General features: G+C 44.9%; 4 protein-coding genes and 1 non-coding gene across 7 annotated transcripts in view; 1 reads left to right on the top strand and 4 right to left on the bottom strand.

Annotated features, from left to right (window-relative positions):
* Positions 1-22,810: 22,810 nt before the first annotated feature.
* LOC123051226 (probable cleavage and polyadenylation specificity factor subunit 1) lies at positions 22,811-41,739 on the bottom strand. Of its 3 annotated transcripts, XM_044474038.1 has the most exons (27): positions 41,247-41,734; positions 40,989-41,126; positions 40,140-40,293; positions 39,745-39,880; positions 38,817-38,962; positions 38,536-38,631; positions 38,387-38,439; positions 36,284-36,415; positions 36,127-36,178; positions 35,920-36,036; positions 35,158-35,298; positions 34,801-34,926; positions 33,988-34,065; positions 33,605-33,724; positions 31,415-31,507; positions 31,076-31,170; positions 30,193-30,392; positions 28,894-29,636; positions 27,612-27,692; positions 27,458-27,523; positions 27,307-27,384; positions 26,929-27,159; positions 26,562-26,690; positions 26,201-26,374; positions 24,811-24,996; positions 23,819-24,186; positions 22,811-23,260 (listed from the first exon to the last, which is right to left on the bottom strand). In XM_044474038.1, the coding sequence occupies exons 1-27, from the start codon at positions 41,588-41,590 to the stop codon at positions 23,146-23,148; spliced, it is 4,392 nt and encodes a 1,463-aa protein (XP_044329973.1). In that variant the 5' UTR covers positions 41,591-41,734; the 3' UTR covers positions 22,811-23,145. The 3 variants fall into 3 exon arrangements, with proteins under 3 accessions (XP_044329973.1, XP_044329974.1, XP_044329976.1); XM_044474039.1 differs by lacking the exon at positions 31,415-31,507 and having other exon boundaries at positions 41,247-41,733; XM_044474041.1 differs by lacking the exon at positions 22,811-23,260 and having other exon boundaries at positions 23,815-24,186; positions 41,247-41,739.
* A 7,769-nt stretch (positions 41,740-49,508) lies between these two features.
* Positions 49,509-49,580, bottom strand: TRNAT-CGU (transfer RNA threonine (anticodon CGU)). The gene has a single exon. It is a non-coding gene; the product is annotated as a tRNA-Thr (tRNA).
* A 465-nt stretch (positions 49,581-50,045) lies between these two features.
* On the bottom strand, positions 50,046-59,783 carry LOC123051225 (probable protein transport Sec1a). The gene is made up of 21 exons (XM_044474037.1): positions 59,346-59,783; positions 58,124-58,179; positions 57,944-58,025; positions 57,217-57,295; positions 56,169-56,219; positions 55,994-56,090; positions 55,897-55,929; positions 55,543-55,671; positions 54,970-55,161; positions 54,786-54,869; positions 54,584-54,682; positions 54,435-54,508; positions 53,769-53,865; positions 53,108-53,233; positions 52,925-53,020; positions 52,224-52,340; positions 52,040-52,117; positions 51,331-51,533; positions 50,654-50,744; positions 50,424-50,513; positions 50,046-50,340 (listed from the first exon to the last, which is right to left on the bottom strand). Exons 1-21 carry the CDS (start codon positions 59,419-59,421, stop codon positions 50,287-50,289), a joined length of 2,004 nt encoding a protein of 667 aa, XP_044329972.1. The 5' UTR covers positions 59,422-59,783; the 3' UTR covers positions 50,046-50,286.
* Positions 59,784-66,759: 6,976 nt separating this feature from the next.
* On the bottom strand, positions 66,760-68,454 carry LOC123048446 (acyl transferase 15-like). The gene has a single exon (XM_044471547.1). It carries the CDS (start codon positions 68,405-68,407, stop codon positions 67,154-67,156), a length of 1,254 nt encoding a protein of 417 aa, XP_044327482.1. The 5' UTR covers positions 68,408-68,454; the 3' UTR covers positions 66,760-67,153.
* A 1,836-nt stretch (positions 68,455-70,290) lies between these two features.
* LOC123048445 (F-box protein At3g07870-like) overlaps positions 70,291-71,481 on the top strand; it is a 1,873-nt gene continuing 682 nt past the window's right edge. Inside the window, exon 1 of the mRNA XM_044471546.1 lies at positions 70,291-71,274. Coding sequence (XP_044327481.1) covers positions 70,468-71,274 — 807 coding nt within the window. The 5' untranslated portion in view covers positions 70,291-70,467. The remainder of the gene's footprint in view (positions 71,275-71,481) is intronic.

Raw genomic sequence — 71,481 nt, 5'->3', positions numbered from 1 at the left:
TTCGACTCCGTCAAATGGCCCAAAACTTTTTTCACACATTGGCATCACCATCCACACCATCCACGCCAATTTTTATATTTTTCCGACGCTCGATGTTTTTCCTAGGATTTTCCACGCGAAAATACCCTAAAACACTGGCCGGACATGACACAACGTTCGTTTTGTGTCCGTTTTCGTTCATTTCTTGCGTGGGGTCCTACATTGGCCGTGCCCACATGTATGCACACTTTGGTGCAATTGCATGCATGCGATCACGTAGCTCTAGTGCAACCAGCTCCGTTTCGGTCTCTCGGAGAGGGGGTTCCCAACTACTTTTTTTTCGACTCCGTCAAATGGCCCGAAACTTTTTCCACACGTTGGCATCACCATCCGCACCACCCACGCCAATTTTCATATTTTTTCGACGCTCGATACTTTTCCTAGGATTTTCCACGCGAAAATACCCTAAAACACTGGCCGGACGTGACGCAACGTTCGTTTTGTGTCTGTTTTCGTTCATTTCTTGCGTGGGGGCCTACGTTGGCCGTGCCCACATGTATGCACACTTTGGTGCAATTTCATGCATGCGATCACGTAGCCCCAGTGCAACCAGCTCCGTTTCGGTCTCTCGGAGAGGGGTTCCCAACTTTTTTTTTGACTCCGTCAAATGGCCCGAAACTTTTTCCACACGTTGGTATCACCATCCACACCACCCACGCCAATTTTCATATTTTTTTCGACGCTCGATGCTTTTCCTAGGATTTTCCACGCGAAAATACCTTAAAACACTAGCCGGACGTGACGCAACGTTCGTTTTGTGTCCGTTTTCGTTCATTTCTTGTGTGGGGGCCTACGTTGGCCGTGCCCACATGTTTTTTATAGAAAAGGAGGATGACCCCCGGCCTCTGCATCTGGGCGATATCGCCACTTTATTAATTATTCTCACAAGACCTTACAAAGCCATACAACAGCAAAACTAAAGCCACCGTCTAAGCAACAATTGTCGCTACACTATCCAATTGATGAAGGGGAGCAGGTAGTCTGGGCCTAATACCAAACAGACATCGCAGCCAAACCTAGACATCTAAGACCTGAGGTCCCAACCAGGACGCCTGCCGGGTATGGGGCACCTACCAGTCCGGCGCACTTCTCAATCAGGACGCCTATCGGGTATGAGGCCGTCGCAGCCACTTGCCACCAATCCATCTTCAGAGTTGTACTGTTGCATGTACCGTGTCAGGTCTCTCTGCCATCGACGCCACCACGACGCCCGACAGCGTCGTCGTCCTATGCGAGTCCATCCTCCCACAGCGAACTCCGAATCTGCACTGCGCCACACCGTCAAGATCCGTCGCCATCAGTGTGTAGGATGAAGCACCGCTCCACCAAAGAATCCGTCCTCTGGTCCCTCGATCACGTGTGTACCTCCAAGAATGACGCCCCCAAGGGAGGAACGACACCAGAGCACCGCCGTCATCCGATCATCCGATCTAGGGTTTCCCTCAGAGGTAGCAGAGAGTGGCCTTGAACTTCTCCACGGCGATGCCTTCAAGAAGGGAACGACGCAGATAGCGCCGCCACCGCCGGCCTTAGCAGACGCCAAAGGCAAGTTTTCACCCAGATCAGTTCGAAGGGATCCAACTCTCGTGCACGGGCCGCCTTCACCACCAGCACCACCAGGCAGAACCCTGGAGCACCGGCAGATGAGCGAGCCGCCGGCACAACCGCATCCAGATCGTCGGCCACGCCGAGCCGCCGCCATCCCCCGCGCCGTCCGGGTCAGAGACGGAGCCGCCGACCGCGCACAGGGACCACCGCCACCTGCACACGCCGGAGCGCCGCCGAGAGCCCAGCGCCCGCCACCGCTAGCTGAGGGCCGCCGCCGCGTGCCCCGAGCGGACTCCCACGCACACCAGGGGAAACTGCCGTCGCCCCCAAGCCCGCGCCGGCACACCCCGCCGCCAGGAAAAGCCCGCGCCAACCACCGCCGCGATCCGCCTGCGCCAGATCCAGCGAGCCGTGGGAGAAGAGATCCCGCCGCCGCCGACGCCGACCGGGCTTTGCCCGGCGGCGAGGAGGAGAGGTCGGGGAGGGACGAGGATGCGGCGGCGCTAGGGTCCCCCCCGGTCGCCGCGCAGGGGCGACACGGGAGGAGTCCGGCCGTGCCCGCATGTATGCACACTTTGGTACAATTGCATGCATGCGATCACATAGCCCCAGCGCAACCAGCTCCGTTTCGGTCTCTCGGAGAGGGGGTTCCCAACTACTTTTTTTTTACTCCGTCAAATGGCCCGAAACTTTTTCCACACGTTGGCATCATAATCCACACCACCCATGCCAATTTTCATATTTTTCCGACGCTCGATGCTTTTCCTAGTATTTTCCACGTGAAAATACCCTAAAACACTGGCCGGACGTGACGCAATGTTCGTTTTGTGTCCGTTTTCGTTCATTTTTGCGTGGGGGCCTATGTTGGGCATGCACACACCCTCCAAAAAATTGGTCTCATTTCATGCCATCACATACCCGTAGTGAAACCACGACTGTTTCCATTTAAGCTCATCTTAATTAAGTTTTTAACCATGCTAGGCCAACACTGAGATAGAGTTGCATAAGCATTCAAGATGGCAGTCGAGTTTCCATCGTGGTCTTTCGCAAAAAAAAAAAGAGTTTCCATCGTGGTCGAGAGTCGTGCATACGTGTAGACATGAACAGAATCACAGTCGGTTTCTACTTGCGTTGTCGTGCTCATGCATACGTGTCCGGTTTGAATTGTTTTTTTTCATGGAATTTAGAGCTTTTTTCAAACGAAAGCGTTCTCTGACGGCGACGGCGGAGTCTACGTAGTTTCTACACCGATCGGGCCGTCTCTCGCGGCCGGCTACTCCGTAGCTCGTGATCGGGGTGGCATGGAGGATCTAGTAGTTGAAGGGACCGATGGGGCATCGAAGGCGGTGCTGATAGAGACGCAGTCTGGGGGCGGTTTCGCGGGAAGTAGAGAGGCGGGGGCTGGACAGGAGAAGGAGGCGGTCGATGGGGAGGAAGTGGGAAGTAAGGAGAGGGAGAGGGAGGAAGATCGGGAGGAGGAAGATGATGAGGAGTTCGGCCATCTGGGTCCAGATCCAAACCTGGAAGATGCGTTCAAAGGCATGAACTTGCATGGGGAGGAAGAAGAAGACCTAGACCTGTCTGGAGAGGTGGATGATCTGATTAGGGAGGTGCGCTGGTTGGCTCTGTTTAGGGTTCACACGATGAGACCGTTTAGCCATGCGGCGTTGCTAAATTCGATGAGGAACGCGTGGACATGTGCGCAAGGGGTCACGTTTAATATCAAGGGGCCGAATCTGTTCTTGGCTCAATGCCATTGTCTTGGAGACTGGAAGAGGGTAATGGAGGGTGGTCCATGGTAGTTTCAAAGGGATTCAGTGATTCTTGTTGAATATGATGGCTTCACCGATGTGGCGGAGTATGCACTGGACATGTATCCTCAATGGGCGCGTATTAAAGGCCTCCTGGACGGCCTCACTGTTGGGGAACGTAGTAATTTCAAAATTTTCCTACGTACACGCAAGATCATGGTGATGCATAGCAACGAGAGAGGAGAGTGTTGTCCATGTACCCTCGTAGACCGAAAGCGGAAGCGTTAGCACAATGCGGTTGATGTAGTCGATCCGACCGATCCAAGTACCGAACATACGGCACCTTCGAGTTCAGCACACGTTCATCTCGATGACGTCCCGCGAACTCCGATCCAGCAGAGCTTCACGGGAGAGTTCCGTCAGCACGACGGCGTGATGACGGTGATGATGTTGCTATCGACGCAGGGCTTCGCCTAAGCACCGCAACGATATGACCGAGGTGGAATATGATGGAGGGGGGCACCGCACACGGCTGGGAGAGATCAACAGATCAACTTATGTCTTGGGGTGCCCCCTGCCCCCGTATATAAAGGAGCAAGGGGGGAGGCCGGCCGACCCTGTAGGGCACGCCAGGAGGAGTCCTCCTCCTAGTGGGAGTAGGACTCCCCTTTCCTAGTCCCACTAGGAAGGGGAAGGAAGGAGAGGGGGAGTAGAAGGAAAGAGGGGGCGCAGCCCCTCCCCTAGTCCAATTCGGACTAGGCCCATGAGGGGGGGGGGGCGCGGCCAGCCCTCGTGGCTTCTCCGCTTTTTCCCTTAAAGCCCACTAAGGCCATATGTACTCCCATATTCCCGTAACTCCACCGGTACTCCGAAAAATACCCGAATCATTCGGAACCTTTCCGATGTCCGAATATAGTCGTCCAATATATCGATATTTACGTCTCGACCATTTCGAGACTCCTCGTCATGTCCCCGATCTCATCCGGGACTCCGAACTTCCTTCGATACATCAAAACACATAAACTCATAATATAAATCGTCACCGAACGTTAAGCGTGCGGACCCTACGGGTTCGAGAACTATGTACACATGACCGAGACACGTCTCCGGTCAATAACCAATAGCGGAACTTGGATGCTCATACTGGCTCCTACATATTCTACGAAGATCTTTATCGGTCAAACCGCATAACAACATATGTTGTTCCCTTTGTCATCGGTATGTTACTTACCCGAGATTCGATCGTCGGTATCTCAATACCTAGTTCAATCTCATTACCGGCAAGTCTCTTTACTCGTTACGTAATGCATCATCCCGCAACTAACTCATTAGTCACATTGCTTGCAAGGCTTATAGTGATGTGCATTACCGAGTGGGCCTAGAGATACCTCTTCGACAATCGGAGTGACAAATCCTAATCTCGAAATACGCCAACTCAACAAGTACCTTCGGAGACACCTGTAGAGCACCTTTATAATCACCCAGTTACGTTGTGACGTTTGGTAGCACACAAAGTGTTCCTCCGGTAAACGGGAGTTGCATAATCTCATAGTCATAGGAACATATATAAGTCATGAAGAAAGCAATAGCAACATACTAAACGATCAAGTGCTAAGCTAAAGGAATGGGTCAAGTCAATCACATCATTCTCCTAATGATGTGATCCCATTAATAAAATGACAACTCATGTCAATGGTTAGGAAACTTAACCATCTTTGATTCAACGAGCTAGTCAAGTAGAGGCATACTAGTGACACTCTGTTTTGTCTATGTATTCACACATGTATCAAGTTTCCGGTTAATACAATTCTAGCATGAATAATAAACATTTATCATGAAATAAGGAAATAAATAATAACTTTATTATTGCCTCTAGGGCATATTTCCTTCAGTCTCCCACTTGCACTAGAATCAATAATCTAGTTCACATCGCCATGTGATTTAACACCAATAGTTCACATCACCATGTGATTAACACCCATAGTTCACATCGTCATATGACCAACACCCAAAGTGTTTACTAGAGTCAGTAATACAGTTCACATCGCTATGTGATTAACACCCAAAGAGTACTAAGGTGTGATCATGTTTTGCTTGTGAGATAATTTTAGTCAACGGGTCTGTCACATTCAGATCCGTAAGTATTTTGCAAATTTCTATGTCTACAATGCTCTGCACGGAGCTACTCTAGCTAATAGCTCCCACTTTCAATATGTATCTAGATCGAGACTTAGAGTCATCCAGATTGGTGTCAAAGCTTGTATCGACGTAACTCTTTACGACGAACTCTTTATCACCTCCATAACCGAGAAATATTTCCTTATTCCACTAAGGATAATTTTGACCGTTGTCCAGTGATCTACTCCTAGATCACTATTGTACCCTCTTGCCAAACTCTTGGTGAGGTACACAATAGGTCTGGTACACAGAATAGCATACTTTATAGAACCTATGACTGAGGCATAGGGAATGACTTTTCATTCTCTTTCTATTTTCTGCTGTGGTCGGGTTTTGAGTCTTTACTCAACTTCACACCTTTGCAACACAGGCAAGAACTCCTTCTTTGACTTTTCTATCTTGAACTAATTCAAAATCTTGTCAAGGTACATACTCATTGAAAATCTTATCAACCGTCTTGATCTATCTCTATAGATCTTGATGCTCAATATGTAAGCAGCTTCACCGAGGTCTTTCTTTGAAGAACTCCTTTCAAATACTCCTTTATGCTTTCCAAAAAATTCTACATCATTTCTGATCAACAATATGTCATTTACATATACTTATCAGAAAGGCTGTAGTGCTCCCACTCACTTTCTTGTAAATACAGGCTTCACCGCAAGTCTGTATAAAACTATATGTTTTGATCAACTCATCAAAGCGTATATTCCAACTCTGAGATGCTTGCACCAGTTCATAGATGGATCGTTGGAGCTTGCACATTTTGTTAGCACCTTTAGGATCAACAAAACCTTCTGGTTGCATCATATACAACTCTTCTTCCAGAAATCCATTCAGGAATGCAGTTTCGATATCCATTTGCCAGATTTTATCAAATGTGGCAACTGCTAACATGATTCGGATAGACTTAAGCATCGCTACGAGTGAGAAAATCTCATCGTAGTCAACATCTTGAACTTTGTCAAAACCATTTTCGACAAGTCTAGCTTTGTAGATAGTAACACTACTATCAGCGTCTGTCTTCCTCTTCAAGATCCATTTATTTTCTATGGCTTGCTGATCATCGGGCAAGTCAACCAAAGTCCACACTTTGTTCTCATACATGGATCCTATCTCAGATTTCATGGCCTCAAGCCATTTCGCGGAATCTGGGCTCACCATCGCTTCTTCATAGTTCGTAGGTTCGTCATAGTCAAGTAACATGACTTCCAGAATAGGATTACCGTACCACTCTGGTGTGGATCTTACTCTGGTTGACCTACGAGTTTTGGTAGTAACTTGATCTGAAGTTACATGATCATCCTCATTAGCTTCCTCACTAATTGGTGTAGGAGTCACAGGAACAGATTTCTGTGATGAACTACTTTCCAATAAGGGAGCAGGTACAGTTACCTCATCAAGTTCTACTTTCCTCCCACTCACTTCTTTCAAGAGAAACTCCTTCTCTAGAAAGGATCCATTCTTAGCAAAGAATGTCTTGCTGTCGGATTTGTGATAGAAGGTGTACCCAACTGTCTCCTTTGGGTATCCTATGAAGACACATTTCTCCGATTTGGGTTTGAGCTTATCAGGATGAAACTTTTTCACATAAGCATCGCAACCCCAAACTTTAAGAAGCAACAAATTTGGTTTCTTGCCAAACCACAGTTCATATGGTGTCGTCTCAACGGATTTAGATGGTTCCCTATTTAACGTGAATGCAGCTGTCTCTAATGCATAACCCCAAATCGATAGTGGTAAATCGGTAAGAGACATCATAGATTGCACCATATCTAATAGAGTACGGTTACGATGTTCGGACACACCATTACGCTGTGGTGTTCCAGGTGGCGCGAGTTGCGAAACTATTCTGCATTGTTTCAAACCAAGACCAAACTCGTAACTCAAATATTCTCCTCCACGATCAGATCATAGAGATTTTATTTTCTTGTTACGATGATTTTCCACTTCACTCTGAAATTATATGAACTTTTCAAATGTTTCAGACTTATGTTTCATCAAGTAGATATACCCATATCTGCTCAAATCATCTGTGAAGGTCAGAAAATAACGATACCCGCCGCGAGCCTCAACACTCATCGGATCGCATACATCAGTGTGTATTATTTCCAATAAGTCAGTTGCTCGCTCCATTGTTTCGGAGAACGGAGTCTTAGTCATCTTGCCCATAAGGCATGGTTCGCAAGCATCAAGTGATTCCAAAATCCCATCAGCATGGACTTTCTTCATGCGCTTTACACCAATATGACCTAAACGGCAGTGCCACAAATAAGTTGCACTATCATTATTAACTTTGCATCTTTTTGGCTTCAATATTATGAATATGTGTATCACTACGATCGAGATCCAACAAACCATTTTCATTGGGTGTATGACAATAGAAGGTTTTATTCATGTAAACACAACAACAATTATTCTCTAACTTAAATGAATAACCGTATTGCAATAAACATGATCAAATCATATTCATGCTCAACGCTAACACCAAATAACACTTATTTAGGTTCAACACTAATCCTGAAAGTATAGGGAGTGTGCGATGATGATCATACCAATCTTGGAACCACTTCCAACACACATCGTCACTTCACCCTTAACTAATCTATATTCATTCTGCAACTCCCGTTTCGAGTTACTACTCTTAGCAACTGAACTAGTAACAAGTACCGAGGGGTTGCTATGAACACTAGTAAAGTACACATCAATAATCTGTATATCAAATATACCTTTATTCACTTTGCCATCCTTCTTACCCACCAAATGTTTGGGGTAGTTCCGCTTCCAGTGACCATTCCCTTTGCAGTAGAAGCACTCAGTTCCAGGCTTGGGTCTAGCTTTGGGCTTCTTCATTGGAGCAGCAACTTGCTTGCTATTCTTCTTGAAGTTCCCCTTCTTCCCTTTGCCCTTTTCTTGAAACTAGTGATCTAGTCATACATCAACACTTGATGCTTTTCTGGATTTCTACCTTCATCGATTTCAGCATCACGAAGAGCTTGGGATTCGTTTCTATTATCCCTTGCATATTATAGTTCATCACGAAGTTCTAGTAACTAGAGAACTCTGTCAATCACTATCTTATCTGGAAGATTAACTCCCACCTGATTCAAGTGATTGTAGTACTCAGACATTCTGAGCACATGCTCACTAGCTGAGCTAGTCTCCACCATCTTATAGACAAAGTACTTGTCAAAGGTCTCATACCTTTCGACACGGGAATGAGTATAAAATACCAATTTCAACTCTTGGAACATCTTATATGCTCCGTGGTGTTCAAAACATTTTTCAAGTCCCGGTTCTAAGCCGTAAAGCATGGTGCACTTAAACTATCAAGTAGTCATCATACCGAGCTTTGTCAAACACTCATAACGTCTGCATCTGCCCCTGCAATAGGTCTGTCACCTAGCGGTGCATCAAGGACATAATTCTTCTGTGTAGCAATGAGGATAATCCTCAGATCACGGATCCAATCCGCATCATTGCTACTAACATCTTTCAACATAGTTTTTCTCTAGGAACATATCAAAATAAACATAGGGAAGCAACAACGCGAGCTATTGATCTACAACATAATTTGCAAAATACTATCAGGACTAAGTTCATGATAAATTTAAGTTCAATTAATCATATTACTTAAGAACTCCCACATAGATAGACATCCCTCTAATCATCTAAGTGATCACGTGATCCAAATCAACTAAACCATGTCCGATCATCACGTGAGATGGAGTAGTTTTCATGGTGAACATCACTATGTTGATCATATCTACTATATGATTCACGCTCGACATTTTGGTCTCAGTGTTCTGAGGACATATCTGCATATGCTACGCTCGTCAAGTTTAACCCGAGTATTCTGCGTGTGCAAAACTGGCTTGCACCCGTTGTAGATGGACGTAGAGCTTATCACACCCGATCATCACGTGGTGTCTCGGCACGACGAACTTTGGCAATGGTGCATACTCAGGGAGAACACTTTTATCTTGAAATTTAGTGAGAGATCATCTTATAATGCTACCATCAATCAAAGCAAAATAAGATGCATAAAGTATAAACATCACATGCAATCAATATAAGTGATATGATATGGCCATCATCATCTTGTGCTTGTGATCTCCATCTCCGAAGCACCGTCATGATCACCATCGTCACCGACGCGACACCTTGATCTCCATCGTAGCATCATTGTCGTCTCGCCAACTATTGCTTCTACGACTATCGCTACCGCTTAGTGATAAAGTAAAGCAATTACAGGGCAATTGCATTGCATACAATAAAGCGACAACCATATGGCTCCTGCCAATTGCCGATAACTCGGTTACAAAACATGATCATCCCATACAATAAAATATAGCATCATGCCTTGACCATATCACATCACAACATGCCCTGCAAAAACAAGTTAGACGTCCTCTACTTTGTTGTTGCAAATTTTACGTGGCTGCTACGGGCTGAGCAAGAACCGTTCTTACCTACGCATCAAAACCACAACGATAATTCGTCAAGTTAGTGTTGTTTTAACCTTCTCAAGGACCGGGCATAGCCACACTTGGTTCAACTAAAGTTGGAGAAACTGACACCCGCCAGCCACCTATGTGCAAAGCCCGTCGGTAGAACCAGTCTCGCGTAAGCGTACGCGTAATGTCGGTCCGGGCCGCTTCATCCAACAATACCGTCGAACCAAAGTATGACATGCTGGTAAGCAGTATGACTTGTATCGCCCACAACTCACTTGTGTTCTACTCGTGCATATAACATCTACGCATAAAATCTGGCTCGGATGCCACTGTTGGAGAACGTAGTAATTTCAAAATTTTCCTACGCACACGCAAGATCATGGTGATGCATAGCAACGAGAGGGGAGAGTGTTGTCCACGTACCCTCGTAGACCGAAAGCGGAAGCGTTAGCACAACGCGGTTGATGCAGTCGTACGTCTTCACGATCCGACCGATCCAAGTACCGAACGTACGGCACCTCCGAGTTCAGCACACGTTCAGCTCGATGACGTCCCGCGAACTCCGATCCAGCAGAGCTTCACGGGAGAGTTCCGTCAGCACGACGGCGTGATGACGGTGATGATGTTGCTACCGACGCAGGGCTTCACCTAAGCACCGCAACGATATGACCAAGGTGGAATATGGTGGAGGGGGGCACCGCACACGGCTGGGAGAGATCAACAGATCAACTTATGTCTTGGGGTGCCCCCCTGCCCCCGTATATAAAGGAGCAAGGGGGGAGGCCGGCCGGCCCTATAGGGCACGCCAGGAAGAGGAGTCCTCCTCCTAGTGGGAGTAGGACTCCCCTTTCCTAGTCCCACTAGGAGGGGGAAGGAAGGAGAGGGGGAGTAGAAGGAAAGAGGGGCGCAGCCCCTCCCCTAGTCCAATTCGGACTAGGCCCATGGGGGGCGCACGGCCAGCCCTCGTGGCTTCTCCGCTTTTTCCCTTAAAGCCCACTAAGGCCCATATGCACTCCCGTATTCCCGTAACTCCACCGGTACTCCGAAAAATACCCGAATCACTCGGAACCTTTCCGATGTCCGAATATAGTCGTCCAATATATCAATCTTTACGTCTCGACCATTTCGAGACTCCTCGTCATGTCCCCGATCTCATCCGGGACTCCGAACTTCCTTCGGTACATCAAAACACATAAACTCATAATATAAATCGTCGCCGAATGTTAAGCGTGCGGACCCTACGGGTTCGAGAACTATGTACACATGACCGAGACACGTCTCCGGTCAATAACCAATAGAGGAACCTGGATGCTCGTACTGGCTCCTACATATTCTACGAAGATCTTTATCGGTCAAACCGCATAACAACATATGTTGTTCCCTTTGTCATCGGTATGTTACTTACCCGAGATTCGATTGTCGGTATCTCAATACCTAGTTCAATCTCGTTACCGGCAAGTCTCTTTACTCGTTACGTAATGCATCATCCCGCAACTAACTCATTAGTCACATTGCTTGCAAGGCTTATAGTGATGTGCATTACCGAGTGGGCCCAGAGATACCTCTCCGACAATCGGAGTGACAAATCCTAATCTCGAAATATGCCAACTCAACAAGTACCTTCGGAGACACCTGTAGAGCACCTTTATAATCACCCAGTTACGTTGTGACGTTTGGTAGCACACAAAGTGTTCCTCCGGTAAACGGGAGTTGCATAATCTCATAGTCATAGGAACATGTATAAGTCATGAAGAAAGCAATAGCAACATACTAAACGATCAAGTGCTAAGCTAACGGAATGGGTCAAGTCAATCACATCATTCTCCTAATGATGTGATCCCATTAATAAAATGACAACTCATGTCAATGGTTAGGAAACTTAACCATCTTTGATTCAGCGAGCTAGTCAAGTAGAGGCATACTAGTGACACTCTGTTTTGTCTATGTATTCACACATGTATCAAGTTTACGGTTAATACAATTCTAGCATGAATAATAAACATTTATCATGAAATAAGGAAATAAATAATAACTTTATTATTGCCTCTAGGGCATATTTCCTTCACTCAAAAGGAAGAAAGAGTTGGCGGAGAAGGTGGCAAAGAAGGTGGGGAAGCCACCTTTTACAGTGATTGTTAATGAGGGGAGGATAAACCCTTCTAATCATCTCCGAGTAAGAGTTTTCGTGAATGTGGATGATCCTTTGGTGAGATTTGTGCTGATCACATTGAAGGAGAGGAAGAAGTATCCGTTTAGATATGAGAGGCTCCCAGATTTCTGTTTCTTCTGTGGACGTATGGGGCATGTAGTGGAGGAATGTGGTGATGGCATACATGAACCTGCATCTTGTGAGTGGGGAGATTGGCTTCACTGGACAAATGAACCGACTGGTGCTGGTGGAGGTGACAGAGGAGGGAGCTGGATGGGTTCGGGGCGTGGTGGTGGATCTATGGGTGGAAGGGGGAGAGGCGGGAGAGGTGATGGTGTTGGTGGTGGTGGAAGAGGCAGCCGGGGACATGTACCAGTAAGCGAGCAGGGTGCGGGGCAACCGGCTCCCGGTGTCAATCCTGTGTTAGGCGAGGATGGGAAGAATGTTAAGAAATGGTTGATCAATACGGATGGGTCTATTAATGTAAGAGGCCAGGAGGTTCCAAACCTGAAAGGCAAAGTTTCGAATACAGTATTGCAGATAGAATATGCAGCAGCAACGGATGCTTCATCTAGCGGTGGTGTAAGCAATGCAACACCGGGGAAGGTGCCGATAGTAAAGAGGAGGAAGCAGGGAGGAGAGGAGGATGGAGTTGATTCACTTATGTATGATGAGGCGGCCTCCATGTTGGAGGACCGCCGAGCCCAATGAGTATACTCAGTTGGAACTGCCGGGGAGGGGGGAATACCCGGACAGTTCGTGAGCTCGCGACGATTTGCCAGTCGCATTCCCCCAATTTGGTTTTTCTGTGTGAAACTAGGCAAAAGGCGGAAAAGATGAGGAGGATTCGGGGTCGTCTCGGCCTCAAGGGGTTTTGTGGAGTGGGTAGTGAAGGCATGAGTGGTGGGTTGGCCCTGTACTGGCATGAATCGTATGTAGTGGAGATTCTTGATAAAACAGATCGATATATTGATGCTCATGTACAGGTAGACCAGAATGCAGAAAAGTGGAGGGTCACTTGCATATATGGAGAGCTGAGGGCTGAGAATAGACATCTTATGTGGGCAACAATGCAGAACCTTAAAACCGTAAGTGACCTACCTTGGTTAGTGCTGGGTGATTTTAATGAGGCTATGTGGGATTTTGAACATATGTCAGCAACTCCGAGAGCTGAATCCCAAATGGTTGCTTTTCTGGACTGTTTGGAAGTATGTGGCCTGGTGGATCTCGGATTCGTAGGGGTGCCTTTCACCTACGACAACAAACGAGCTGCTGTAAACAATGTTCGGGTTCGACTTGATCAAGCGGTGGCTACAAATATGTGGAGGAACCTGTTTGCTTTCACTGTTGTCTCTCATATTACTTCACCTTGTTCAGATCATATAATGCTTTTGCTCAAGGCCTCGGCCGACCCAGGGCCGACGGGTGCAAAACCAAGGAGGTATGAGTTATTCTGGGAGACAGATGGTACTTTGCCGGAGGTGATTAAGGAAGCATGGGATGCGGTGGGGGGTGTATGCAACCTTGCCCAGCTGCGTGACGCCCTGTCAAAGACCATGATCTCGCTCGGCACTTGGGGTAGGAAATTTGGGAATGTCACAAGGGAACTGGCTAAATCCAGAACCCAACTTGAGGAGCTTATGCACATGAATGCGGATCAACATGATATCCGCAGGGTGACAGATAAAATGAATGAGTTATTATATCAAGAGGAGATGATCTGGTTGCAAAGATCGAGGATCTCATGGTTGAAAGAGGGGGATCGGAATACTAAGTTTTTTCCAAAATAAGGCTGTGTGGAGGGCACGGAAAAACAAAATCAGACAATTAACTAACAGTGGTTGTGTGGTGCACTCAGAATTTGCAGCGATGAGCGAGATTGCAAATAATTACTTTCATGAGATTTTCTCAGCGGATGCAACTCTTGTTGCTGCCCCGGTTCTAGATCTTTTGGAGTCAATGGTGACGGAGGAGGATAATGCTGAATTATCTGCGGCCTTTCCTGATAAGGAGATAGCGAACGCAATGTTCCAAATTGGGCCACTTAAGGCGCCGGGGCCAGATGGCTTCCCCGCGAGGTTTTTTCAGCGGAACTGGAGCACTGTCAGAGACGACGTGATTGCAGCGGTTAAGGACTTTTTTGTCACTGGAATTATGCCGGAAGGGGTAAACTCTACTTCCATTGTTCTGATTCCTAAAAACTCTAACCCTGCAAAGATTTCTGACTATAGGCCCATTAGTCTCTGTAATGTAATTTATAAGGTGATTTTGAAGTGCTTGGTGAATCGTCTTAGGCCACTCCTAGACACTCTGATTTCTCCGGAACAGAGTGCCTTTGTGCCAGGCAGGATGATCACAGATAATGCTCTTGTGGCCTTCGAATGTTTACATTACATCAAACAGGAGAAGGATCCTACGAAGAGTTTTTGTGCATACAAGCTGGACTTATCAAAAGCTTATGACAGAGTGGATTGGGTTTTCTTGGAGCAGGTGATGCAAAAGCGGGGTTTCACTCAGCGATGGATTGACTGGATTATGACTTGTGTCACATCGGTGAGATATCGTGTTAAATTAAACGGGGCCCTCTTGGATTCATTTGCACCGTCGTGTGGGCTTCGGCAAGGCGACCCTCTATCTCCATTCCTATTTTTGTTTATTGCGGATGGGTTATCAGCGGTCTTAAAGAGTAAGGTTTCAGCTGGTAGTATAACACCAGTGAGAGTTTGCAGAAGAGCTCCTGGTATATCACATTTGTTATTTGCTGATGATACCTTGCTGTTCTTTGAGGCTACTAGTGAACAAGCAAAGAATGTTAAGGCAGCTTTGCTCATGTATGAGAGTGCTACGGGGCAAAGTCTGAACTTCAACAAATGCTCAATATTTTTTGGTGCTGCATGTCCAGGGGCGATACAGGAGCAAGTGCGAGATGTTCTGGGTGTTACTTTGACTGTGTTTGAAGAACAATATTTGGGCCTCCCAACCCCCGAGGGACGCATGTCCAAGGGGAAATTTCAGAATCTTCAAACTAGTCTAACCAAGCGACTGATCCAATGGGGTGACGGCCTATTGGCGCAACCAGGAAGAGAGGTCTTGATTAAAGCAGTAGCTCAAGCATTGCCAACATACACGAATGGTAAGGAACTTCTATTGGGGTTCTAGTAAAGGAAAGAGGAAAGTACATTGGAGAGGCTGGGATCACCTGCTACAGCCAAAGAACAAAGGGGGTGCTGGTTTCCGGGACTTTCGGATGTTCAATCAAGCATTGCTAGCCCGGCAGGCGTGGCGTTTGTTGACGAAACCTGAGAGCTTGTGCGCGCAAGTTCTGAAGGCGAGATATTACCCCAGTGGCAATTTGGAGGACACGGTATTTTCAGGCAATGCTTCTTCTTCATGGCTCGCGATATCTCATGGTCTTGATCTTTTGAAGAAAGGTTTGATATGGTGAGTTGGGAATGGGCGCAATATCAGGGTGTGGAGAGATAACTGGATCCCGAGACCATTCTCTTACAAACCAGTATCGCAACGGTGTCGGTGTCGTATTCAGTTTGTGGCTGGACTACTAAATGAGAATGAATCTTGGAACTTGGAGGTACTGCAACGATTCTTTGTACCAGCGGATGTGGAGGAAATATTGAAAATCAAAGCATCCCCTAGGCTTGGGGACGACGTTATTGCATGGGGTCCAGATAAGCTTGGCAAGTTTACGGTTAAGTCGGCGTATAATCTAGCGTTTGAGGATGCTAACAGGGCCACTGCTGTGGCGTCTAGTTCATCGCCGGACGGTAATCGTTCGTGCTGGCAATATATATGGAAGTGCAACGTCCCCCCTACAGTACATAACTTTGCATGGAGATTGTCGACTGATTCACTACCCACTTGGAAGAATAAACACAGGATTGGTTTGGAGTTGAGTAGTGCATGTCCTGTCTGTGGCATGGAGGAGGAAGATAATTTTCACCCTTTTATTAGGTGTCAGTTTGGCCGGGACTTATATGAGCAGATGTCCACCATATGGCAGATTCCCGAGCTGTTCGGGGAAGGAATGGCTCCTCAGTGCGCTTGCCCAACTGAGTGATACTCAGCGATGCATGATTTTGCTAATCTTTTGGAGATGCTGGTACATACGCAATGAGGTAACTCATGCCAAACCGGCCCCTCCCATGTCTGTGTCAGTGCGTTTCCTCCAAAGGTACCTGGATGAATTGATTGGGATCCGGGTTGGTGAATGTTGGGATCCAGCAAAAGGGAAAGCAAGCATAATCTATGGTAGTGCAGAGCAGCAGGTGAAGCATCTAGTACAAGATACACCGTGGAAGCCTCCCAAGCGGGGCTGGGCCAAACTAAACACAGATGGTTCCTTTGTTGAATCAGATGGAGCGGGAGCCGGGATGATCCTGCGGGATAGCGCTGGGGTGATCATTTTCTCATCATGCAGAACCTTGTTTTCTTGTAGAGATGCATTGGAAGCAGAGCTATGTGCATGCATGGAAGGATTGTCTTTTGCAATTCAGCGGTCGGACCTACCAATTGAAGTTGAGATGGATTCGAGCAATGTTGTGTCTATGATTTCTTGTGAGGAGATGGACCGCTCAGTGTACGCCCCTTTGGTGGGTGAGATCAAGCACCTGTTGAGTCTTAGAAAGTTTTGTATTACTCATGCACCTCGTAGTCAAAATAAAGCTAGTGATAAACTTGCTAGTTTCGCTAGAATTGAGGGCCGAACTATTACTTGGGTTGGTTCGGGCCCGGAGGAAGTGTTGAGGATTGTCCATGATGATTGTAAGAACTTGATCATTGAGTAATACAATTCTTTTCGCACAAAAAAAAAGAAAGCGTTCTCTGAACAGTCAGCTAGAAGGCTGCTGATCAGGAAGCTGGGAGTCTCTGTAAGCCAGCTTTCGGTCACAGCCACCATGCAAGCACGTTTTGCACAAAGGTGAGCTGGACCATTAGCTGATTGATACATCTCCAACGTATCTATAATTTTTGATTGCTCCATGCTATATTATATTCTGTTTTGGACATTATTGGGCTTTATTTTACACTTTTATATTATTTTTGGGACTAACCTATTAACCAGAGGCCCAGCCCAGAATTGATGTTTTTTGCCTATTTCAGAGTTTCGCAGAAAAAGAATATCAAACGGAGTCCAAACGGAATGAAACCTTCGGGAACGTGATTTTCGGAACGAACGTGATCCAGAGGACTTGGACCCTACGTCAAGACATCAACCAGGAGGGCACGAGGTAGGGGGGCGCGCCTACCCCCCCCCCCTAGGCGCGCCCTCCACCCTCGTGGGCCCCCTGTTGCTCCACGGACGTACTCCTTCCTCCTATATATACCTACGTACCCCCAAACTACCAGATACGAAGCCAAAAACCTAATTCCACCGCCGCAACCTTCTGTACCCGTGAGATCCCATCTTGGGGCCTGTTCCGGAGCTCCGCCGGAGGGGGCATCGATCACGGAGGGCTTCTACATCAACACCATAGCCTCTCCGATGATGTGTGAGTAGTTTACTTCAGACCTTCGGGTCCATAGTTATTAGCTAGATGGCTTCTTCTCTCTTTTTGGATCTCAATACAATGTTCTCCCCCTCTCTCGTGAAGATCTATTCGATGTAATCTTCTTTTGCGGTGTGTTTGTTGAGACCGATGAATTGTGGGTTTATGATCAAGTTTATCTATGAACAATATTTGAATCTTCTCTGAATTCTTTTATGTATGATTGGTTATCTTTGCAAGTCTCTTCGAATTATCAGTTTGGTTTGGCCTACTAGATTGATCTTTCTTACAATGGGAGAAGTGCTTAGCTTTGGGTTCAATCTTGCGGTGTCCTTTCCCAGTGACAGTAGGGGCAGCAAGGCACGTATTGTATTGTTGCCATCGAGGATAACAAGATGGGGTTTATATCATATTGCATGAGTTTATCCCTCTACATCATGTCATCTTGCTTAAAGCGTTACTCTGTTCTTATGAACTTAATACTCTAGATGCATGCTGGATAGCGGTCGATGTGTGGAGTAATAGTAGTAGATGCAGGCAGGAGTCGGTCTACTTGTCTCGAACGTGATGCCTATATACATGATCATACCTAGATATTCTCATAACTATGCTCAATTCTGTCAATTGCTCAACAGTAATTTGTTCACCCACCGTAATACTTATGCTCTTGAGAGAAGCCACTAGTGAAACCTATGGCCCCGGGGTCTATTTTCCATCATATTAATCTCCCGTCAACAAGTTATTTCTAGCGTCGTTTTTATTTTACTTTCTTTACTTTGTATCTTTATCATAAAAGTACCAAAAATATTATCTTATCATATCTATCAGATCTCACTCTCGTAAGTGACCGTGTAGGGATTGACAACCCCTTATCGCGTTGGTTGCGAGGATTTATTTGTTTGTGTAGGTGCGAGGGACTCGTGCGTGGCCTCCTACTGGATTGATACCTTGGTTCTCAAAAACTGAGGAAAATACTTACGCTACTTTGCTGCATCACCCTTTCCTCTTCAAGGGAAAACCAACGCAGTGCTCAAGAGGTAGCACTGATCTACTTACATGTTAGATTACAAAAGAATGAAAACTAGCTGAAAGCTCTTCCATTTCTAAGATAATGGGTGCCACAACTGAACGACTGTTGAGGCGAGTGTTCCAGAGGTTAACCACCTCCAGGCTGTCGGTCTCCAACACCACATGCTCAAACCCTCTGAGATTTGCAAAGATTACTCTGTCCCGAACAGCAAGGGCTTCTGCTATCATGGGTTCAGTAACTCCAGGGTGAGGTTTGCACCAGGCACCCAATAGGGCCGTAGACGATCTTGCCACACTGCCAGCTCCGCTCTTCCCTTCATCATGAACAACCGCCGCGTCGGTGTTAATCTTGACCTGATCTGGTTCCGGAGGGCGCCAACCGTGCCCAGGTAGAACATTTACATGTTGCATGGGAATATAAAGGAGTGCCAGAGCTTCCTGAGTGAGCCTCATCAAGCTGGCCGGATCCAACTTGTCCCCATCATGCGTCCCTCGATTGCGTGAAGTCCAGATGGACCACATCACAGTGATGATCGTGGCTTGTTCTCTAGCAGAGAACCTTGGTTCACATAAAATGTCGGATGCCCAAGTTGTGGGATGTAGCCTTGGTAACTTGATATCTAGGAGTTGACGTGCTTCGTCCCAGAATCCTCGGGCATGTGAACAAAACATAAGAGCATGCTGAAGATCTTCGTCATGTGCCTGACAAAGCTTGCAAGTGCTGATGTCTCGGATATGTCGATATTTGAGCGTGCATTCATCCGGCAGTATACCACGAAGTACCCTCCACCAGAACACACGCACTTTAGGGACCACCTTGAGAGACCACAGAGCTTTCCACAACTGCTATTTGTTCGCTGAAGCTTCTGTAACCGGCCCTTCTTCTCGAGCTTGATGCTCTTTCTGAATCACTAGAGCTCGGTATGCTGACTTGACAGTGTAGTTGCCTGTCCTCTCATGTGCCCATGCAAATGAATCCTCTTGTTGGATTGTGGTCTATTCTTGACAGGGGAGTTCACCTCTACCCCTCCTTTACCAGCATTGCTAGAATTCTTGGACTCACGCTGCCTGCTAGGGCATGAATATTGCTCTTTGCTCGAACTTTCCCCTGATGCAGCCGTCTTCCAATCCTCAGGGGCCCTCAACTTAGAACCAAAGGGTAGATCACCCTTTTCATCACGAGGTCCTGGAGTTGGGCAAAGCAGATCTGAATGGCCAAGTCTGCCACAAGAGAAACAGAAGTGAGGAACTTGTTCGTACTGAATATCATAAAGATTTGTTTTCTTCCGTTTGGCAGAATCAATCAGAATCCATCTCCTCAAAGGTTTACTAACATCATGTGCAATTCTCGCTCTCAGGTATCCTCCCACATGATCAAACTGGACCGGGGTAGCATCCTTATCGATCTGTTGCGCAATCAACTTACCCCAAGAATCATCTCTGAGATTGTAGGGGAGGTTTGGGACCCTAGCCCATAGGTGGAGCCGGTCAAATTGGACCTCATCAGGTCGCATACAATCCTCAAATTCAGCAAATACAACAGCGTTCTTGCTTACATGCCATGGTGAACCGTTCCAGATGCGATCACGATCTCTTTGCGTCTCAAACTCCGCCACGAACGTGTTTTCACCCATCAATCTGAATTCAACCCTCTAAGGTTTCCCCAGGCGGTACGGAGCGCGTTTGCAATGGTTTGGACGTGAAGCAATTTCCTGTGCAGAACCCTGCCCGCCAGCAGCCACTTTTGCGCTTCTCCTTCCTCTATGTCATCGACGACTAGAGGAGTCGCCTCCTCATCCGTGATCCCGAGCTCCCCAACACCTCCTCGAGCCGAGCCCTGTCCGACCGCGAGGAGCTGGGGTCCGCCTCATGCTGCTTGCCGCCTGCCGGTGAAGCCATCTCCGGCCGGAACTAGTGGGCGCCCCGCCGGATCGATCCGACGAGCGCCGTTACCGTCCACCGAAACCCTAATCGCCGCCAGGGGTTTTTAGGTTTTCATGGAAGACTATACGCCTCAGCTAGATGATTAAATCCACTTTAGGTTTCGGTGCAAGCGCCGTGTCCGGTTTGAATTGCTATAGCACTACTAGTACGTCCTTGTGCTGTGTATAAGTATGGACGAGTTGTCCGTCCATATGCTTATCCACGCGTACGTACGGCAAGACAAAATCACTCCGTGTTAGTTTCCGCGTCCTGAGTTCCTGCTCGATCCATGGATCCTCTCGTCGACACTGTGGGAGCGCCCTTGGACGTGCAACCCGGCGGACCTGCTGATCTCGTCGCCGACACCAACGTTGACGTGCCAGATAGTGGAGTCGACACGGGCACAGGCGACGGCGGCGAACTGTTGCTCCGGGACTTCGCTGCCACCGGCAACGAAGGTGTCTTCCCTCTCAAGGTGCTTTGCGACATCCTACTGCGCCTCCCAGCAAGGACGATCTGCCGCTTCCGTTGCGTCTGCACCTCGTGGCGTTCCCTCCTCTTCCACCCAGGCTTCGTCGCCGCCTACCGTAGGCGATCTTTCAGACTCTAGGAAGACGGCGTAGCCTCGTTTAGTGAAGGAGTGATTACAACTGGTTTAACTGGGATATAGTTTGGTCTCATTCATGTAATATCGTGTCATGTTATAAAACGTGTCGCTACCATGTCCAAACTTACTTTGTTTTTCTATGGGATGTTGGACCTGTTGTTGGTTGTTGCTGTCACTTCTATTCAACGGGCTTTGTTTAAAATTTATTTAGGCTTGTATTGAAAAACAAAGTGGAAAATAATAAGAAAGAACGTTTTAGGCTCGTATTCGACATTGCCATACATTGTTTGTACTCGTGAACGAAATGGGAGGGGATCTTCACGTAGGCTCCTCCCTGCGGCTGCATGTATGACTCGTACGTATTAGTTGGGTGCAAAACAAAGACTATTTAGCGACATTTCACGAGTGTCGTGTAAGACCCTTTTTCGTCATGAAAACTGCCATGGTGATGTTTTTTCTACCGTGATACATCTCCAACGTACCTATAGTTTATCATATCACTTTTGTATGCTTTATATGCCATTTTATATTATTTTTATGTACTAACATATTAACTTAATGTCCAGTGTCAGTTTCTGTTTTCTGCATGTTTTTTGTTTAGCAGAAAAACCATACTAAACAAAATACAAACACAATGAAACTTTACGGTGATTTTTTCTGCAACATAAGAGAACCTAGGCAGGCTGACCATGTTTACGATGGCATGTTGCTGTTGCGAGTCATTAGGTCGATCATCACCCTCTAGTTGATATCCCTGAAATAGAGGGAGGTTCCAGATCTGTTTTCATCCCTGGCCTTGAATAGCCCTTGGTGTGGCTTGGTCTGAATGGGATCTACCCATAGTAGGTTATCATCAGTTTAAATCTTTCAAGCCTTGGATGCCGTGTAGTTGTTTTGCCATGTTTTGTGTGCTCGCCCATTAAAAAATGTATGATGTCTGCTTTTCTCAGCAATCAGATTATCAAGAGTTGTGGTTTTCTAAAACCTTCATCCCAGTAATGTGTTGGGAAACGAAGCTTCCAGATTTTACCGTACCAATTTTGATTTTTTATTTATTTTTTGCGTGTGTACATTCTGAATTTGCAATTCAATAACTAAGGAGTAAATATGAAGAGACCACCATTACTGGGATGAAGGTTTTAGAAAACCACAACTCTTGCAAAGTTTCCCACTTTACCATAGTTGTTGCATTCGGTGATGTATACTCCCTCCTGTTGGGTTTATAATTTGGGCACAGGTTTTTAGGTCTTCAATTTGACTAATAAAAAATGGATAATGCAACCACAAAATTATATAGTTAGAAACTTCATTTGACAAAGAATCTGAAGATAAACTTTTTGTAAAAGGAGTGTAATACTCCCTCCTTCCCATATTAGCAGATGCTCAAACGGACGACGCGTTATGCTAAGCTTTCCTTAACATATGGCAATACTACATGCAGTAGGAGCCTTTCCTACTGTTTAACTGTAAAAAAAACATATGGCAATACTAGCAATTTGGGAGCTCAACACCAGATTGAACGTCACTGAACCACAACGCGTCGGACTGAAACCTTTGCTACCGTTTTCCTAAATAAAAAGCTAAAGTTTCCATAACAGAGAAATGCGTCCGACAATCACATGGCCAACTGACAGTGAAATTTGTATCGCAAGCCATTAAGATAGTACACGTACATTACAGTCACCAGGGGCATGGTCAGGAAGGACAATGCAAGAAGCTCAACGGCCACTAATTAGAAAGAAATCAACCACCATGGCCATTTACAATGCGCTTCCAAGTGCTAATCATATGTACGCGGTAAGGTGGTTATAATTTACTCACAAAGATCAAACTGGCCAGCATTTAATCCTATCGTACATATGTCACCGGAGTTACCAAAAATCGACAAGCGTCATCCATGCACCGCTAGCTTTTCGATCTGTATCATGGTGTTAGATCCAACATTGATCGCCCATACTTTAATTCACAGGAAACTCGTGCCTAGCGAAATATCCGCAAAGTTGGAAAGGATCTGCGCACGGGTAGTCCCAATCTGCTGTGCGATGTCAAGCTGCTCTTCCAACGATAGCATCTCATAGCTACAAATGTAGAGGGTAGAATGTGGATTAGAGGCATGAGAAAAAGCAACACAACTAAAAGAAAAGAATAACAGCTGTTCTACAGCAGAGATTTTAACAGGCTAGACCAGTGAAAACTGGCCAGCTTGCACAGGGTGTACCGGAATCAGTCAGGCGTGATATTTGGAGTAGCTGGTTTTCAGAGCTGACCATTTTTTTTACCAATCATACTGATCATTTACAATCTAATTACTCTTAATGTTTGCAGCTAGAAATTTCAACTTACTGTTCCCTATCTAGTATCTACCACCACTACCCTTCTACCGGCAATAGCAGCATCCAGACACCGACGAAGATCAATACATCTCAAATCTTGGCTTGAATGGATACTTGTACTCCCTCCGTCCCAAAATAAGTGTCGCTGATTTAGTACAAACACTTAATTCGGGACGGAGGGAGTATTTCTTTACGTGAAGAAACAATGCAAAATATTTGGAGAGTGTAACAAGATGTGCAGAGAGCATAAGGGCTGCATAAGTGGTAAAATAATATAAGCTGATGTGTGGAAGCTTCACTTACTGTGCAAGAAGCTCAAAGTCAATGATGTTATCTGGTCCAGGACGATGTGCCTTCCCGTTGGATTTGAACTGCCTGAATGATCTTGGGTTCAGGCCACACACGTGGGGGACGGCATCTACAAGCTTCCTCTGTAAGCTCTGAAGCCGGCGGAATGTCAACTCATCAATAGGCGCAATGCATCCAATACCACCATCCAAAGTACCAAAAAGAAGGGCAAAACGATTCGTCTTCTCAGATGCCAATCCTGGAGCGGGAAGCATCTGCAGCCTCATAAACTTGGTCAGATGGGCTCCAACATGGAACTCTGCTCTGGAAAGGAGCTTCTGCCCCTTCCAGCTCTCCACCATTTTGGGAGCATAGTAGAAGATCTGCATGATGTTATTCGTTAGAGTGCAGTGAATAATCAGGTGGACAGGGTGGCACTTCCATGTTGCACTATATCCAACTAACTCAGGTGTTCAGTAGGAAGCATATGCTGTACAAGTCAAGTAGTATCCCCAATTATATTTGCCAACAAAGCACACAAGCTCATGCTGCTCAGCAAATATGCCGAATATCTTTAAATGGTAGTAGATCAACTAACCATTGGCAGAATAGGTGGGCCAAACTGGACTACTGCAAAGTACCCAACCATAACATACTACCATAAGAGGGACTTGAAATGACATTTAACAGTAGTAATATAATTATTTCCTTGATTCCGATTACCAGATGATTTTCTGACATCAAGTCCACAACTAGTTCAAAGAGAGGATGTCTACAGTTATTACTTAATACGGAGTATGTTTATGTTTAAACACTGGTAATGAATGGCCCTAGCAAAGATAATATCACAGGAACCAGTCCAGTAGTAAGTGATAGTTTGATGCTTCAATGAATTTTTGATTCAGTATCATCAAGAACTCATTTCAAAGTAAATAACTAGCAGATGGATCAAATAGTACAAACACTGAAACAAACCAGTAACATAAAAGGTTATAAGAAGGAATGACCTGCAAATTTTTATCAGAGTCAGAAACTGCAAGGTTCAGTGTGCTTCCATCAATTAAGAACTCAGTTGCAAAGCAATCTAGAGATCCAAAATCTTTTGCAAGCAGAGTCAATTGAGAACCTTGCTCCTTCCAGCTAAGAAAATATACGCTTTTATGGATATCGCCAAACAAAACAAAATTTTTGACCTGCAAATTTAAAGAATATCACAGGACTGCACAATTGCTGCATCTCGTATGCAGAATCACAATATAAACATGTTATTAAATCATGCAACAGCCTACCTTAAGATACAAGAAAGAATGTATAACATCATAATGAATATGAAATCAAACTAGTTGGGCAATACATAGTATAGAAATCTGAAAGGGATAACAACTATATTATGTAAAGACTGCAAATTGCTGGACCGTATAATTTGCCAAGAAACAAATATTAGGAACCACAGCATTGACAGAGGCCACAGGTGATGAAGTCGAGGAATGACGGAGCTCATACACCTGCTTGAGTAAGAGGAGATCCATAGTGTGATGGCTTTGGTGAAGAGCAACACAGGACCCATAAGAGCAGAGAGAACGCAAGCAGTCGTTAGCCGATGGCAAAAGGCTGCTGGGAGGACAAGGAGATTAGTTCATCACAGAGCATGCATCTGCTCGCAGAGCTGAGAGCGACTGATTGGAATGACTCGTTAAGGTGCAATTCAGAGCATCTGCCAAGCAGAGAAGCTCCAAAGCACAAGTCCAACTAGCTCAAACGACAGGCTTAAATCATAACATGCCCTGTGAGAAGCACAGAGAAGGCAGCAAGAAGAGCGACAGCGGTGCACGCATCCATTGCTGGGAGGGGCGACAGTGTGAGCAGCAGACAAGGTGCACGGATGAGGAAGTGAGCGTATAATACTGAGTTTGAAGTTTAAACTTCACGTGGATGTAAAACATGTCCCGCCGTACTAGTGCATTTTTCTTTGAGAATCTATAATAAAGTTCTACAAATGAACTCCATGGAATTTGCAAATTTCAAAAAATGTCCATTTGCAAAGGAAATAGCACCCCAGCAGACAGTCTCTGAGATGGGAAATACTACGGAGGTAGCACAATGGAAAACTTTGAGAATCTGACTGGGTTCCAACAAGCCCATTCATTAAGCATGGCATTTCAGCTTACTCTTTCAAAGCCAGAATAGATCTAGCTGAAACAGAAAAGATTAAGCACAAGCTCAGTATTTCTTTCCCCTTACTAAGTTGTCCTCAAAACACATGAAAGAGTTGGAAACACAAGATTTTTCTATTTGTATGAGGGACTGAGGAAGGTTGATTATAAGGATGAGCATTAAATGTGGGCACAACATGCAAAGGAGCAACATATTCAGAACCAATCGTTGTGCAATACTCACAATGTTCAAGCTCACAACATGCAAAGGAGCATCATAGAATGCAACAGCGGTCAATTCAGAACCAGTCCATTTGCTCAATGTGATCTTTGGACCAGCAGCTATCAGCAGATGACCTTGAAGTGACGCAACAGCTGATACGGCGCCTTTACTCTCTTTTGAGTAGACTTCAGTTACCTGGAATTAATCTTTACATGTTAACAAATTAATATGGTACTCCCTCCGATCCAAATAATTGACACTGGCTTAGTACAATTTTATACTAAAGTTGCACTAAGCCAGCGTCAATTAATTTGGATCGGAGGGAGTAGTAAATTGCGATAAGTTGAAAACATGCAATAGCAACAGTGTTCCCCTACAGTACCAGATTTTGAGAATTTTCACTTTTAGTGAAAGAGAACAGAAGCACCCGTCCTCTGGCAGCTACGTCCTCCCCTTGAACATAAGCAGTCCCAATGGCCATCAGGGTTTCATTTTCCTTGGTGGTTGTGTTCTGAAGTGAAATGCAGAACCTTTTTGTGAATAGAAAATACATATGAACATTTGGTCACTGAAGTTTGTGATCAGATAGATTTTAAGCCCAAATATAGAAGCTGGCAAATATAAACGTAGAAGCTGTGTCTCCTTGTTCTGTTTAATTTTGTCATAACTAAAGACCAATATCTGAACTAGAGCTAGTCAAAACAGCTTTTAATTTGTTTTAAGTATGGAAGGACAAAAGAAATACATACATGCAATGTAACAATGCGCACAGTCAGAGCATTTTCAAACGATTGCATCGGAATAGTGGACCTTGTCTCCCAACGTCCACTAGGTTTCTCCAACTCTAATACGCGAACTTCAAATTCCTCAACAGTATACGTTTTTTGCAGGTCATCGGCACTTGTAGCATCATTATCCATGTGATGAACCAAATCTTGATCAGCCATAATTGACAGAACTTGATTTAGGGGGCGAACAACCTGCAGAAATATAAAATGAGCAATTGAACTAGATAAGTGAGCACAGTTTATTATTGTGTGATGGTGCCAGACAACCATAATTGAAGATGGCAATAACAAAACAGTGTTACAAATTATCATTGGGAACAGCGGATACAGACTACTTACAGGAACAGACACGATAAGTGGATACAGAGACTGCTCGGCATAATATGTAACCTGATGAGGGGTACCATGCAAAGGGATCTGCAAAGGTGCAATGTATGAAAAGTCTGCAACAAAATGAGATACAACTTACGTGTACCTAAACAAATTTTACCTTTTGGACAGGCCAGTAGTTGTCATAGTTATATGCTTCGGGCAGTTGACATATCTTCAGAAAACCCTGTTAAAACATGGAAAATCACCAATCTTAAAATTTCCTATTTCTTAAAGTATATGAGGAAGATACAAATATTCAAACAACTCCTTACCTGTGATGTAACATATATAAGCCCATGACAACAGTTTACATTGTGGAGAACAGTAAAGGCTTCAATGGGACCATCACATAACTGCAAAATGGGACAGCTTAGATAGGACCACACCGATGACTAGAAGCAAATATAGTTATAGTTGAAACTGCGTATAAATGCAGATTTCCAGTTGCATAGTATACCATACAGATATAACAAAATAAGATTTGGTTGTAAGAAACACCGCATCAATTTAGATCGATTTGGTACTTCAGAATCAACTTAAGCCTGAAGAGTTGTGGACATATCTTTTCTTTTTCTTTTTTTCTTCGAATTTTCTTTTTCGAAAATTGTGGACATATCTCATCATGCAGATGATAAGGACTCTAATAGGGAGAGAACATCCCACCCTGGTACCCCTGGCACGAACAATCGTGCGCTCTGGGAGGTTCCCGCAAGCGAACGATGCCGTTCGCTCTGGGATGCCCCTGGGAACGAACGACGCCATGCGCCCTGCTCATCAAGGCCCACACTGTCAGCCTATTGGAACATTCGCCCATTACCATTTCCAGAAGAAAAAAAGGTGGCATATATGACCATTTAAATCTACGCAGAAACAAAAGAAATGTTTAACCATTCCGATGTCAGCTAAGGTAATTGGCATTGTGGTGGTTTTTCAGAACAGCATGTTTATTTCTCAATCCAAATTTAAAGTTAGTTGAAAGACTCTTCAATCAGATGTAACAGCAAAATCTTGCTGCAATCAGTAAGAAAAACAAAAATAACTAGATTCCACATCCCAGCACATCACATTAAGCAACAGCAAAGTGAGCCTAACTAGGGAACTGTGCATTGTCTAAAAGTGTTGACTAGTGACATTAGCAGCATTCAGAGAGCTAGAGGCATGCAGGTGAGATCGCTTTAGTTGATTTATACTCCATCAAATTTGGAAACTACTATACATGCAAAGAAATTAAATAGTGTGAAATACGTGTAAACAAGTATTCGTAGGTTGAAACAAGAAACGGGGTCAAATATCTCAAAGTATATTAGGATTGCCCAAGCTTCTTCATCGGTTCAGACTTTTGCTTCTACTGGTTGGTACATGAAACATATGATATTAGAGCCAAGAGATCTTGGTTTCAAGCCTCGGCTTTCACAATTAATTAAAAAAGTTCCTTGCCCTCTTTCTGTTCATGTTTAGGCCTTATCAAGCCACACGTGAGAGGGGGTGTTGGAAGTATATGAAACTTAATAAACACTGCAAGACAACAAAAACCTCGGCATAACAACGACATACCTGTGGATGCACCCGAAATCGTTGTCGACAAACCATAACCCAGACTGGCCTCGTGCCACTAAGAAACAATCCCTCATAACCTCCAACATTGTTAAAAATTGTGATTCTCGGTCGTGCAAGACTTGATATGTCTTCTCGTAATGTAATGTCAACAGAAATTCGGCGAAATCTCAAATTTTTTAGTCTTGAATCACTGGCACTGGCAAGATCCACAGAACCAGCAGGTGAAAATGAATTGTCTTTCACATTACTCTCCAAGCCTTCATAGCAATAAGCATGGTAGCACAAAAATGTCCCATCGTTCAATAAACCAAAAAGGAATGGGCGACTGAACTGGCCAGACCATCTATGCATTGCAAGCTCAACTACCCGAATGCTATCCGCTGCTTCTTTCTTTAGAGAAACTTTAGTGTCATCCTGTCTTCCTTTTGCATCAACCAAAAGAGCCTCACCAGACAAGAAACTTTCCACAGAGAAAACACATCTGAAACTAGGCACTTCAAAAATTTCTAGTTTACCACTTTCATAACAAATGATGCAGTATATATCAGACTGCTCCTGAGATGAACTACCACCGCCATCAACCGGTTCTGCAATACCACTAGATAGCCATGCATCACTACGTGTCTTTCTCAGCCATGGTTCAGGACCTCTGTCACGATAAAGTGTACATGCAGATATTTTTTCACTTAAGCTTGTAAAAATACTGGGAACACTGATAGAAAGAGCACAAGTAGAATGATCTGCATCAGAAAATGAAACATCATGTATTTAAGCTAGATCTTTCCCTTTTACATGATCTCTTTATCTATGAACAAAATCTTCACAAAATATACGTCTATTTTGTCTGAGAACTGAGATCACCCTTCATTCCATCCAAACCTCACCTAAATTCACAAGGTAGCACTGAACTAAGGATGTGAGCTAGATCTTTCCCTTTTACAAACATGTTATGATTGAATATACAGCTTTGTACATATATATTTATCTAATGAGAAAGCACCAGCTTGCTAACTTCTATCTTCAGCTGTAGGGAAACCTTCGCATGTTGAAGTGCACTATGAAGCTATACAGAAGCTAGATAAGTATTTTAAACCACTCACCTTCCAATTGCCTATTCAGTAGCTACTATGATCTCCGTATAACAATTGTTCTCGAACAAGTTCTCTCACACTACTGACAAATTTGGCCTATCTTACTATTGGTTAACTTAAACTTCAAAGGTTGACTGAATTTTATATATAAGGCCACAGCAAGAAAGCATAACTGAAAAATGATGGACTAGTGGATATACTATACCTCCTACAAGAAGTTGAATAGTTCCATCAACCATCTTCAAAAGAACGTATGGATCTGCAATGGAAGCAGATGCCACTCCAAGAGGCTCAGAACTTGACGATGAAGATTCTGAAGAATGCGCAGTAAAGTTTAGCTCTTGTGTCATGAAAGAACCATCAAGCACACGAGCACCTGAGGCGTATACCTGTATGACACGCCGCCTGCAAAGATTCAAACAAAACCAGAATGATAAAGGCTACTAATTATTAATGTCAAACTGTCACGAACATAATTCAATAATAAATTATAAAAAACTTCATTTATGATTCTAGAAGGATGTAAAATACTAAAATGTAAGATCATCTCCAGCTGATCCCCTATCCTATTATTCCAAAATGTATGCCTTATCCCAGAAAGATTAACCAAAAGTTTATACCTTTTCTAACCTAAGTTTATATTATATGTTGGTGATGCTCTAGTTCCCTAAGTGTGGGAACATTAAATAACATGCTTAAGTTTTTGGACAGCACATGTGCATTAATCTCAACAGGGCTGGGTTGTCACACAAAAACTGTGATACACCTACACATGACTGGAGATATGAAATGTATAAATTAAGACAAATAATACTAACTTCACAAGTTAACAGTTTTACATGTTTTGAGATTGCAGAGAAAAAAAATCATGGAAGCACTTGGATCTGTGCTGACCTGGTGGGCTCATGCAGTCCAGGGCAGCCAACAGCCCAAGATATATTGGTTGTGTCCATTACTATAAGACCAATGAGGTCTTTAAAATGAATGTCCATAACATGAATGTGTTGTGATGTATGAATTCCACGACAGATGGTGCCAAGCCAGTATAAGTAATTGAGTACATTCAAAAATATTAAAGAGCAGCATACCTTCCGAACAAGTTACCAGCAGCAATGGTTGCCCCTTGAACATAATAATCAACTGTTTCAGTAACTTCTCCTAGATCATCACCTGTCTCAAGTACCTTCCATAACGTAATAATGTCATACAGTCAGTAATCACTTCATCAGAAGAAATTAAAGAGGATCAAACACAGAGCCACAAAGGCAATAAACCGAATACATATGTCAAAGGCAAAACGATGTAACATTGAAGAAAAAACTTGGAAAATTCAAGTTTTGAAACAATCCCATAATACAGCACAAGAAAAAAGAAAAGGTCTACTTGCCCCTAGAGTTAAGAGACAGCATAAGAGCATCTCCCCTTACCCTAAAATTCCTTGATTCCCAAAAACCTGTCATTTTGGGACCATCCCCTATGCCGGCCTTTGGCTTCTGTGTGGGGACTTCAATACGATCTACCTTGAAGCCGACAAGAACCGGAACTTGTGTTAGAGTAATCCTTGCAGCAGTCAATCAATGAGTCAAGTCTGTGTCTTAGGTACAAGTCTGTGGGTCAAGTCAAGATGCCTTAGGCTGTAAGAAAGCCACTGAGGTGGTTCTGTACTAGTTACTTTTCAGCTATAAATAAGGACTGAAGCCTCACCAGCTGCATCCATCGCAGCCCAGAAACTAAGCCCCAAAACAGAACCTGTGCTAGTTGCTACTAACAATTGGCATCAGAGCTGGTTAAGGTGAGGATCCTGAGAGATGTCAGCTTCAGGTCAGGGTGCTGCCTGCAGTCCAGCTCCCCAGCAGCGGCTTCATTCCCCTTTGCCACCACCAAGAGGACCGCATCACCGTATATCTTTGCCACTGAAGTTGCTGTTATTTACAAGCAAATTGCCACCACCTCATCACCTCAGCCTCCCTGCCCGAAAAAGGGGGGAAAAGCCGATTCCAAATGTTGTTGTTGCTCGTCATGGATTCTCGGGGATAGCTCGCCCCTCGCCCGCCACGTCCCATAACGCCTTCGTCCCGAGCAGGCAGCAGTGTGGCCCACAGCTCCTCCTGGAAGGCCCCCGACAGCTCATTCGACCGGAGCCCAGCTCCAATTCCCCATGCCCAGGACCAGGACACGGTGACAACGCAAGCCGGACGTCCCCTTGCCGATGCCACACTGACCTACTCCAGCTGTCCTCCGGCAGCTGCCACCTGCTATTGTTCCTAGAGCTCCCCGACCAAGCTCGTCAAGGTAAGCAGCTCCGCGACCTCCCCCCTTGCATTGTCTCATTTCTGTTCTTAATTTCATTACTGTTTTCGCTCTTTTCGTCAGCAATATTATGCTGATCTATTTTCTTTCCTAATTGACCTTGATGTTTTCCTTCCGTTACTAGCTAAAAAACACGGGCAAGGCTAAAACTGCCGAATCAGCATTCTAGTAGGGCTGGACACAGCGATACGGCCGGACACGCTGCGCGTATCCCACAGCCTCTTTTCGAATTAAAAAAAAAGAAAAAAAAAGGGATACAGCTGGGATACGTAAGGGACTCAGGAGGCCCAGTAACACACTCGGCCTGATATGAACCCTAATTTTTCAGGCTGCTCGGCCACGAACACCACAAAGGGGCTCGACCTCGAACCTGCTCCAAGCTCCAGCTAACATGCTGCCGCCGTGTCCGTGCTTCTTAGGTTGTATCACCGTGTCCGTGTCTCCGTATCCATGCTTCTTAGGTTACTAGTAACCCAATGTTGTTACTACAAACAGTAATTGTAATGTGGATTAACCCTGTACATATGCTGCATATTTACTACTTGCTAGGATCAATCATGCTACTGATTGTTTGATGGTTTTGTCTCCAGGCTGGGGGTGAAGGAAAATGGCTGCTGCAGTTCTCACTGGATCAGTACCATCAACTTTGTGTTTGAGATGTATTTTCTGTACAAATTTTGTTGTTGATGTTGGATGAACCAGAAATTAGATGAATTCAGAAAGACAGTCGTTCATGTTAAGAGAAGGAGATGCAATTGTCAATTTGTGCAATGTTCAGGTTGCAGTTGTTCAAGATGGATTAGAGCAATTGTATGAAGATGTGTATGCAAAGAAAACAATGGTTCTTGTATTATATATATTATTGAAGGCAAAACACTTGCAACTTGTATTATGAAAATTTGGTCCTTTTGCATTAGTGGATAATTTCATTAACCATGTCCATTTGCCACATCGATCTGAACCCAAATATCATCAATTAAGTTTTTTTATCCCCCGCTCTCCATCGCTCTGGCAACTTCAAAAATATGTCTCCTTCCCGTTTTCTCTTCACATGGTCTTTTTAGCAAAGCAGATAGGAGTAGGCTCCGATCTTGTCTGTTTTTTGTCAGGCTGTTGGTCCTGTTTTAAAACTAGGCCTAGTGTGCCCTATAGCCATGATTTTTTTAAAGGATTTTGGGTCTTTTCAATGTCATAATAGTTATGGGGGTGGTTAGCTTCCACTCAAAATACTATGTCAAAAAAATCATAAGCATTAAACTTCAGTATACAGCTGCAAGGGAAATCAGCAAAAATCAAATTTCTGTTACCATGGTCCGGCCCTCTAGACTTATTATCAGATATGCATGATATTCATTATCTTCAGTGGTATGTGCACGGGAACTCTTATAGTACACTGTCCAAATACCTCTGCAACTTGGTAATTCCACCTACACAAGTAAAGAACAAATATAAGTCAAGATTAGGTAACATGAAATTTCCATGTAAGAAAAAATGACGAACACCGGTGCGACAAAAATCTTGACCAAACACCACAAAGGCAGGGGATTAAAGTTCAAATATGTTGGTCAAGTTCTTCAAAAGGCATTGGTGGAATATTTGGGGTTTGAGCTGAACACTGACATACAACTCACTGGTCAAACTCATTCTTCCTATTATGTAACTGGGATGAAAAGGGGGGAGAAAAATGCACCTCAGTAATTAAATCAGGGCGAATAGATTGTTGTAGGACAGAAAGTGATCCATTCTTTCCATGACCAGAACAGCACACCTGAAATAGAGTTAATACTGTCACAAAGAGTGTCTAAAATGGAGAACAAAATAAATGCTTCTCGGTAATTAAATGACAAAAAGATTGTTGAACTTCCTTTCACTGATTCACTGAAGCAACAGAGATATTGGTGCAAAGGTGGTAAACTAGTAACAGAATGTAAATCGTTAAGGTCACATATGAGGAGCTAACGATAAAGACACATTCCTGTCGGATGTGTGATTTCAATAGCATATATTGAGGAACTTTGGAGAAAGCAACATACACGGTAAGGACGCAGAAACAACTATTCTGATGATACAACGTTTCTCATTTATGCGCCCATTTTTTTCCCTTACACTCTGACAGGGTTCAATCTACTCATTCTGGTAAGAGTCCTGGAAGCTCACAGGGAAACCGTTAACAGCCCTTCTCACATAGACTCCAACAATGTGCTCTCTTGATTTATTTACCTTTCTTATTTTTCGATTTGTTTCCCTGACCTAATCGTGTGAGATCGTAAATTTGAAATAAAACCTAATCCCCCTAGCAGGCTAGTACTAATCCCATAAATTACCAGGATCTCCGATTACCAGCAAGTTACAAGCAGGACTAGGAACCTGAATACAATAGACAATACCCATTCTCCAAATCCACAATGAATCATGTACACATTCAACAAAAAAAGCTAGCACAGCTGGAACAAAATGGACCTAATTATAGCCAAAGACGGAGGTGAAGTCTAATGCAACTGACCAACTCATAATTGCTTTGCTTTGCATTTCCTGTTGCATTGGCATCTGCATTGACTCTTAAACCATACGAAAAATCTTTCAGAGGGCCAACATTGATCAACTTATCTCTCACGACATATGAGATTTTCTGTGAAGTAAGTGAAACAAATTAGTGGCAAGAAATAAGCAATGAGTAAGCAATTACCAAATTATGCACAGGAAATTCATGATGTAGTATATTTTAAGCAAACTGTAAATTGAAGTGGTAAGTGGTAACTAACAAGTGGCGTTAAAAAGGATTATATACACAAGAACATGATTCTATCACTAGAGTTGTATATAAACAAATAACAACCATGCAACTGGATCATTTTCAGACCTGTGCTGACTCTGTACTGTTTGGCAGCATGTTATTCTGAAAAGAAAGTTCCTCAACACTGGTCACATCCTGTAAAATGTCAGAAGGCACCCTCTTCAGGCGCTTCGAAAACGGCAGGTCGCCGTCAATATCACCAGACCGCTGCACAAGTAGATCACCATATATCACCAGTCAACGATTAAAGGGACAGTATTTGCTTACTTCATTTTACAAGAGCTTAGTACAGTGTGGCCGACAAATTCAAATATATCAGCACAACTTCGACTATAAACGTTATAGTAATACTAGTAAACCCATAAAGTACAATATTGATTAATAAACACATATTGGTAAAAATATATATAAAGTGTGGAAAGCTTAAGGTAGATGTAACATTTCCATGTCTACTCTGTAGGTCATTTCCATCAAAGAAACATATGAGCATCAATGATTAAGATCCCATTCTAAATATAGCAGACAAGTAACACATTCAATCAAGTCCTGCAGAATGTATGCATAGGATTCATTTTGAGTGAGATGCCTTATTGGTTGGAATATTTGGTGCTTTCACATATCCGAGGAAGACAAGCTGGTGTAGACTATGCTTCTGGACTTTTTCCGGTTTAACCAGTGGTCTGCTTGGATTTAGGCGTTCAGCAACTATGCTTAAAACACTCGACGGCAAGCCATTTCTAAAATAAATATGCAGATCATCTACAGTACATGCAAAAAGTACTTCCTGCAGAATGCCACATTGAGAAAGGTATCTCAAAAGTCAAATACCTCGTCTATTAGATCTGGTAAGGCAGATGTTGCCACACCACAGGAATATTGCACAAGAAGGCTGTCTCCCAAACGGCTACCAAGGAAGAAGAATGAACTTCCAATAGTCGTAGCACCCTGTGCACAGATGGATCAATAACATATGAGGGGTTGGTAATATTAAATATGAAAAGGTATATAAGCACAAGAAGTGTATGAGCAACTAACCGAACTGATGACAGATGCTTTTGACTTCATAAGATCTAATCTTCGCACAGTTCTGCGAAAGAAAAAGAAGCAGATAATGATCAACCGTATCATGCCTACAAAAGCTAGAACAGCTGCACAGCAATAGGACAGATAATGATCCATAGAGTTATCATACCTGCCATCGTAAACAACTGTAAGTAACAGCATTTCTCCAGTCTTTGTCGAGAACATTACAATATCATTGGATAACCATGTTGCTTTAGCTGCATCAAGCTCCACATGGAAATTTATTTTAGGAATTTCTGGACTGCAAAGAAAAGGAAAAGGTTACCAGCTTTGACATATACTGGAGGGGAAGAAACTAAGATATATCAATATATGGTAGAAACTTAGTTGTTGGTCAAACATGCACTGTACATGCAAGCCATATATACTCATAGGTAGAACCACCATTTCTCGATTTAAGAAGATATGGTTCGATGTTAATAATTATTAGTACCATATTTCACAGCAAACAGGATTAAGTGAACCATGCCAAAACTAGGTTCAGTGTTTCATCTGCTCATCTTCAAAAGCATTTCTCCAATTTTCACAACAGTGGCACAAGTCACAATGTGAAAGAGATATTCAATTGCGGAGAGTTTTGTTTAGTAAATTGTGCCTATTAAACACCGGTTGACCCGAATAAAAGGTGGAGTTGGAGGTGGAGGTGCAGGTACAAAATAATCAACAAATGCAAGTGTCCAACAGTTCCGCATGGGAGCATATACAAACATTCCCTTCGCAAAATATGGTTGGATAGATATACCAGACAACACAAGAATCAAAATATGATGTTCTAGATTCTTCAATTCACTATTACATCCATTCTTCGCAAATAATTTAGACTATATAGCTCAAAATTTACATGTTTCTCTATGCTTAATTCATAATCCATACACCATTAGTCTTAATCCGTGCTTCACCATTGGTTTGAATAGGAAGATAATGACATTTGTTAGCCAAGCAGGGATCCTATTCTTAGGGGCTAGCCAAGTCAGTATTCGCTATAAGGGCATGCTTGGCCTGGAAGGACTAGAATCCCTACATGATTGAACTATAACATATCCTAATCTTGCTATTTAAATCAATCGCTTGCCTAACTAAATATCTTCCAACTAATAGAATTATATTTTTATCTCCAAAGAAGGTACAAGATGCTGTCACGTTCCTGCATTGTACGCACTAAATATACCACGCACAAGTAGCTACAGAGTTGTTCATAGTTCATACCCTATGGTAGGACTGCAGGAGAGTACCTGGCACACTAGCACATATGCTGGCTTGAGTAGTGAGAAACTAAAGTTCACGTACAATTTTTTTCTAATGTGTCGATTGTTGAATGGTTGGTTGCGAGATCTTATGGGTTTCACCTCTAGCCTACCCCAACTTGTTTGGGACTAAAGGCTTTGTTGTTGTTGTTGTTGTTGTTGTTGTTGTTGTTGTGTCGATTGTTGAATGGTATACATTCGTGCATGGTGTTTATGTGTTTTGTGTGGGTCATGTTCATGTTAGGCTTTTTATTAGACCTGCAAGTTAGCATAACCTTGACAGTTGCATGCTGAATGACACGAGATATAGATCCCATTTGTCACATCATTTATATAAGCTTTGAGCAACTTAAGCACATGAGCATCATCAGATAGGTTTTACAAGTTCGAACATATTTGTTAGTGACATAAGCACCACGAAAGTTATGCACACGTGAAATCAACCGCCAATCAAGTTATTGTAAATTCCCTTTACATTCACCCAGTTCACATCTTTCAATTACACTATTAACTATTACAGATCATGTATTCAGGTGGACTCGGTCTTTTGACTTTTGGGCTGCAAAACACCATGAGCATTAATGACTTGTAGGTTGCGAAAGAACCATTATATTATATATGATGATCCAGGTTGAAAGATGATGATATGGAGCTTGGAAACATCAGCAGCTACAAGCCTACAAGTACGAAAACAAAGTTTCTGGGAGGTGCTTATGAATACAGTTGGTTGGTGACAGTATAATTCCTTGAGTAAGGATTATTTAAACTTTTTCCAAACGGGCAATGTCCATGTAGTGGTGTGCATGTAACTGTACTAGGTGCTCGAAATCTATGGATATCTTAGGATAATCAACCAGAACGAAGACATTACATTTCGTTAATGAGATAAGAGAGAATGGACAGGCAAAAGTTATGGAAGTCGTCAGAAATGAAGGATTTATAGTCTTAACCTATATCACAAATAGTACCTGCCATCTGGCTGTGATGAAAAATTGTTGAGGGCAAGGGAACAAGAAGTGGACTGCAAGAACAAAGAAATTCACAATTCAACGACTCAGGATCAGCAAATGAAAAATAATGTAAGCCTGTCCACCATGCGGATTTAGAGGGACCAAACCTGACTATGATAGTGGATAGAATTTGCACAGACGACAAGAACACCGCCAATAGGTGGAGGCACAGAAAGAATTTGGTATGCATCATGCGGTAGGTTCTGGAAGCAAAAAACACTTTGTGATTATAATTTCAAATTTGTACATTGGAGCCAAATGGAAGGCAGATAATGAGCAGAAGACAGAAAACACCTTGGTATATTACAACATTTATTAATGAAAGATAGATGTGGAAGATACAGAAGACAGGAAATGTCAAAGCTGACAATCAATGTCATATACTTACAGCAGCAGACCATATCACTGGGTGTTGCTTCAGTGTCATGCTTATACTAAATGCTGATATCATACATGTATGGTGCTTTGATGAGATACGCCCAGCCCAGGTAGGCTCTCGCTCATGTAGTATGACCAATACAGGCTCAATATAACCTGAAGAGATAATAGAAGAAAATGCCATGAGTGGTGCCGTTTCACATTTGGATAGTTGTTACACTAGTGGTGAACATATAAATGAAGTGAACTAGCACCATAATCAATTTTCACTAAGATAATGTTTTGGATCACGCTTTTAGAATTAAGGAGTAATCTTATGGAGAAATTCTACAAAAATCCTTAGTTAATATCTGCAGGATATAAACTTACTGGACATTTTCAAGCCCGAGTATTTGACACATTTATGACTTCTTATGCATCTGGTGTCCTTCAAAGTTATGTAGAACACTGGAGATAACACATGCTGATGCGCTGCACTGTGGACTTCTTAGCAACAGTTATGGTGTACTTAATATGCTAGATCTTTCAATGGTTTGTTGTGTATCAAGTAGCAAGCACATAACAGGTGTAAACACCATAGGGTGGATGGCCAGCGGAGTGGCTTGGTTGGAGAATAGATTAGATCATAGACGACAGAGACAAACTTGGAGGGATGATCAACTTATCTCAAGCAAGCCATCTACAAATTAAGGTAACAGACCTTATGTAACAGGAAACTAAAATTCAAATCATAAAGAGATAAGTAATTGCCCGATATGGGTGTAGCTGTTGCCATACACGCTGTTTTAGCAAATTTAGATATGCCTAAGAACTATCCCCTAGTGTCATGCTTGCTTACGCATTGAAGCTCAACAGAGTTCAGAAAAAAAGCATGGAATTTTATGTTGAAGATGTAGGATGTGCAACAAATTTATATGCAGAAAGACATCTTATCTCACCATGTACAAATGTAAAATCTTTGACATGATTTGTCTCTAAAGCTCGTAAGTCAATCAAATATGATGACTCGACACGGACAGCACTAGAACTCAGTGCACGTGTAGGTTCATCTTCTCCCACTAAGCTCTGTCCAACCTAATATTGTATAAAAAAACATAAGTTACCAATCGATATGGAAAACATAGGAAAACTGGAGAACAATAATATATTGGTGATTCTACTGGACTAGAAAAGGGAATCATGGTGCACAGGACTAAAATTTTAAATAACAAATTCCAAATCTAAACACAAATTATTGAAAATATTGAAACCTGCTACTAAAGAAAACAAGAGACAGAAAAAACACCAAATAATTCCACACTTGTTAAAAATATGCGATGCAATGAAATATAACCTGGGCAGCTTTCAGAATGGCCATCTGTAGTCCATAAATAAGTGCAGCGCCACATCTGCCTAGCGGGTCAGATTTGATGACAGGACCCCAAGCAAATGATTCCCTGCCTCTTTTTAGATGCTGCCATTCTGGGCCCTCAAAGCAATGCATTGAGCTGAAATATTAAGAAAAAAAAGTTGATAAAATAGCATGTCCATTCATAGCAAGTGCGAGATAGCAAACTAGATTCAGTAAATAGAGAAATGCGGGTCCTCTTTCAATTGCAGGATTCTGAAAACATATGATTGTGTTGGCATGCCACCTTGAATCCCACGTAACTGACAGGTTGTTTGGTTGCACCATAGAATAAATACAGGAGCCGTTCCAGGTGTTTGAGTAAATGGAAATTTTCAGTTGAAATTGTGGTACTAATGAGTAAAGACCACCAAGGAAAATTTCCTATGGAATGCAATCTTACAATCAAATAACCAACATAGGAGAAACTCCTAGGAATCAAAGAAGCCCTGCTTACTTAGATTTATCGGCATCGGAAAGAGGAGTAAAAAAAATGAATGGCACTAATTGTAGTGCTATAGTTCAACCATCAGCCTCTTGATAATCATGTAAGGCTGAGATACATTCTAATTTTCAAACAATAACAAGGTACTAAAGAGATGTTATTTTCCTAATATAATTGACAAAAAAAATAGCTTGCCTCTGTTGTTGTTGAAAGGTTCTCCCTGTGCCAAAATTACAAGGTACTGCATTTTTAAGCTACATGTTTCTGTGCAGCTATGGCAAAAGAGAAAACCCTATTCACAGTAATCAAATGTTTGACAGTTATAAGAATGAGCAAGCAAGTGTGCATACCTGGTCCGCAGTCCATGGATGGCGTCATCGAATTCCAAGCAGGTTATCTTGGCGTCTCTGAAAGCGAGCGCAATCGAGTCTCGCCTGTTCTCCGCCCCGTCCGACAGCACGGCCATCGACTCGATGTTCCCATGGAGCCTACACGGTACACGCCACTCAGAGGATTATATTCAACTGAAACCACCACACACATCTCCAATTCCTGAACTGAATACAGACTGAATGAAAGATAAAATGCAGAGACAGTCGGGCGCGCACCTGTAATGGCACACGAGCTCGAGGCGGGCCCCGAGGATGCCGTCGAACGCGGCCGAGGCGCCGCCGGCCCCGTCCTCGGCGGCGGGCGCCGCCTCGGCCCTGACGGCGTAGACCTCCAGCACGTTGGCGGCCGCCACGACGAGGTTGGGGGTGGGGCCGAGGCGGCGCCTCGCCGCCGCGGCCGAGGAGTCGGCGTCGCTGTCGGCCCCGGAGGAGGAGGCCGCCGGCCCCGCCGCGGGCGCGGAGAAGGCGGCGGCGTCGGAGGGGCGGTGGGTGATGAAGCCGGCGGCGCAGTGCTCGATGCCCGTCGGCCAGTGCTTCATCTTGTACGCCGCGTAGCTCATCCTCACGGAGGCGGGCCGGCGCTAGGGTTTTGGGGCGGGGTTTCGGAAGCTCGGGGGAAGAGGCGCCGCGGAGACGACGGAGGGGGGAAGGAAGGCGGCTCGAGATTTGGCAAAAGCCCTACCGCCTCCGTTCCGCTTCACTACACAAGTTGGTTCTTTTTACATGTACATGTACAAAGCACCTCAGCAGTAAAAGAAATTACAACCAGGTCCTTTGACCAGCAGACTAGAACTCCACCGCCGAGAGCGGACGCGCCGCTGCCACCGCCGTCGCTCCTCCTGAGCCGGCGTGACCTTGCATCTCGCGGTACCCCATGCAGTCGGGAAGTCTTCGATCTAACGTCTTTCGAGACCAGCGCGCCAGCAGGGGATCCATCGCCGGCGAAGCTTCACATCGATCCATGGACCACGAGCAGCTCCTGTACACGCGGCCGCACTCCCAACGCCGACCGCCAGAACGCCGCTGCACCTCCTCCACGAACTCCACGGCAAGGCCAGAGGGAACCCCACCTTGACGGAGATGGAGCGGGACGACAAAAAGCTCCAAAGGAAGGTTGCCGCCTCCGCCGCCACAGCGACCTTAGAGCATCTCTAGTGGATCATCTATATGGACGTGTATAGCAAATTAATATACACGATGCGAGCTGAAAAACAGCTCCCAGCGACTCGTAGAAGGGCGTGTAAACATCCACGCCCAGGCCACGATGATACAAGGCGTGGAAATATACACGAGCAAGCCACGCTCGTGAGCTCGCGAAAAGGAGACCGCTGCTTCGTTCCGCGCCCGCCCGGAGGAAGGATCGAAGGAGCTCGCCCCCAGGTCGCCGTCGCGTTTCTTCTCCGGCCGTCGCCCAAGGTAACAATTTCTTCCTCTCCGGCCTTGCTCACGAGCGGGAGGGCGGGGACGGGGGGCCGCACGCCCTGTAGCTAGATCTGGCGGCGGCGAGAGGTCGGCCGCGTGGGGTGGCTGTGCGGGCGGCGCGAGCGGCGGGCGGCGCTAGCTGCGGGCGGCGTGGTGCGAGATGCGGGCGGCGGGCGGCGCTGTGCGGGCGGCGGGGTGCCGGATGCGGGCGGCGCTGTGCGGGCGGCGGGGTGCGGGATGCGGGCGGCAGAGTGCGGGGTGCGGGCGGCGCTAGCTGTGGCCTGGGGAGAGGTAGGAGGTCGACGGGCGGGCTGGGGAGGCCGGCGGCCTGCGGCCTGCGGCCTTGGGAGAGCAGTGAGGTCGACGGTGTAACACCCCGAGAATCATGCTACAGTAACTCCCTGTGATTAAGCTAATCATGTTGCTAAACAGGGCTTGATCACGTTTGAATCACATTCCTTTTCAAACTCCTAATTCAAACTTCAATTAAATTTAAAAGTGGGAAATAAAAGTTTTCAAAAATTTAAACAAAAATGTTCGGGCCCTGTCAGAAATTGCACTGATAATTATTGTGGAGAAAACACATTTTTATAAAATGCCTAAATACTTTTAAATGAAATAAAACAGAAAAGAAAATAAACAAATAAAAAGAAAACAGAAAACAGAACAGACAAAGAAAAAAAAGAGAAGGCCCTCCCCCCCACTGGACCCCTGGCCCAACTGGGCCGACCCCCGGCCCAGCCGGCCTAGCCCATCTCCCACTCCCCCTCGCCCCCTTCCCTGTTCCCCCGACCGGGGTCGGAACAGGGGCCGTCCCCGCCGCACCCCCTCGCCGGCGACGGGGAGGATAAGGACGCCAGCCCCCCGCCTCCTGGGGCCCCTCTCCCACTCACCCCCCGCTCTCCCTCTCGGCCTCTGCGCCTCCCCCGTCAGATCCACCTCCCTCTCCCCTTCGATCCCCACTGCCCGAGCGTGCTCGCCGCCGTTCACCGTCGTTCCCGCGGCCACCGTGCCCCAATCGCCACTTCGCTGTGTCGTACGTCGTCGCCGTTGGAGCTCCGAGCCACTGCAACGGCCTCCCCGAGCTCGTCTTCCCCGCACGGCCATCGTCGATCGCCGCCCCGTTTCGCCGCCTCGAGCCTCCCCGAGCACGCTGCCGTCCCCCTACAGCCGCGCGGTGAGCCTCTCCCCCTCCTCCCCTGTCCTTTCTCTCTCGCGCGCCCCCTAGCGGCTTCCCCACGCGCGCCCGAACGCCGCGCCGCGGAGCTCGTCGCCGGCGGGTCTCCGGTGACCATTTGGTCATGGGCGTAGGCCCGTTAGCTCGACCGCATCATGCCGCACCCGCCTAGCTAGTTAGTTCGGCCGCTCGCGCGCTCTAACGCCGCACCCGCCCCAGCCCGAAGCACTTCGCCGCCGGCGAGCTCGTAGCGCTCGCCCCCGCCCGTTCCAGCCGCTCCGGCCACCACCGTTGGACGTGCGGCGCCGAGCCGCGTCGAACGCGCCCAGCCACGACCCCGCAGACCCCCTGTGCGCGAAACCCGCGCCCCTCCCGAGCCGCGCCGCCGCGTTTGGCTCGTCGGAGTTGCTCCGGCGCCGGCCGCCGACGTGGCTGGCCTGGGGCCCCACCCCCCAGTGCCACTGCCCGTGGGCCCCGTGGGCCCCGTTGACTGGGTCAACCCAGTCAACGTGCTGACTGGGCAGGCTCAGCCACTGACATGCGGGCCCCGCCGCAAAATTAAAAAAAAAGAGAAAAGAAAAATGTTTTTATAATTAAAACTAATTAATTAATCTAATCACTCACTGACAGGTGGGCCCAGTAGTTAATTAACTAAAAATTAATTAGTTTAATCTTCTGTTAGCCCACTGTCTATGACAGGTGGGGCCCACTGGTCAGTTTGACCTGGTCAACCGCTCTGTTGACCTGATGACGTCAGCATTGCCTCATGCTGACGTCATAATTCATTTTTGCTTAATTCAAATAATTCCAGAAATTCAAATAAACTTTGAAAATTCATATCTTTTAAACCGTAACTCGGATGAAAATGTTTTCTATATGAAAGTTGCTCAGAACGACGAGACGAATCCGAATACGCAGTCCGTTCGTCCACCACACCTCCCTAACCTATCGAACTAGCAACTTTCCCCCTCCGGTCCGTCTGTCCGAAAACGCGAAACATCAGGAATACCTCCCGGATGTTCCCCCCTTCACCGGTACCACCTACTGTCGCGTTAGGACACACCTAGCACCGCTCATTGTCATGTCACGCATCGTCATGCTTATGTTTGCATTGTATTTACTGTTTCTTCCCCCTCTTCTCTCCGGTAGACTACGAGACCGCCCCTGCTGCTGCCCAGTTCGACTACGGAGTCGACGACCCCTCCTACTTGCCAGAGCAACCAGGCAAGCCCCCCCCCTTGATCACCAGATATCGCCTATTCTTCTCTATACTGCTTGCATTAGAGTAGTGTAGCATGTTACTGCTTTTCGATATCCTATCCTGATGCATAGCCTATCCTTGCTACTACTGTTGATACTTGTACCTGCAATCCTACATGCTTAGTATAGGATGCTAGTTTTCCATCAGTGGCCCTACATTCTTGTCCGTCTGCTGTGCTATACTATCGGGTCGTGATCACCTGGGCGGTGATCACGGGTATATACTTATATACTATATACATGATACATGTGGTGACTAAAGTCGGGTCGGCTCGTAGGAGTACCCGCAAGTGGATCTTTGTGGCGGAGCGACAGGGCAGGTTGAGACCACCCAGGTGAGAGGTGGGCCTGGCCCTGGTCGGCGTTCGCGGTTACTTAACACGCTTAACGAGATCTTGGTATTTGATCTGAGTCTGGCCATTTGGTCTATACGCACTAACCATCTACGCGGGAGTAGTTATGGGTATCCCGGCGTCGTGGTATCAGCCGAAGCCTTCTTGACGTCAGCGACTGAGTGGCGCGCGCCGGATTGGACTGGAACGCCACTAGGCTAGGTCTGCTTCCGGCCGCGTACGCAACGTGCAGGTGTGCATAGGGCGATGGGCCCAGACCCCTGCGCGCATAGGGTTAGACCGGCGTGCTGACCTCTCTGTTGTGCTTAGGTGGGGCTGCGACGTGTTGATCTTACGAGGCCGGGCATGGCCCAGAAAAGTGTGTCCGGCCAAATGGGATCGAGCGTGTTGGGTTATGTGGTGCACCCCTGCAGGGAAGTTTATCTATTCGAATAGCCGTGTCCCTCGGTAAAAGGACGACCCGGAGTTGTACCTTGACCTTATGACAACTAGAACTGGATACTGAATAAAATACACCCTTCCAAGTGCCAGATACAACCCGGTGATCGCTCTCTAACAGGGCGACGAGGAGGGGATCGCCGGGTAGGATTATGCTATGCGATGCTACTTGGAGGACTTCAATCTACTCTCTTCTACATGCTGCAAGATGGAGATGACCAGAAGCGTAGTCTTCGACAGGACTAGCTATCCCCCTTTTATTCTGGCATTCTGCAGTTCAGTCCACTGATATGCCCCTTTACACATATACCCATGCATATGTAGTATAACTCCTTGCTTGTGAGTACTTTGGATGAGTACTCACGGTTGCTTCTCTCCCTCTTTCCCCCTTTCCTATCTTTCTGGTTGTCGCAACCAGATGTTGGAGTCCAGGAGCCAGACGCCACCGTCGACGACGACACCTACGACACCGGAGGTGCCTACTACTACGTGCAGGCCGCTGACGACGACCAGGAGTAGTTAGGAGGATCCCAGGCAGGAGGCCTGCGCCTCGTTCGATCTGTATCCCAGTTTGTGCTAGCCTTCTTAAGGCAAACTTGTTTAACTTATGTCTGTACTCAGATATTGTTGCTTCCGCTGACTCGTCTGTGATCGAGCACTTGTATTCGAGCCCTCGAGGCCCCTGACTTGTATCATGATGCTTGTATGACTTATTTATGTTGTAGAGTTGTGTTGTGATATCTTCCCTTGAGTCCCTGACCTTGATCGTACACATTTGCGTGCATGATTAGTGTACGGTCAAATCGGGGGCGTCACAGACGGGCTGGGGAGAGGCAGCGTCAGAATCGAAACATCCTAAATCTGTGCATAAAAAGTAAATGAGACAGGAAAATGAAAAAAGGACCAAAGCAGAGAAGTGTACTAATTACGAACCTTCGTCGAAACAAATGTTCGGGAAAGCGAGGAACCTCTTTGAAGTAGTCGTCCCACAGAAGAAGAAATCCGGCAACTCTTCCTCGATCGATTGACTGACGTCCATGCTTGGAACCGCCATGGTGTCGAGCGTTCTTCCTCTCTTACTCCGAGCACACCAACTCGCTGGATCAGCGGATCCGTGAGACCACACTGCTGGACGCTTGCCGGCTCCGCCACAAGGGCCTCACCGAGCAAAGGACGAGGCGCCGGCACTTTTATTCCATCACGACACCTCCCACACATTGACAACGCCGCCAAGAAGATCTATCCTACTATCGCTAGAGCCTATCGGAGCTAAATTCAACGGATCTCGGGTAAGGGATCTCGATCTGGTAGTCTTGGCTAGATGGTAACAAGGGCACAAGGAACACGTGGATTACGCAGGGTCATGCCCTGTCGAAGAGTTAAACCCCTATGTCCTACTACTTGTTTGTATAGCTTGTGGATGGGTACAAAGTACATGTGATCTGTCGCGCGATCATATGTGAATGAATCATGTATGGCCATGTCACCTCTATTTATATAGACCCGGGGGTACTTAGGGTTTACACATGATCGGCCGTATCAAAGAGGTAAACGTGTCGAGGACCATCTCTACACCTTGGAGAATACGTCAAGTCTTCGTGTCAATCCTTCTTTTATGCTTCTGGGTCAGACGAACGAGGCCCGCTAGTGATAGTTTTAGGGGGGTACTCGGCCCAACCCAAGGGATGGGCAAGTGGGCAACCGACATGCCGAGCACCCCCTAAACTGGTCTTCAAACCGAGGACACTCCTCGGCCTCTCTCGAGCTGCTATTTATCTTTAGTCTTCGATCTTGCAAACTAGTCTAAATCTTGCATATAGCTTTCTGATTTGATCTTACACTCGGACGAGAAGTTGTATATCTCGGGCATCCGAGATGTCCCACTGCCCCGTAGATTTATATAAACAAAATATTCCCTTTATCTTTTGTACAAGATTGGCCTTGAATTCGAGGGCCAGCTCCCTAGGTTGGTTACCTTATCGGCGAAGCCTACTCGGTAAGGATAAGTTTTTTGGGCCAGGTCCAACCCTGACGGCTTGACCAACCCAAAGCATCACCACCACTACCATTATGTGTGGTCAATTAAAAGGCCATCATGACGTGAGAATGTGGCTTGAGGCCCCTGGCATTGATGGTCAAATCAAAAGAGAGCATGTGCTAGATTCCTAGCAACATTATCAACCAAACCCCTCGTTCCTCGCATGACAGGTGAGGAACTTGCAAAATTACATCCTCCATAACAAAATATAAGACGTTTCTTATATTTTGATACATAGGAAGTATATAAAAAGGGGAAATGTTATCTGACATCTGTTAGATATTTGGGCATTTCCCAGCGAATGTCCTCCCCACCATTGCACGGATCTCAACGTGGGGTTGACGACACATCATATTTGAAAAGTAGTTTGAGATTAAAGCCAGCGAACGTTTCACTTTTTTCAAAATACCTCATCTTGCTACACTGGCTAGAGGCTTGAGCATTCAGATGGGATACTTGGATTCTATTCCCATGCGCTCCTTTTTTTAGCTTTCATTTCTTTCACCAAGATGGTATCTTCTTTTACATGGCAATTTTTTCTACAAAAAATTAACACGGCAGTTTCTAGAAATTTGAAATATGGCACATGGCAATTTAGACATTTTTTCACAGATCAATTTTTTTTGTACATGGCATTTTTATAATTTAAGAGATGGCATTTTCTATATTTTATAAGATGTCATTTTAATTAAGAGATGGCATTCTTTATTATTAAGAGATGATGTTTTTATTATTAAGAGATGGCATTTTTATAAAGAGATGACATTCTTTATTATTAAGAGATGGCGTTTTTATTATTAAGAGATGGCATTTTTATATTTTAAGAGATGACAATTTTACAGCATGGCAGTTTTTAAAATTTAGAATGAAAGTTTGTAAAGTTTAACCTGTCATTTTTATATTTTAAGAGATGACATTTTTACAACATGGCAGTTTTTAAAAGTTAGAATGAAAGTTTTTAAAGTTTAACCTGTCATTTTTATATTTTAAGAGATGACATTTTTACCACATGGCAGTTTTTAAAAGTTAGAATGAAAGTTTTTAAAGTTTAACCTGGCATTTTTATATTTTAAGAGATGGCATTTTTACAGGATGGCAGTTTTTAAAATTTAGAATGGAAGTTCTTAAAGTTTAACCTGGCATTTTTACAGGATGGAAGTTTTTAAAATTTATCCTGGCATTTTTATAGGATGGCGGTTTTTAAAGTTTAACTTGGCATTTTTACAGGATGGTGGTTTTTAAAGTTTAACCTGGCATTTTTAGAGGATGGCGATTTTTAAAGTTTAGCATGAGATTTTTTTTTCTAGATCATACGATCTTATTTTTGTCATACTCATTGTAAATTTATAAATTAGATCAATGGCAGTTTTCTAAAAGTAGCATGTGTTTTGTACAAGATGGCATTTTTTTTATCAGATACTGCTTTGTATTTTTTTTTACATACATCATGGAAAATCTTGTTTTAACATTTTCTTGTGTACAAAATAAAATTGTAGTTATGCACTACCATGTGACACTGCTGCACATTAACCCATATATATACAAAAGTCAGTAGGAGTCTTTCCTACTGTCATGAGCTTTAAAACAAAATTGTAGTTGGGCCTTGAGGCTTGGGGGAACCTAAAGGCGGTCTGTCTGGGCTTCCTGGCGAAACGAAATGCTGGCTGGTCGACCGACCAGCCAGCTGGAGCCTCCCTCATGGCGATCGTCACTCGTCAGCCAGATATATAGATATTATAAGATTTGTCCAAATAAAAGATGTAAAAAAGGTAAAATGAAAAAAAAAAGCAAGCCCCCGGTGAGGATCGAACTCACGACCTTTCCCTTACGAAGGGAACGCACTACCACTATGCTACGGAGGCTTTTGTTGTGCTTTGCGTTGCAGTTCTTTACCTATTGTTCACCTTCTGCACGCCAGTATGTAAAGCGACGCGTACTGTAACCGCCAGATCCAACAACACTGTAAATGCACGGTACTACCTCTTCTTCTGCAGTTTGTGCGATGTGGGTCAACAAAACGACGTTTAGCCAAGCTAAACCCAAAGCAAACGAAAGTTCCAGACCAGCGGACCAGTCACAACTGTGACAGCATGAAGCACCGGCACATCTTTGGTGCTCTTCAGACATTGCAGCGTCGCAAGGGAAGAAGACCAGGAGACAACGCTATCGAGCAGATCGAGATCGTAAGCATTATTTAGTGTACCAGCCAACGGTATAGTGTGGGTCTAGTTTCAGCCATTTGACGACACTGCCTTAAAAAATTCAGACAGCTTGAAACTGCTGAGATGCACGACAGATTCTCGATGCTTCCAGCCAATACACAATGATGAACAACATCTCCATTCCATTGGTCCAATAAATGTTATCAGACACGCTACAGCTGCCAGCCAATGTTTATGTACACACTAGATTACGAGATACCAAAAGGAGGGCCATCCTGCCAAGTGAACAGCATGCCCCTCTAGCCCGTGTGAGAAGCGAACATCCCGTCCGTCCAATGCTCAGCTACACCTAGATCTGAGACCGAGAAATCAGTAGATAATTACAACCGATGCGTCCCTCCTATTGTTATATTTGCAGATCGTCCAGCGACAGCTCCTCATTCGACATCATCTTCAGTTTCTGCAGATAACGGCACAAAGTCATGTTGGCAGGCACATAGCTAGCACGTTGGAGAGGAGAGCAGGACAAGTCCAAGGACTTACCGTAATGAATTTGGGTGGATCATCAAGGCTAGAGGAGCCAAGGATAATTTCTCTCTTCAGTTTCGATGACAGCTTGTGGACAGCACGTAACTGCAATATCCATCCATCAACGTAGAAGAAAGCGGATTGGAGAACGTGCAAAATTTATTTATATGTTAATAAAGCATGAAGCTAGGCACCATGACTGGAAATGGAGCAAGTCGACTCGAGAGGCAATATGAAAAACATACCTCGGACCGGGTAGCACCCCCAACTACAAAGATAAACAAGCGCCGACCCAACTTTCTCATATCACTTGACGCGTGCTTCAGTACAGAGTCGCTGTAAAATGATCATTGACACATTATATAAAGAAACTTCTAGCTGTAATCCAATTTATTATCAACTCTGATTTACCAGAAATGTGCAACTACCGAACACAGCTCTCAAAATCTCTTCACTGAGAAATGAACGTAAGCTGATGTATGCACTAGATTAGCATGTCAGTTAATTGCTCACAATGGAATATTGATTAATTTGCTCTCATTGCAGTAAATTGAGGCCACAGCTTTCATTATCCATGCCAAAGGTCACAGGAGAAAGTTTGCTAGAAAGCATTAAAACTTTGCAGCAAGTGCTGTAGACTGGTGCCAAAAGTTCAGTCTTCGTGCAGTCTAGTCTACTCTTGCCGATATGAACAATGATCATACTGATGTGTGTCATATAAATCAAAATTTATAGTTGGTAACAATACGCAGAACATAATTTAATCAACTAACAGATCTTGCATAATAGCCTACGCACCCACATAGCATCTGGAAAGACTATAGGAAACAGCTTACTACAGACATGTCCATAAACACCCCAAACAGAAATGCATGCTTAAAACTTGAAACAGAGGAAAGCCAATGGAATCGTTATGACCAACCTTGAATAGCCATCGTCGGAGTTGCGAGGTCTAGCCCATGTGCCACCTGTTCGTCTAGATCTCATGGATTGAGCTGGTTGATGAGCTGGGCTTGTTCGAGCCGACATGCTGCTTGAGATCCCCCGGAAGCTAGAACTAGGGTCACTCATACAATGGTACTCATCTTTCGGAAGCTCTCCTTTACTGAGTTTCTCAATCAAATCCTACAAAAAAGGCAAGAACCACATTCATGTAAATGGCAAAAAAATACAAGAGAGGAAGTTTGCACATGGACTTGGTAAAAGTAATCAGAGTGAGTGTAAATTCATATTTTTATCGATAGTAAATGTTTGTGCTGAAGTGGTACCCAAGACATACACAGTAATCAAATCAAGAAATTAGTAGGCCGGGCAAATGGATCATGGGGCCAAAGAATGGGGACAAATGAACTGAAACCAACGGACCAACCATGAGGGTTCCATATATACAGCAAACCAGTAGTTGACAAAATGAGGTGAGATGGCAGATGAATCAGAATTAATCGAGAATAATGCACAAAAGAGGAACTTGGGAACAACAAAAGAATGGTGGAGATAAATTATCTTAGAATCTCAAAGACATTTTAAATTATTGATAAATTATCTCCGTATGCAAAAAAGTTCATTTCATGAAACAGTATGAAGAATATCAATCATTTACTGCTATAATTAATCAGATAAAAAATTTATACCTCCAGGATGGGATAAAACCTGGACAACGTCCATGTTGATTCTTCCCCTATTCGTTCTTTTCTGATACCACGTTTTTTCTGAAAATTGTAGAATTGAGTGAATAACTTCTACTATAAAATTAATTATCTAAAAGCTATATGTTTGGAAGAACTAAGACACAAGTAAAATAATTCGACAGGTTACCTTACGTATTTCAAATTTCAGAGGAAAACCACCTTTTGAAGACTTTTTAGTTTCATGAGCACATATGCAGCGCATATTATTCACTGCGATCATATCATCAGCAGATAATCCGGCCAGCTGGGAAAAAAATCTCTTACTGAATTAGTTATAAAACAACAAATTGACAACTGACTGATTGAAGAATTGAAGCTACAAGTCTCTGATGCAGAAATTCTTAGAAACTGTCTACTGTACAGAAGGAACCAAATGTACAACTTTTGATAAGGTGGATTTTTACAAATGCATCATTTCAATGTAAATGCCCCCTCTGATCACAGAAAGTAGCAACTGAAGTTCTTTAAGTCTTCAGACATTAATTGGGCCATTATCTTTTCTAATCATATACTCCCCTCGGTCCGATATTAATTGACGCAGAAATGGATGTATCTAGTACTGAAATACGTCTAGATACATCTATTTCCGCGCCAATTAATATGGGATGGAGGGAGTATTTGTGAAAAGCTATAGATATAAGATTTGCAGGCCTTTTCGCACATAGATCTACTTCATGAGTGGCCATTCAACATATTTGTCAATGCACAGCAGCCAATTGTTCATACTATTTTACAGTTGTTGTTAGCCCAGGGCTCACTTGTCAAACTCAAATTAGATGTATTTTACAAATGAATGGGCTAACTTTCCCAATATATAACTGAAGTTACCTGCATCAGCTTTGCTCCCTTCTCACTCTGGATCTTCTCTGGATTAATTGCAGCATAAATCATTAGTAAACGCAGCTTGTTTTCACGACTTATATCCTGGATTAGGTCCTCAAACATATCAGTATGATATCTAGACAGTATTAGAACTAGCATTTTGTTGGTTGTAGTCCAATTAATAATTACCTGATGTGTCCTAAAGAAATCGATTACTTCTTTCGAGCCAGCATCACCAAACACGAGATCTTGCTCGAGCTGGCCAACATCTTTCAAATGCTCTTCTTTGATTATGTCAAAGAGCTTTTCTGCAATCTGTAGCAAAATGAGTAACCAAAAGTAAAGTATACTCCTTGGTATGTCAAAACAGCTGATATTCGGGAAGCCAGTTCAAATTCTTCAGTTCCTATCCTAGTCCCAATTTCCAAGATCTAACCAGAGTGCTAGCATGAGGCAATGCTAGGAAAGGTAACACCAGGTGGAGTGTATGCTGGTAAATGGAAACAGCGCAAGCAGAAATGGGATTAGTGGACTTGCACTGATATGGTGGTTAGTCTAGGCCCATGGCAGACACTTCCAACTCGTCACACTATCTCCGTTGTAATGTTTAAGATTTGCCAGGTACACACATTTGTTTTTTGATATACAAGTTGATGAAAAGTCAAGTCCGTCTTAATTTCAAGATAAATCGTGTATTCTAATTTGTGGTAAATATTGCCTTCTCAGCATGTGCATGTAAAAAAAATCAAGTGACAATTTGGTGATCTTAGAAGTGTAGGTAATACAACAATAGGTGATTAGTTTCAAGTTTATGCAGCACACACTGGCACTAGAAAACAAAACTACAAACCTCGACATGGAGGGAAAGCTTATCAATTTGATCAGTGTATTGTGGAAGAGCTTGGACCATTTTTTGCAATTCTTTTGTTGATAACTCTCCATTGGTCCTGCAAATCAAGCAGGAGCATTAACATTACAACAAGAAAAAAATCTTACTAAATGCGAGAATCAATTCAATATAGAACAAAATTTTAATGCCTATTTCAAATGCATCATGGTAACTCAGTAAGTATATCCTAGAAACCACACACTTCAAATGTTTTGGCTGTCATTATGAATTGCATAAACCTGACTAATTAACAAACCAAATAGGAAAAATGACAAGTATAGGTTGGTGAACAAATTTCGCTTGCAGAGAACACATCACTATCTAAACCAGTTCGATTTTGCATTTCTGCACCATTCAATTCTCTTCCAAGATGCAACGTTTGCTAGTATGTTATAACCTTACTAAAGTTCACTGTTATAACTGCATAGTGCATACTCCCTTAGGCCTTGTTCGTTTAATCCTCCTTCCAAGGGGATTGGAGTGGATTGGAGAGGATTCTGGCTTGTAGGGGATCTAATCCCCCTCAAACCCTGCCATTCCCCTTCAAAAACCACCTCAACCGAACAAGGCCTTAAGCTAATTGCCAGTAATAACCCCAACTTGCAATAGTTGCTGTGTAGAACTAACCTTGCTTGGTGTAGTTGAGCTGCTTTATTTTTAGATATAAAATCTCTCATCTTCTCATGCAGTCTTAAATTAGCCTGCAATATTGATGTCATAATGCAATTACTGAAACATACAACAACGTTTAAAGATAACAGTGGCAACAATCTTACATCCGCTACATGTACATCACGAAGCTCAAACCATATGGGATCATGATCTTCCAATAAAACCTCTTTTTTCTCAGTGCCTGATCCACTCGTGTTTGGCACCTGTTGTTTCCAATTCATGTGTAGGAACATGATATCAGGGGTACAACAGAACTGAAAAATGGGTCGACACTGAACTGTATTAAAATGATTTTGATATGCTCACCTCTTGCACATATTTGTTACCATCCATGGACAGTAGATCATGACACATGGCATCATAAGTCCATTCATGAATAACAGGGGCGATCTGTAAACATCATGAAAACATGAAACATCGTAAGGAGTAAGCCAGCATTTCACTTTCAAACCAGTGACAAACATCTCAAACATATAAAAAGATCTCATACCTGGTCTATTGAACGATCTACAATAAGTAATTCACATGTTTCTGTCTGAGGAAATTCAGGTATTATTGATTTATATCTCGCCAGGCAATTCCACACAGAAGCTGCCAACTTTGTGGGGACTAAATCTCGTAGAGTTGTCAAAGTAGAAGCATCAATTGTCCTAGCGACACGATAGTGCACACGAGGAAATTCCTAAGAATATTGGAAACATTCAGCGTTGGTCTTAATGGAAAATATGGGAAAAGGCAGATGAAGTAACAATTAAGCAATAACAATGAAGTAAAGTGGCAATGATTCACACGATAATCGCTCCAAATTAATTTTCATGATTGGCAATAACCATCTCATCCACAAAAAACATCTTCTGTTGTGTACGAAGACCATGACATTTGGATACATGTTCAAATTGCTCATATGCTCAGACTTGCCACACGCAAGCCCTCAACCACCATATTTTGTCCTCATTAATCAAAATCACATTCTCTGTAATGCCTGAATTCATCACCCCCCATCCCCTACCCCAAGTGTACAAGGGTATAAAGACTTTGCAAATAGCATAAAATGGAAAGGTACCTTCATTGATGCAAATACAGTAGCAATGCGAGTGGCCATTGTGTTAATGCATGAATTATAGTTCATTGAGCCTTCTGCATTTTCTGTGAAAAGCTCTTCTAGAGCCTTGTCATGGTCAGTTACAAAGCCCTGCGCACAGCAATGGATTCATCGAAATCAAACAAATAATAAAGTAAATAAACAAGTACTCCCTCCGTCCCAAATTGTAAGACCATTTTTGACACTATGATAGTGTCAATAATGATCTTATATTTTGGGACGGAGGGAGTAGATATGTTTTAATTCATCTGCGGTCATACATGAATAAGTATTAATCTGAACCAGCAATCTTGAAAGGTTAAGTAGCCCGATTACCTGGCTATCAATAGCGAAGTATTCCAGATTCATCTGCGACATAAGCAAAAAGTGAATTTGCATGCTTGCGAGTGAGAGAGGGGGCAGTTAAACAGACCTCACTGAGTGCACCAACGCGTGCTAAAACACTTGAATCTTTTCTTATATGAGCCACCCATTCTTTCTGTATGGGAGAACTGAAAAATATATAGGCTCTGCAGTAGGCACAACATTGTATCAATAACTAAAGTAACAGAACAAATGTCAAGTAAATACATGCACAGATCACATACTTCTTGTACAATGGACGCTTCCCTGACATGTTGGACATAAATATGTCAATACTGCATTATGACACAACGAACGGTTAGAGAAACTGGAAGTGCAAAAAAAAAAAATTCAACATCACCAGCAAAAAAATAACTGCACCTACCACAACATTTAATTGCCTTGGGGACTAAAAGACTTGAGTGCAACAAAATCAAAAGATACTCTTTCTCAGCACGGCTTAAAGGATAAAAACTACAGCATGCACCAGTTCATGCAGTGCATGACTCGGCTACAGGGGGGTTATTTTCAGAGGCAGAGGAGCTTGAATTGGAGGTGGCAAAGGAGAAGTCAAGCAGCAGTGAGGGGAACCTCGCCTGGTCACCATCTTGCTAAACGCTTCTGTCCTAACTCCTATGCAAGCCAGGCGGGTTCACGGACAATACCACAATACAAGCTTAGTGTTAATTTCATGGCCAGTGATGAACTAATTGGCGAGTTTCGCGAGATAAGTGTGCCGCCACAACCAGCTACTCTAATGTGCCTTGGCAGCGACTCTTACCACCTATCAGCACCTTTGACCGTGACCACCCAGCTCAGCAATTTCCCCCGACTCATAGTGTCGATCCTTAGCATCTAGATGGTCGCTTAGGATCCCTGATCTCTCTTCCACAGCAAGAAGAAGGCTTGCAAACAGCTAGTTGATGGCAAACGACGTACCCATGGTCCTCACACCCAGACCAAAGCATGGATGCATGTGCTCTTCGCCATAAGTACTATATAAGTCCTAGAACTAGACCACTGGATATCTTTGCCACCACGTATTGAATCAAAAGCTGGTAGGCTCAACTAGTGGCACATTGACACTTTAAGTACAAGGATGGCAAGGTAGCAGTCAAAACAATATTTCACAAGTGAGGCAGTATCATACAGATCCATGGGCATGAAGCCTACCAAGTAGTTGAGTAAATCTGGCAGTGATCACAAATTTTGAGAGGTTACTGCATAGGGAAAAGTACTAACAGTGACAACATACAGCCATGTCAAAGAGGATATGTTGCTAACATAGCTTACTTTTGTTTCGTAGGTTGCATGAAATAAATTGCATCCATTGATGGTAACGGCTGCCTCCGTTTGTATAGGTCCTCAACCACTGCAAAAGAATTGGCAATGTGGAGCTTTTATGCATAGACAATAATCCATGGAGGATTCCATGGCACCCTACAACTTTGGAAAGCTAAATGCTAAATACGTTCGAAGGAAATACTTTAACAGCTCAACAGAAAGCTGGTTAAAGTTCTCCAGAATTAGGAACACTGACAGTGTTAAAATACTTTTGTAGCACAATTAAAGAACTATGCAGCCTTTTTTAGACATGATGCAATATTTAATTAATGCTAGTAGAAATCCTAGTGGCCTCATTTAATACATTAAAGGGGCTCTACATTGACATGAAAAAAATATTTAGACCGCATCACCAACTGGGATCAGTTAAAATATTTGCAGAAAAGTTGCATTCTTATCATGACTCTGAGGTGGCATATTGTAACAGAACTCCTTCAGTGGAACCACATAGTATAAGCCAGAATAAATGCCTCATGTTACAGCAATGTATCTACTGCAGTACAGGGATTTACTTGATTTTTTCATATGCCTAAGTGAATACTTTTTGAACGCACTAAGAGGATCAAATGGACAAATCAAATATTTCTATCCTTTCTTCTAATACAAATGGCATGCATTTTGTCGAGTGTTGAAGAAAAAAATGTCCAGGTTCAGAACATGACAACAGCCTACTTACATGAAACCCCTTGGTCTGTTATATCTCCCATCTTGCACGAAGATGACATTATCTTGACAGTAAGTTTATCCATGATAAGAACCTAGTCAAAACACAATTTTATGCATGTCACTTTTCTTTGCAAGGTGGTAGAACATGACAATATCAAAATCCTGAAAATCATCCAAACCAAAAGGATACCTTCCATGTGGATCCTTTGTTCTGCCTAGTTGATCTTAACATTTCATTTAACAAACCTACATAGGTGCAACAAGAATGAACAAATAAATGGTAAATCTGGAACTTGTTGGAATATGTCAGTAAGAAAAAAAAAACATGATAAATTTACAGTTAGACAGAGTCTGCCCTATTCAAGTATAACCAAAATTCTTAGCACAAATAACTACTATAATGGAAGAAACAAAATAAATTCATTCAAGTGAAACATAAGTACAAGAGAATCACGTATATCATTTTACATTCACAGCCAATGCGCATCTCTTTAAGCCGCGCCATTAAGAAAGTATACTAGCACAATGCACCAGTATTGCCTGGTATGAATCAGTTACTGATGACTCTGCTGGCCAATTCATTCCCGCAAAACCACCCAACCACCAAATCTCTCTGCCGGGCACAACCATGGATTGCCCATTCCCAGCCCACCCCAAATCGATGATTTAACAGCCAGTCTACTTCATGGCCTGCTGAAGCGTGCTAATACTATAGCCCCACGTGTGTCGGCCTGTTGCCGATTTTCCCATGAGCCAGACTCAAATGGAACCAAGTAAGGCAGAGAATGCGTTCACCACCATGCCAGATTGCTAATCTAAAACAACAGGATGCTCTGACCAAAGTGGGCGTTCCAGCACGGTTAACTCCATGTGGAGTGTAATGAAATGCAGGCCTCCGCAAGCAGCAATCTCGTAACAGGCTACTAAAATGGGCAATGGCGTCGATAATACAATGGTACTCTGCCTGCAGAAGCAAGCTGAAGTGCTGAAGATGGGTTCATTAGATTACATGTTTTGGTTTAAAACAGAAACCTCCCCAAGTAGTAGTGGCTTCCGATTTTGACACCATCCACTCGCGCACGCACGCACGCTCAGTTTCTCCGGTCTGAAAATTCCCCTTGCCCCCAAAATCAGGGGACGGGTGGGGTGAGGCACCACGAGAAATCCAACAGCACGGCAAATCAGAAACTAGGCATTATCGTTAGTTCAGCACGAGTAATCGCGCACCCAAACGCACGGCAAATCAGAGCAAGCATTGCGCAGCAGCATGGACCAATCAGCCGCACCCGTCCCCTCCCTCCCCTCCAGTTCAGACGCCGTTTCCCCACAACCGGGACAGACAGAGCAGGGGAGGGGGATGGAGCGGGAATGGGAAGCGCGGCGCGGGGGAAGGGCAGGGGGGAGGCACTCACGGTCCCGGGTGATCTCGCGGAAGCTGCCGCCGGCGGGGCCGCCGCCGCGCGAGGAGGAGTCGGAGTCCGTCGACATGGCCGCCGCGCGCCGCGCTAGCTAGGGTTGGTGCGGGCGGGCGACCGGGAGGGCTTGCGGGACGGAGTGCGCTGCGCGTGCGGGCTTGCGGGGAGGGGAGGGGAGCGAAGGAAAGGCAGCGGGAAGAAAGGCAATGAAAGAGAAGGAATCTGCTGCGCGGCGAGGCTCGGTTGCTTGCCACCGCCGCGGGGTCGGACGGGGAACGGGGTTAGTAGTACTGGTCTGGTCTGGTGTGACCAATGGGGACGGGAGGAGGCGTGGGGTTTAAGCTCGCCCGGTCTATGGCGCGTGGGCCTGGCCGGGTCCAGGGTCGATTGGGCGCGTCTGGGTGTGACTATTAGGCGGTGAAGAAAGGTAAGAGAGCGGACGAGAAGGTTCCACGGGTGGAGAAGAGAAGAAGAAGGAAGCGGATGCGTGGGCCGACTGATGGGGTTTCTTCCTTGGTGGAGAAGCATGGATGCAGCCTCTTTTTCTTCTTCCGGACTGCGTGCGTGATCGACGGAAGCTCACGGAGGGGAGGAAGTTTCGCCGGAAGGCAGGAAATTTCATTTCTGGTCGGCCCAAGGTTCCGTGCAACGACATTCGGACCTCCACCGCCCACCCGCCGTCCGGCAAAACTAGCAGCGATCCGCCTCAATCAAGTCTCGCCCGTGCAAACCTGCAATCTCGAATCCAACCGATCCCTGATTGATGCGCCTCATAAATGTTGACCCTCTACACAAAAAACGCATACGTACGATTATACAATGAGTGTGAAAAAGCCGATCATGTCTTTTTTTTTGCGACGGAATTTAACTTTTTTTAATCAAGCATTTGGAAAAAATAATGTTAAACAACTATTCCAAAAAATAATCAAGCATTTATAAATGTTATAAATGCGTACAGAGAAACAATCGATCATGTATTAAATTTTTTCGTGACCAATCATTTGGAAAAAAAATGTTAACCGACTATTTGAAAAATGTCGATCAATCTTCTTGAACAAATGTTAAATGTGTATAGAAAGACAGCTGACCACGTATTCGGAAAAAATGTTAATCTTGCGTTCGGAAAAAATGTTGATCAAACGTTTGAAAAATGTTAAATGCATATAGAAAAAATGCTGACCTTGTCTTAAAAAAAGTTAGTCCTCTACTTGAAAAATGTTGATCAAGCATTTTTTTAATTTTAAATGTGTATAGAAAAAATGCTGACCATGTATTCAAAAAAAAGCAATCTTGTATTTGAGAAATGGTAATCAAGCTTTTGAAAATTGTTAAAAATGTGTGTATACAAAACAAATGTTGACCATGTATGAAAAAAGGTAAACTTGTATTTAAAAAATGTTAGATGTGTATTAAAACATATATTCCCTCGGTCCCAAAAGAAGTGACGCAACTTTATATTAGTACAAAGTTGAGTCACTTATTTTGGGACAGGGGGTATTAGATATATACCAAGACTGTACAATGTGTATAGAACAAAAGTAGAAATCCAAAAATATAATATTACAGAAAATGTTAATAGTGTATTTAAAAATATTAAATATGCTTATATACATATAAAAAATATTGTTGATGTATACGGAAAATGTTAAATGTGTTTTGAAACACAAGAAAAACTGAAAAAACAAGAAAAAAGAAAACAAAGAAAACCGAGGAGGAAACAAAAAAATAGAAGAAAAGAAAAAACCCAGTGAAAACCAAAGAAGAAAACGCAAAAAACCATATAACCCGTGAAAAAACAAAGAAAACTGATAAGAACCATTAAAAATGAAGACCATGAAAACATAAAGAAAGGAAAAAATAATGAAAACGGATAAGGAAATGAAGAAACCAGTGAACACAAAATAACGAAGAAAACCACGAAGAAACAAGAAAATGAGAAAAGAAACAAGAAAAAACAAAGAAACGATTGGAGCGAAAAAACAGTGAAACGATCACGTTCAAACCAGCAAAGGTTGCACAAAATACAAAGAAAACGGGGCGACCCAGTCTCGCGTGAGAGAGCTATTCCCTCCAGGCGAAAGTAGCTTCTACCTAGCGTAAAGTAAGATATAGCTCACGAGGAGCTCCTATTCGCCGCTCGCTGCGGCAAACAGGCACGGTTTCGCAAAGGTGGGTGTCCAACTGGGCCGGCCCATGAATATACGAACCAAAACGCGCTGTAGCTAAAAAAAACCCCGCCATCCCCTAGGAATTTGAAACCAGGACCTCATGCTATACCTTATGTGGTACTACCAATAGAGCTAGCAGCCGTTACTCATTCTATAGCAGCGCCAAGCTTAAAGAATCCAACCAGCAGCGGAGACCCAAATTAAATATTGAATTTCAAAAGAATTTTTTATTGAAAAAAACGAAGAGATCTCTGAAACACAAGCAAATTGCTAATTTGCAAACAAAATTTTAGAACTGAAATATTTTGAAAATTCCAAGACAGAATTTGAAAATGCGAACATATTTTGAAAATGTGAATACAAGAACATTTTTTGAAATTTGAAATTTCTAAACTCCTGAAAAAATGAAAACATGCACATTTTTGAAAATTGAGAACAATTTTTGAAAACGAGAACATGTTTTGAACTGCCCAAACATTTTTTGAAATTTGTGAACAAAAATTTGAACTTGAACAATTTCGAGTCCTGAAAAATGAAAACATGCACATTTTTTTAAATTTGCAAACAATTGTTTTAAAACGTGAACATCTTTTGATACATGAACAATTTTTAAAAAATGAACATTTTCTGAATTTCTGACCAAAATTTGAACTCAGGAACAGTTTTCAAAAATTGAACATTTTTTAATTTTGGATTAGTTTTGAAAAATGTGAAAAAAATGAAGAAATAAAAAAATAGAAAAAATAAAAAACATGAAAATGACAAAAAAAGGAAAAAACAAAGAAAAAGAGAAATTAAAAAGGAAATCGGTAAAATAAAATAAATCGGTTCCCAAAACCGGATGATATTGTACAGGAACTGCGTACGCAAATTGGGCCGGCCTATCGCCTCGCTCGGTCGCTTCGCCTGTGCGTAGCGCCGGCAGTTTGACGTAGCGCGCGTCAAATTGGGAATTCGATAGCTCCCGCGCCAAACAAAGTCCAAGGGAATTCTCAGCAGTAGCACCTACATGGGCTCGCTCCAGACATGAAGATGCGGCACACCGCTGCATATTAAACTGGCCAGGTCGGATGAGTTTTTTTTTTAGCAAACTAGTCTAGCTTTTGGTTGCTAAAAAAAAAACTTGTCTAGCTTTTGTATAAGATCCCACGGCCATCATGAGCATCCCATTATGCAATAGTAATGGTGAGGATTTTTTGGGCTTGGAACTTTGAAAAGAAAGGCAATTTTTTTAGTTAAATCTGCATATAGCTCTGCTAGTTCCTCATCAACCAAGGCCCAAACTCACATGGACATGGAACATTCAATCAAAGAATGGCGCCAAGAATCGACAACTCCACACAATTGGCATCATCAGAGACACACATCTTCCTTTGGTGACGAATATCCTCCCTCGGCAGGGAATGTTTTGCAAGCCTCCAAAGAAAAGTACATAACTTGGCAGGGACATCCACACTCCCGCTACTAGAAAAAGGCCTACTAGTGGCGCACCAGTTTTGCCTACTAATGGCGCACTACTGGTGCGCCACTAGTACCACGCCACTAGTATTTTTTATAATGGCGCACCACTGGTGCGCCATTAGTATCTGGTATACTAATGGCGCGGTGCGCCATTAGTATAGGCCACTGGTGCACCATTAGTATAGGCCACGGTGCGCCATTAGTATTTTTGAATTTTGAAGGCGGAAAAATAGTAGTGGCGCACCGTCTAACCCCCACCGTGCGCCATTAGTATTTTTGAATTTTGAATTTGGATCTGGATCGCGATTTTTTTGCCCATTTTTTGCTCGTTTTTTTGCACGATATTTTTTCAAATTTTGTTCTCGTTTTTGGATCTTGTACGTTTTTTTGCCGTGTTCTTTTGCCGGAGAGGAGTTCGCCGGAGAGGAGGGCCGAGGTCACCGGAGAGGAGGAGGAGGAGGTCACCGGAGAGGCGCTCGCCTACATCGCCGGAGAGGAGGATGAGGTCGCCGGAGAGGAGTTCACCGGAGCATCGGAGAGAAAGAAGGAGAAACCATGAGGGGAGGGGAGGAGAGGAGGGAGGAGAAGCTCACCGGAGAGGAGGGAGGAGGAGCTCACCGGAGAGGAGGTAGGAGAAACCGTGAGGGGAGGGGAGGAGAGGAGGGAGGAGGAGGTCGCCGGAGAGGAGGAGGTCGCCGAAGAAGAGGAGGAGGGTAGTATGGTGGAGGAGAGAAGGGGAGATGGAGTGGAGGAGAGGAGGAGATGGAGTGGAGGAGAGATGGAGTGAAGGAGAAGAATGAAGAGGTAAGGAGGAGAGGACCACGCCCAGCCATATATACGTCATAGTAATGGCGCACCGTGGGCAGGTGCGCCATTACTAACTTTTTTTTTTTAATTTTGAAGGCGGGAAGATAGTAATGGCGCACCATGGGCAGGTTTTTTTAGTAAGTTTGAATTTTTTTGAATTTTTTTCCCTCTCCAGATCTTAAAAGCCCCGTATCTTTTTTTCTGTTAGGTTTTTGAGGATTTTGAAAATGTTTAACGGGGTTCCCCCAGTTAAATTCGGATGTAACTTTTCGAGTAGATGATTTTTCATATAAAAAACTTTTTCATCCGAGTTCGTATGCAAAAGTTATGCCCATTTTACAAATTCTCGAGAGATTTTGCAAAAAAGTCGAAAATTCATGTTTGTAAATTTTGCTAACAACAAGACCACATATCAAATGGGAATCTTATTTTCTTTTATGTTTTTGACATGTTTGGGCCAAACTACTAATGGCGCACCGTGGGTGTGGTGCGCCATTACTAGTTTAACTAGTAATGGCGCACTATCCCCTGGTGCGCCATTAGTAGTTTTGAAAATAAAAAAAATAAAAAATACTTTACTAATGTACAGTGCGCCATTACTGTCCATATTGGCTATAGCTGTTTTTGTAGTAGTGTCCATAAATCAAGTCCATGCTTTGGCCTCAACTCCTGTATCACTAGGTCACGAACGACCGTCCAACTAATCCTCGCACCTCTTTTTTGTGGAGATAAACATCCATATGATGGACACCATGGAGCCGAGTGCAAAACAATGGTTGTTTATCATGATTGAGGGTGTGTTTGGTTTGAGCCCCAAGTAGCCCCACCAAAATATTGGTATGACCAAAGCAGGGGCATGACCAAAATTTTGGTAAGGTGGTGGTGTTTGGTTTATAGCCATTGTACATGCCAAATTTTTGGCAAAGTTGCTGGACTTCCGTTTGGTTTGGAGCCAACTGAGTTTGCCTATGTCAACATTTATTGGGTTAGTGTTTGGTTTGATTCTAGTTTACTTTCAATGATATAAGCTGCTAAAAGAGTGAGACGCATAAAGGACTATGGGCCTTTCCGCAAAAAAAAACGAAGGGATTATAAGGTAAAGTTCACGGCATTGAAAACACAATTAGGAAGCAAATCGCTGCAATTATTATTAGGGCTGCCTTGGATTACGGAGGCAGTACCAGCATGCATGGGGTGCGTGGAGCGAGTCTCACGCAGAAAAAAGGCTGCAGTTAATTAGAAAGGCAAACAGCCAATTTAATCAGGTAGATTTGCGATAGTGCGTGAAGCTTTAGAGTCAGTTAGCGTTTATTTGGCCGGATAATCTGCCTGTCATTCCAAGTCCAACACAGCGTATTCACGTATGGAATAGCAGGCGCCAAAATTTTGGCCCCAGTCCAAACGTTAGCCAAATCATACGGGCACGCCAATATTTTGGTATGGTCATGGTTGGCTGTAAACCAAACACACCCTGAATCTATAAACACATGGCTGCTTGATCAAACTAGTGGTGACCCTTTGGGCAATTTGGACTGCCTCCGTAATGGGGAGTCTGGTGCATCTGCGGTGGTTGTAGGGATCATACGGGCATGTTCATGGGATCCTCAGTTATTGTCTTCTCCAACATTAACGACCCAGCAAGCCTCAAGGCCTTGCATGCCGAGAAGCTCAAGCTCTGGCTCACGACCTACTACCACATAAGGTTATTATTTCATCTGACTGTAAAACGATGGTAGAAGAAATTAAGAACGAAACTAGTAGCAGGTATGGTGCTATAGTTAAGGAGATGAGGGCAACTGAACTTCTGCCTGACAGCTGCGAGGTTATTTTTGAAGGTCGCGAGAACAACTCGAATGCTCATAGTTTGGCTAAGTACTCAGTTTTACTTGATCAGGGTCGCCATTTGTGGCTTGGTGCTCCGCATGACCCATTTTGTATTTCAATGAACATTATCGAGCAATAAAGCTTAGCCTTTCCTACAAACAAAAGAGTCTAGCTTTCGCTAAATAAAAACCAAACTACTATGAGGATCCCATGAGCAATAAAACTAAATAAAAAAAAAGCTCTTTAGAGCATCTCCAACAGGCGCCCAAAAAATGCCTCGCACGCTAAAAACCATCGTTTTTTGTGCGCCAGAGACAAAAAACAACGCTCTAGCGAACGCTGTAAAATAGAGCGCGCACACAAAACTTTAGCGCACGGGTGTGCGCGCGGGCTGCTGGGCTGCAAATTTGAGGCGCTGGATTGTGCACGGGGGTTGCTGCAAGTGGGGCCGTCGGATTGGGCGCCGTGTTTTTGTACATATGAAAAACCTCTTCGTCGCTCTCGTTTGCAAAAAGACTATTTTAGCGCTGTAAAAGAATTACACCACGCCGAGGCGAAGCGCGTGTGTTGGAGATTTGGAATCAGACTGCAAATACTTCACGCTCACTGGTTAGAGCATCTCCAATAGCGGCGGCAAAAACCCCCCGCGCGCGGTAAACTGCCATTTTAGCGCGCGCGACTTTTTGCGCGCTCCAGCGGAGGCGGGAAACTAGGGCGCGCGGGAAACGATTGCGCGTGCGGGGAAAAAAGCGGGAGGTCGCGCGCTAGATTTGGCGACCCACTTCCGGCGCGCCTATAAATTGCTGCGGCCGCCACGCGGCCTCCCATCACTATCCACATTGCCACGCGCCCTCTCCGCGCTTCCTGTGCTTCTTCTGCCGCTTCCTCGCCCCGCCACCAACGTCCTTTTTATATTAGTTCGGAGTGCATATGTTGTTTGTGCGAGAGCGTGCGTGCAGTATTTTTGTAGCGCCTGTTGGAGCTACTCACCGCGCGCTAAGTTTACAGCGGCCGCTGGAGCCAGCGCTCCGCGCCGTGTAAAAACAGACGTTCGACGCGCTGCAAACACTTTTTAAACGTGTCGCGCGTTGGGCGGCTGTTGAAGATGCTGTTAACAATTCGGAAGTTCATGCAAAGATGCAACGCACGAAGATTCAAAAGAACTTTATTCTCTCGAGGCACGTATTTTGTATACCACTCACGTGTACTTCCCAAAGTTACACCTTGACAATAACGAACGCGATACTTCCTTCGTCCGGAAATACTTGTCGGAGGAATGAATGTATTTAGACATATTTTAGTTCTAGATATATCCATTTTTATTCATTTCTGCAACAAGTATTTCCGGACGGAGGGAGTATAAATTTAGCACAGCACATCACATCACGTTATGAGTCTGTTTGTTTGAACGTGGCCACATTGTGTCGGCAAAGCTGTTGTTGCGCAGAGGGAGGAAGCTGCAGCGACGGAGATTAATTGATCGTTCGACGAGCGGAAGCGAGGAAAGAAAATGGAGTACAAGAGAAACCAAATGATAGAGCGTGTCTACATGTCGAGGGCGGCCAGCTCCCGTAGGAACGCCTCGGCGTGCTCCGGCGTGACGCAGCGGGACAAGACGTTGACGCCGTCCTCCCCCTTGCATGGCGGGCACACCACGCAGAAGAACCCCACCGCCTTCTCCGGCTGCCACATCACCCTCGCCGGCTTCCCGCGCCCCAAGTCCGTCGCCTCCAGCCCAAGCTTCTGCCAGCTGGAGACGGCGATCGCGTGGTACCTCGGGGACGACATGAGCCTGCCCAGGTCGTTCCCTGAGGCGACGCCGGCGTCCATCAGCAGATCCAGTATGTCCGCGTGGCCCTTTATGAGCTTCACCAGGTCCCTGATCTCGGCGCCCGCCACCGCGCCGCTCGTCGCCAGGACCAGCTGGCTGCCGAAGCAGTTGCCGTAGTAGCCGCTCTCGGCGCCGACCTTCTCGCGCATGTTTTTCGGGAAGAAGAGCATCGCGGGGTCGGCGGCGCCGGAGCCGGAGAAGATCGCGCGGGTGCGGCTCCGCCAGAGCGCCGCGGCCACGACCTCGAACGTCGTGCAGTCGCCGCCGCACTCGGCCTTGACGCGGCTGATCAGGCCGGAGGGGATCGTGACGTCCAGGCTCGCCAGCTCCTCCGTTAGGACCTGCATCTGGGACCTCAGCGCGGCGACCACGGGCGTCGGGATGGGCGGGATGGTGGCGCCCGACCTGACGGGGGCGACGGACGGCGCCCCCATCCCGCGGGCCAGCTCGCCCACGGCCTGCAGGAACTGCGCGATCCCGGCGCCGTCGGCCATGACGTGGTTCCACGTCACCCCGACGACGAACCCGCCGCAGGTGAACTCCGTGACCTGCATCAGCAGCAAGGCGTCGCTGAGGCGACACAGCTCTCCAGGGTAACGAACGGTGAGCTCCCTGAGGAGCCCCATCGACGGCGCCGTCATGGCTTGCTCCAGGGCACAGCTAGCCGACGCGGCCACGAAAGGCACGCCCTCGCCGGTGCAGGAGATGTTGAGGTACACGTCGTCGTCGGCTCCGGCGACGAGCCGGCCGGCCATCGGGTAGTAGGGCACCAGTGCCCGCGACAGGGCCTTCTTGATGGTCTCGGCGGGGTCGTCGATCGGCTCGTCGAAGACGAGGAGAAGCGCCATCGGAATAGGAATCTGAACCTTGTCGAAGGAGGAGAGACTGATGGTGCCGGTTGGCGTCCCCGGCTCCGACGGGCCGACGACCACCACCGGCGACTTTGTCACTACAGCGTCACTCATCATGCAATGACGACGATCTCTCGGATCAATTCGATGCTCCTAACACCCGGCTGGCCTGGCTGTTTATATAGACACACAGAGCTTAAGCTTCGGTTGTGATCCAGCTGCATCTTGGTTGGCGATTGAGTTGAAATCCAGCTCATCATTTTTATGCAGTCGACCAGGATAATCTTTTTTTAGATGGAAGTTGACTCGGATATTCAAATCAAGATTTTGTACAGGCTGCCTATACATTATTTGCTAAATAAATTGGGGGCGTGGGACGTGTATGATATAATTAATCCAACGACGATCTTCGGTTGAAGATTTTGCCACAAGTTGGCATGTTCACTTGTCTCTTCTCTTTTTTTCTTCAAATTTCATCCATCGTTATATCAGGCTGATACAATCGCACCTGAAGCATCTCCAATAGAACATGTAAATTTGGACATGTAAATGTAGGTGTTGTATAATTCACATCACTCAAAAGTGGGTTTTACATCTTTGAAAAAGACCCAAATCCGATAGATAATGTAAAACGGTGATGTAAATGGACAACTCCAATAGGCGATGTAAACCGGAGATGCAAAAACGGCCGGCCGCCGCACGGCCGCCGTAGCTGTTGTTCAGCTGCTGTACAGCCGCACAAATTCGAATAAAACATCCGATAATCAAATTAAAAATTACACATGCCCACAATATCAAATTATTACATAGTTCATCAAATCCACAAATGCATCACACATACAACATAGTTTTGCACAATACACAAACAAATAAATGAAACTAGGCGGCTGACCAAGGCCCGGGCTGCCGCGTGGTGACCTCCCATGCCGGCGTGTATTTCGGCCAGGAGCTGTTGCCCCTCCTCTTCGGATATGCACCTTTGAAGGACCCCTGTAGTGCTTCTTTTATAAAGCTCTCCCTCGTGCACCTTGTAAGCTTTAGAGCACCAGATTATGCGTCGGGCCTCTGTTTGGTCATCGGGAAGCTCTTGTCGCAGGAGGTAAGCGAGTAAGGGTTCGGCCCACGAGGCGATGACGGCCATGATTACGTGGGCCGAAGGTGTTTTCTCGAGTGTGGAGCCGCCAATGATGTGGTCGTCGGGCTCGATTTCTCGCGGTACGATTTGGGTGTGCTCATTGACTGTTGTGCCAGTGGCCTCGTCGTGCCATGTTACGGATGGCTTAAAGAGCCTTTCCAGAAATGTGTTTTTAGGAACAGGGTCGCGCTTGGCGCCCGTGCGGGCAAGGATATCCGCTGCTTGATCACTATCTCTAGCGACATAATGGAATCCGAGTCCTTCAGATCGGGTTGACATCCTTAGGACGACGTTTCTATATGCCGCCATTTTGTGGTCTTTGGCGTTGAATTCACCATTGACCGAAGAGATGGCGAGATTGGTACGGATGGAGTTTCTGTTGCCTCGGATCTGGCTAGTAGATAGGTAGGGTTTTAGTCCTCGCAGGGGTGGCGCTTGGACGGATGGCGCCACTTCTTCTTCGAGTCAGTCTTCCGGGCTCTGATACTCCGCAAGTTCGTCCGTTGGGACGGATTAGACGAAGCTCCGGCGTAGATTTCTGCCAGCTCCTCGGGGCGGTGCGTTCGCATCGGCAATATTTGATGTCAGGTTCTTCAGATCGATTCAACGGTTCAACGGCGACGACTGCAGCTCCGGGGCGTTGGTCCTTAGGGGCACTTGCATGAAAACTTCCCGGCTATCATGGACAATGTCAAACCAGCTCGGTATAGGAGCGGCGACAGCGGCGCGTCGGCGGTGGTCGTTCGGTGGCCCATGACCTCTACGTAATTTTTATTATGTTTGAGGTGTTTTATACTTCCGATGAATCTTTATAATATATCTTATCCTTTTTCGCAAAAAAACAACGCTACAAATTAACCCAACAGTTCACCCGTACGTTTGCAATTTGTCCGTGTTATTAGGAACCCTAGGTCTGTGCTTGGCAACCACTCCTAGATATGAGGATATTATTAGGTAAAGATTGATCGAGATCGCAACAGCCGAGCCAAGAGCCGAACTCGCATCTGGCTAGCTAGCACTAGCGCAGGCGATCAAGGTAAGGATGCCACGGGAATTGTCCTCGGACGTGCTCGTGAGCATCGTCCTGCGGCTCCCTCCGAGCACCCGGCGGCTGACCCGCCTGGTCTGCCGTCACTGGCGCGACGTCGTGGACACGCGCACGGCGGAGATGCAGAGCCGCGCCAAGCTTCTCGTCGGCACCGGCGAGGGCTCCGCGTACGTCGTCGTGGACGATCCATCAATATCAGCAGGGAGCCCCGGAAGATATCTTTGGAAAAACAACGACGCCAACGCCCGCCCTGGCCCCCGCGAAGGCACGATGCCGATGGTCGTCGGCACCTGCAACGGCCTGATCTGCCTCCGCGACAAGCGGAAGCCCGACGCCGCCATCACTCTGGTCAACCCGGTCACCGGCGAGAGGCTGTCTATCCCGCCGCTGCCGTCAACCGCCGGCGTCCCGGAAAGGACCTGCTTAGTAGGCTGGCACGAGGCGTACGGCTTCGGGTACCACCCCACGGCCGGGCGGTACAAGATCGTGCATGTGGACGCCTACGCTAAGAGAGGAAACTTGCAGCAGTTGAAGGTCTTCACGTTGGGGGAGTCGTCATGGCGGGACGTTGCCACGGGCTCTCTCCCGAGATGCAATTACAGCGCCGGCATCGTGGGGGTGGACGGCACCATGTACTGGGCCGCGAAGAATGGAAAGAAGCTCATGGCGTTCGACCTCGACCGCGAGCGCCTCAGCTTCATCAAGTCGCCACCGGATGCGCGGTCTGGCGGATGGCACCTGACGAAGGTGCGGGGGAGGTTGGGGATCCTGTATTCTCTCTCACCGGCTGAAAAATCATCGGTATGTATTTACGGAATTATTATACACTTAGGATCCGTCTATGCCCAATAAGTAGACTTATGTCCCAATCAATTCAGAAAAGTGAAATTATGTTTAGAAAAAGTATATCGTGTAGCAGTAATTTACTAAACTAAAGCCGATCCTTTCTAAATTGATTGAGGCTTAAGAATAAGAAGTAGCAAAACCTGGGTAATTGATTTTTTCCAT

Source organism: Triticum aestivum, chromosome 2D, assembly GCF_018294505.1.
Source record: "Triticum aestivum cultivar Chinese Spring chromosome 2D, IWGSC CS RefSeq v2.1, whole genome shotgun sequence".
In the NCBI taxonomy this organism is placed as follows: domain Eukaryota; kingdom Viridiplantae; phylum Streptophyta; class Magnoliopsida; order Poales; family Poaceae; genus Triticum; species Triticum aestivum.
This window is presented reverse-complemented; position numbering and strand designations above follow the sequence as displayed.

Bases quoted from the DNA above. Each gene is read 5' to 3' on its own strand.
- LOC123051226 (XM_044474038.1), bottom strand. From the start codon at position 41,590: ATGAGCTACGCGGCGTACAAGATGAAGCACTGGCCGACGGGCATCGAG. The intron at 40,294-40,988 runs GTATGCACACTT...TTAATATTTCAG, and splicing joins ATCCATGGACTGCGGACCAG to CTCAATGCATTGCTTTGAGG. The intron at 30,393-31,075 runs GTATGCTGCTCT...GAATCTTTGCAG, and splicing joins GCTGGTAACTTGTTCGGAAG to GCGGCGTGTCATACAGGTAT.
- LOC123051225 (XM_044474037.1), bottom strand. From the start codon at position 59,421: ATGTCGACGGACTCCGACTCCTCCTCGCGCGGCGGCGGCCCCGCCGGC. The intron at 58,026-58,123 runs GTATCCTTTTGG...TGTTTTGACTAG, and splicing joins ACAAAGGATCCACATGGAAG to GTTCTTATCATGGATAAACT. The intron at 56,220-57,216 runs GTAAGCTATGTT...GTCATAATGCAG, and splicing joins ATGCAACCTACGAAACAAAA to TATTGACATATTTATGTCCA.
- LOC123048446 (XM_044471547.1), bottom strand. From the start codon at position 68,407: ATGATGAGTGACGCTGTAGTGACAAAGTCGCCGGTGGTGGTCGTCGGC.